Raw genomic sequence first — 70129 nt, 5'->3', positions numbered from 1 at the left:
TGATATTTCTGTAACGGGTCGACAGCCCCCTACCCACTACAATGATCCAGATGCTGAAAAATAAGACGTGTGGCATGCCATGGCATGGCATTATGATAGAGTATGGCAGCCTACCCACAGAACATTCATGAATGGAGAGAAGGGTTTTAAAGAGCCATTCATGCAAGCATTACAAAAACATCTTCACGTGTTAATTCATCAGGCTTGTTTCAGTGCTATGAGTATTCCTAAACGCTCATGTGAATTTCGTTACATGTCAGATGTTGTGACGGTCTCAGTGTAACGCCATAATAATATCTCAGTGGTAGTACTAACAAGATTTACAAACTGATTGTGAATATGTTACGGAGATTTAAGGCCTTTGTCTAAAATACTTAGACATAATACTGTATTGAATTCAATAAGCAACTCAGACTCACCTATTTATCTAAAAAGCTGCCCTTGCAATGCTAAAAAAAACATGACAAGCAGTTGAAAACCACAATAATGTGAGGAGAACATGAAGAACGCACAAAGAGAGCTGGAGTGAGACTGGAAGCAGCGCTCTTGGAAATGCGAGGCAAGGACTTCAGCACGGTACCACCCCCACAGTCTTCTAGGTTTGCTGAACTAGTCTAGCTACACCCACATATGCAATTAAAAAGAAATAAATAAAAAACAGACAGATACTGAAGTGTGCATTTTCACAACACATTAAAGATCTAAGATGTTCTTACACAAGCTAACACGACAGGAATGACAACTGACAACTTTCAAATTCTAACTTTGCAAACCTTTGGGTTTTTATTAACCCTAACATGTAGAGAAAAAGTAACTACCTCCTTTTCCATAAAACAATATAAAAATAACAGTCTTTAGCAGAAACTCAGCCAATACCAGAATTCAAGAGATCAACATCTTGACCAAACTGCACATAATTCATACATGTCTCAATATGAATACATATTTATGAATAAATCAGATGTGTGAGTGCTGCCCTACACACACTTTTTTTGTCCTCTCCAGAGGACTCAGCAAGTGTTCTAGTAATAGTTGTTTAGTAGCTGCCGTGACCACATACCATTTCAATAACCTCACCATAAAGTGAAATACAAAGACCAGATTTTGGATAAGAAAAAAACATAATGCTGAATACTTAAAACAAAAAAATTCCAAACCTGACGACTGACAAAAAAATGTCAAAAATATTTTTCAGGAAGAAACTCTGTTACAATCAAAAATTATCAATGTGCAATTGTGAAAATCAAAAGCATTCTTAAGGTTTTCTTTAACAAAAAAATAGATGCACAAGTAATTTGGAAAAATTCAACTTCTAGGATAATTAAGAAACAGACCAGAGAAATTCTAGGTTAAATAAAAAAGTATACCTGAATTTCTTGCTTCTCAAAAAGTCAAACATAATAAAGCCTATTTTATGCTGCAGAAATTTAATTCTAAGCCCATACAAAAATCCTTAATGTATATACACACACAATTCAAAAAATTCAAAGCAGAAAAAATTTGTTGCAAAATTTGTAATTTTCCAGATATCTTCCACTTCTTCTGAGGAAATAATCATGTAAAGATAAGAACATTCATAAAGCTGTGAAGACAGAGTCTTATGCATTCCATCTATTGTGAAATCCTCTAGAGAATCTGTTCAGTAGGTTCTCCCTCTGCCTCTGTTGCCTTGGAATCCCCAGCCTCTTCCACGGCCCCTGTGGAACCCGCCATGTTCTTCTGGAACCCGAGAAAGAGAGCTGAAGCTTAGAACTCACCCACACCACAAAGAATCCCATATACCAATCAAGAAAAGATCATTTACATTTATTCACTTGGTAGATGTTTTTCTCCAAAGTGACATACAAATCAGAATAAAAAGAAGTGAATTTCAGCAAGAGATGAAGAGATATAGAGTCAATTCGTTTAACAGTCCACTGTTATTGTCAGTATACATTACACAAATACCTGTATATAGAATTGATTTGGAATAAATGTCTTATTTACATTTACATTTATTCATTTAGCCAGACGCTTTTGTCCAAAGCGACAGACATCTCAGCAAAAGTACAACTTATACATACTATCTTGCTTCTTTAATTGAAAAATATAACATAATGTAGAGAAAGGTTATGGAGTGGACAGGAGGCCAGGAGAAGTGGATTCGAAAGAGACGTGTTTTACATGAATCATATTGCTAACTTAGTACTTGTCACCTTTTTTACGGTGGTAGAAAGGCTCGACTTTCTCTCGAATTTGCTTTTTTTTCCCCTTTTTCTTACCAAAGCGGAAGTTGCTGATGGTGGCACTATACTTTCCACTGGGGGGATTGTAGATCTGTTGTGCATCCCTTTTAGGCAGTGCAGAGCGTGTCTTCATTTCAGCTCCAGCCCCTATTTCCTCTCCAGACGGTCGCTTCTGACTAGAGTACCAATAAAAAAATAAATAAATAAATAAGAGAATCATGCAAATTCTGGTTAAGATATAGTTTCTTTAAGGTCATTATTTGGTCATGGTTAAGGTGATTATTTGATCCTGTCCTATACAATCCTGTGTTACACTGCAAAAAACAAGACATAAATGTATTTACAAAAAGTGTTGCTGTGTGCTTACTTCAATAAATTAGTGAGTACAGATACTTTTTTGTAGACGGACTTCGTGCCACACATATTGACCTACCCAGTGGCTTCAGTCTTTTGCACTGGTTTCCAGGAGAGACATATAGAACTCTTGTAAGAAGGTGGGTTGTGAAAGAGGTCCTGGCAAGGAAAATAAGCATAATTTAGTAATTTCTTGTCATCCCTTTAACAATACTTCTCCTCCACAGCATCCACACTGCTTTCAGATATTTTTTTCCCCAAGAAATTAGTTCCAAACTTGATACATCATTATTTTGTGACACTGTTAAATAACACCACTTTCATTGTATGTGAAAAAAATAACATGGATATTTCTGTAAAATATATTTCACTGATGAAGGTACTATTACATATTTATAAATTAAAGGTACACCTTTCAGAAAACAAGTATGGAATACACACTATGAAAATGAGAAGCAAACTATTAGAAAATAAAGCAGAGAGAGAAGTTAGACTAACAAAACTTCTATACCACAAGACCACATGGGTTTCATATCATTAAAACAAGACGGAACATATGAACATGCGAAACGGTGAGCGCAAAAAACTCACCTTAATCAAAACACTGATGTTGTTGGTAATCTTCAGAGCCACAACTTTTATTTTATTCTGGAAAAATATACAGAAAGCATGTTCACTAAAGTATGCTTCCATATGCTTCAGATGACAGGAATGTGAGCAACATTAATATAGAAATCTTTTTATATATCACCTCCTCTGTTTTTAATGCATCTCCAGTCTTGCCCTGCAAATCAGCCCGAAGCTGACGGATGTACACTTGCAATCCACGGGCAAAATACTGTAACCTGGCATGCCAAAAATAAGAAGACATTAAGAGATTGTGTCCTTTTTTCAGTCTTCTGACCAGTCTGGGTCTGACCAGTCTGCTTTTGTACTACTTTGTCAATCATTATTACCTTCTACAAATTTTGCAGAGATCTTTTTTTTTTTTTTTTCTTTCAAACTGCTGAAACTAAAACCCAAGAAACATCGAGTAAATGCTGAAGTTACCACTGGTGCAGATAAAAGAAGAAAACATTGCTAAGTTTTCTATAAAGTAAACAGTTACACATAATAAGTGAATAACTTAGGCCCAAGAGTGCATTACCAGTGCTTAGAAGCAATAGATCAATGTAATGCTTTCTGAGCTACCGTTAATAAAGGTAACTCATATCACGGCACTTGTTGCACTAAACTAGAATACTTCTTGAAAAACTCTGTAAATGTCAAAAAATTACATTCTTCTTCCATAGTTCAGCTCAGAGCTTCCTCAAGGGCTTAATCAAGTACAGAACTGAGGAAGAAAACTGAACCAAAAATCAAAAAAAAATCACAGGTTTCAATACAAGGATTAGAGCTAACTTCAAAACACACAAAGACTGACAGTCAAAGTTGGAATATACCTTATCTTGAAATCCTTCAACTGTTCTGTGTTGACTTTATGAATGAGGAAGTCTGGTTTTTTCTTCCCTAGTTGATGGAAACTGAACAGGAGACACTCAACACAGCTGAACTGCAGCTTTGGCTCCTTGTCAACTGCAACATTCCCATTATCTGCCCCCTCTGGTGGAACAGGCATGTACTCCTGTGCCAAAAATCAGAGGGGAAACAAAGACCAAACTCAGACTTTTCTGTTTATCGTTTACATTTACATTTATTCACTTAGCAGACGCTTTTCTCCAAAGCGACTTCCAATGAACTCTATGTAGTGTTATCAGCCCACACACCTTATTCACCGTGGTGACTTACACTGCTAGATACACTACTTACAATGGCTCACTCATCCATACATCAGTGAAACACACTCTCTCTGTGTCATTCACACACTATGGGGGAACCTGAACAGGATGTCTTTGGACCGTGGGAGAAAACCAGAGCACTCAGAGGAAACCCACACAGACACGGGGAGAACATGCAAACTCCACACATACTGAGCGGGAATCGAACCCACGTCCTCTCGCACCACCCAGGCGCTGAGAGACAACAGCGCTACTCCGTGCTGCCCCAAAACTGTCCATTTTCAATTACAGGCACAACCAAAGTTCAAACTAAACAAACTAATAAGCAGCTGAGAAGCTTCCATGTTTCTCAGTTCATTATCTTTTTTTTAATAGCAGAGCTGCAAAAGAAAATGTGAAAATTTCAGGGCTTGAGAAAATTTCTATCATCATAATCCATATAATGGATTTTAATTCAGGCATCTTACACACTGTAAATGGCCTCTTACCAAAAGCTTTCCAAACAAAATCATCAAGTTGGACTCCAATTTGTCATGATCGCCACAGAAGGGAGACATTTCAGCCAATAGCTTAAGGACCTGCAGTAAGCAAAATACCATTAATTACTTAAATCCTATAAAACCCATATAAATATTTGCAGCAGCATCACTTCTTTCCTCATTTAAGACATTGCACTGACCTCCAGCTGGATGTCCAGGTCTGCCACAGGGCTGGTCAGCATACTGAGACTGGGCAGGACATTACAACAGAAGTGTGTCACAAAGCGCGTGGAGTGAACATTTTTCTGTGGAAGGGAATTGCTGAAGTCAAGAAAACAGCCATCTTAATCTCTGGCTGACACCAGCAACCTGAAAACAGGGGTGACACAAAAAGGTCCTGATGAGGGAAAACACTCACAGAGAAGAGGGGCAGCACTTGGCGGGTGCACTGCAACAGCCGGTCCACACTGTCGGTGTCAGAGGGGTCCAGTGTCTGATCCAGGAAGGCCTGATCCGCCACCAGCTCCACCAGCTGCTGTCGGCCACTGACAGTCTTCAGGCTCTTCAGCCCAGAGAGGATCTGCATGAGCAGCACAAACTCCTCCCCTGTAACATCCTCCAATACCTGGAGCATGGGAAAGAAGCATTTGGATCACTTTCATCACCATCATTTTCTTCTGCCACCTGTTCCTGGTGAGGGATGCGGTTCTGCAGATCAGTAAAGCTTCTAATGATCACTGAAAAAAGTTATTCAGAGCTTCATGAAGACACGCACACACACACAGTTTGAAACCGCTTGTCCCGAGTGGGGTCGCGGGGAGCCGGAGCCTAACCCGGCAACACAGGGCGTAAGGCTGGAGGGGGAGGGGAGACACCCAGGATGGGATGCCAGTCCGTCATAAGGCACCCCAAGCACGACTCGAACCCCAGGCCCGCCAGAGAACAGGGCCCGGCCAAACCCGCTGCGCCACCACACCCACCCCAAGGAGATGCAAATCATATTCAGAACAGTGTCCCTGTACCTTGAATTAATGGATCTCATTTATTTATCTGATGCTTTTCTCCCAAGAGACTGTGAGCTTTATATTCTAAGGTACTTGGAATTATTTACCCACTGATACAGCAGGGTAATTTTTGCCAGGACAATTCAGCTTCATGAAGGCATGTCAGTAAAAGCAGTTATGAAAAATTATTTCCTTACAATGACATTGTGGTCTTCTTCTGGATATTACGCACAACAGCTAAATGTGACATTCATATTCCTCTACAAAACAGTATTTGCTGACCTTCTTGGACTCAGTGAAGATGTAGTCCTCCGCCTCTTTGGTTATGATATCCTCAGGCAAGGTCTTAAGCTTGGAAGACAAGAACTTGATGGCTCTCTCCCGTACAATGTCCTCACCTTGCAATATCTGTGTGAAAAGACCTCCCAGCGTTCCTGAAACAGCACAGAGGAGGCAAATAAAACCATTCTATCCTAAATCACCAAAATGTACAGAGCAAGGGAGGAGGAATTTCTTCCTGGAAAGGAAGAAAGCAAAGGAAATGCAGAAGAACCAAATATGAGACACCCACCCTTTGCATCAGTCTTGAAAATGGAGAGCAAGGCACCGTTCACTTGGTTAAATTCGGCAGCGTCATCTGGAGGAACCACATAGTACACAACAGCAGCATCCTCAATACCCAAATAAATCACTTACAGGGCACTATGTACTGTCAATTTCACGACAAATAAAAACAGACTAAAAGTTTAAAGGATAAGCAAAGTGATTGAGATTTACATCAATTAAGGTGAGGTACTACACACTATAGGACGATATTTTTACTAACTAACTATGTATTTAATCTATAAAGGGCTGCATTCTCTGAAGTTCTGACACGGAACTCTTCTGCCGGCATCTTCCAAAAGAAAACCCAAGTCATGACAAACAATTATCATTTCACAGTTTGAAGTATGAAAGAGATCATGGTGGAATGGATTTTTTCCCCCCTCTGCAGTTATTGAAATCCATATCATCCGTAAGAGACTGCAAGAACCTGTCTGCAGTAGCTGGGTCAGTATGTCAGCCACCCTGGGCAGATTCTCTCCTGCAGCAAACTGAGGCAACTCCTTGATGGCCTGTCGTCGGATCTGGAGTGAGGGACGGGAGAAAAAAACGGACAAGGAGAAATTCATCATCCACAGCATTTGAAAGAACTCAAACTATTATTACAATTATTATTAATGTTGCTTAACTGGTATTTTTCTCCAGTGGGACTTACAGTATTTGCCTATTTATACAGCTGGGTAGTTTAATGTTGCGATTCGGTTCACAGAACCTGCTCAGAGGTACTGCGGGTGAAACGGGAGCGGACCTCATCCCAGCAACCTTCAGGTTATGAGTCCACGCTATTAACCACTATGCCAGATAGCATTCTTACGTTAACAGTAGCTCAAGACATTATATCCAGGAGTAAAACCTGTACCGAGACATCTTCATCCTCACACAGGTCCAGCTGTGTGTTGAGGGCTGCGTCCGCCAGCTCTGGGAAACACCGGAAGAACTTGGGAATGAACTGAGCCGCCAAACACTTCTCCTTCGGACCCCCTTTCACTCCATTGAGGATCATCTGGTATGCATTCCGGTGCTGCAGAGCAGAGGGAAACATTTCCGACCGCAACTTCTAAAACCGCCTTTCTTTGTCTTCGAAGAGTGTGTGGAGGAGACAGCATGGAACCGCCAAAGACAAGCAGTGTGTTCCTTCACGTTAATAAGCAACTAATCAACATGAGTTTCGACTGCAAGAATGCTTATGCGCTTCTGCACTCCAAATCTGACACCCGTTTATGCGAAACTATCGGCAAATACCTTTAAAATGGACACACGACTACTTCAATGGTTCACAATACTTAAGAGAACACAGCAAAGCAGGACATGTGCAAAATCCAAATTTGGTCCTTATAAATGCCAAGGCCTCATATGTTGAAGGAGGTACAGTAAATGAAATTGTCATAACTCAAATGGGTATACCCTGGTACCCCGGGGCATAACCGTAGAACTAAAGTGGGAAGCAGAGGGAAGTGTAGCGGGGGGTGCAGTGGTGCAGTGGGGTTTGATCGGCTCCTGCTCTCCGGCGGGTCTGGGGTTCGAGTCTCGCTTGGGGTGCCTTGCAATGGACTGGCGTCCCATCCTGGGTGCGTCCCCTCCCCCTCCAGCCTTACGCCCTGTGTTGCCGAGTTAGGCTCCGGTTCGCCGCGACCCCGCATGGGACAAGCGGTTTCCGATGGTGTGTGTTGTGTCGTGTTTAGAGCTGTCACCTTGTAGCCTGAAGGTTCTGGGTTCACATCCCACCCCTGCCATAGTAAACTTGATCATTTTACCCAAAACTGGTACAGTACACATACCATGGTGCATAAATGGGTAAACAACTGTAATGCTGATTATATAACAGTCTAACTAAGTCACCTTGGACAAAGGCATTTGATAAATAAAGGTAAACTATTCTATTGACAATAAATTACTGGATGTAAACATGGCTCCACCATCATGGCATCTCCTACACAAATCAGTCTGATGAGAAAAATATCAATTTCAGTCCTAGAAACAACTAAAAATAATTCTTAAGAAGAAGTGTGAAATATAATCCACGCCCTAAATGTTCAGGTAACTTTTAAAAGAAAATTTCAGTCGTATATGTATTAAGTACTTAGTATGTTACATGAAAAACACTGTCTAGACTAGTCAGTGCTGTGTGTTTACTACTACTAGTACTAGTGTCCTCACAGTAACAGCCCATAAATTTACCACAGTTCAAGAGGAAAACGGGCTTCTACAGTTCCGTCCGGGTCCTGCTGGACACCTGAGCTTATCGATTACGCGGCTAGAAACGGAGGTCTCGTGTTCATAAAGTTATCAGCGAGCACGTGCACGCTCTCTGTCGGGCGCGCGCACAGCGGGGGGTCTAGTAGTAGCAGCACCTGCTCTAGATTCTTGTCTGTGGCTTCAGCCAGGACCCAGTAACAGCGGTACAGCTCCTCCACACTGACCGCCATGGCACCAACCAGCTCCAGTTTCCTCTCCCGACGGGGAAAAAAAAAAAAAAAAAAAAAAGCCTCTTTTTTTTTTATTTCTTTCCGTTCAGACAGAAAATAAAGGTGGGACAGCCCCGCAACGCGGTACCCCTGCTGGCGTAAGCTTTGACAACAAGCTCATCCAGGGCGGGAAGCGCGGTCTCAAAATATCGCATGTGCGCATGCTCGAGCGCAGCGCACACCAGGAAGTGGGGCGTCACGTGTGGCGTCTTACGTCACTTTTTATACGTTCACGTTTTCCACACTGTTCTGCTTGACGTCGCTTCGACGCGTAACGTCTGTGTGCTGGAAAGGGGTTAAAAATCGAGAGAAATAATAGCATTATGTAGCCTGCTGTTATTTGTAACTGGCATATACCCTAGCTAACATATCCGATGGTTTCAAGTCTTGCAAAAGTAGGTTAGTTCAAAACAGAACCAACAAATGAAGGAAGTATTATATAGCAAGTAAAGCTGTGGTTAAGGACATGAAGTCTGACCTACAAGTATGTGCGTGGCACTGCTCCTCAGACTCTAATCTATTCCTACTATCCACTACGATAGTGTAGAAAACTATTATACAGGTCCAATAAGACAACGTAAAAGCTCTTGACTCTCTTGGGCATCCGTTTAACCTCTTGATTACCTTTTAAGTAATACAGCATCAATAAATATAATTCACTCACATTGTGTACTAGTCAGGAGCTATATTTTTTTTTTAAAATACCTATATAACAATTCCTAGAGACGCCCTGAAGTAAGACTTAGATGCTGCTAAAATCCCCGTAGCTTCCTCTGGTTAAGCGGATCCCGCACCTTGCAGGACGAGCTTCTCCCCGTGTCGACGCAAGGGGGCGCTGCTGTATTGCCCATTTGGCCCCGTCGACGACGTTCAGTGGAGAGGAGCACAATGAATAAACGGTTCACGGCAACAAAGGGGCCCACGTGCGGGCTTTCGTAGCCCTCCCTTGTCCAAGCCTCGTAATTCGGAAGAAAGTCACTGCGTGGAAAAGCTGCAGAAACATACACCGCTGTGACGCCCGGCGGGCTGCACGCGCACATGTCCACGCCCAATACCCCCCCGTGCTCGCTCGCCATCCACTCTGCCTCAAGGGGGCGCCACGGAGCCCGGCAGCATTTCAAAGAAAACCTTCCGCGGACTTCGGAAGACTCTCGCACAAGGTGGGTAAGTGATGAACAAATAAATAAGTAAATACTTATGATAAACCTCCAACACCGGATTCAGTCGTTAGAAATAGTGACAAATGTGTTTAAGTTACTTGTGGAATGCGCACCTCAGCCACACATAGAATATATAATAATAAGCCCAGTCGTCCTGGACTTATTAGAAATGTAACTCCTCCGTTAGAGGCGCGTAAGATGCGCTTCTAGTGTAACTGCGATTGTGTTTGCGCTTCTCCTCCTCGCTGCCCGCTCTTGAGTCGGCAGTGAAAGCCGTCTGAGCCCATGACGGCTCGTGAAGCGACTCGTTCTTGTCCTGATCGTGGACTTCATTGCATCACATTACCTTTAATTAAAATAAATAAAGAAAAAAAAAATCAATCAATCAGTCCTCGCTGGATTTCAACTTGCTTTGGCAGAAAGACGTGACTTTAATTTGTGGGCTAAGTGCTTTTCGCTCGTTTTCAAGGTATCGCATCGGGGCTGGGTTTCAGTGGGAAGCCCTTGTGTCACAAGTTGTGAGTTACTGTAAAAAAGGGAGTTGGGGACATTTGCGCGAAGGGAACCGGTGAGATCGATCGATCGATCGGTACGAGCGCCGCCCAGCTGCAGCCCCACGTCGCGCCTTCATACGGACACAAGGTAACGGTTTCACCGCTTGCGCAGGGCTGAGGAAGGCTCTCGAAACTCTTTGTGGAAGCTCGTGCTGGCTGTATAAAATGTGGGGGTGTCCTGACACCAGCTCAGCATGCACACTGACAGAGTGAAAAATTACATTTCTGCACTCTGGTTGATGCTCAAGAGCTTCGCTGCTGGTTGCCGAGAGGACTGTTCGAAGCCCCCTTCTAAGAACTAAACAGCACTTGTCTGTTTCCTCACAGTCATTAATCACATGAGATTTCACAAACACGAAAAGGAAATAATGTCCTATACCACATTTATTCATTCATTTCGCTGACATTTCTTTCCAAAGCATGATGTGAGGTTTGTATATTTAAACTATTTATAAATAATAGAGGAAACTGGTGGTGTTCGTAGTTCGGGTTGTTGATCCAGATGTCCAGGTGTTCCCCGAGCTTGGCATTTAGATTGCAAACGTTTCATCACCAGTCGAGGTGACACCTTGACTGGTGATGAAACGTTTGCAATCTAAATGCCAAGCTCGGCGAATTGGTGATGTCATGATCATGCTGTCACTTTGAGACTGGGGATCAAACACAAATTGGTGATGAAACGTTTGCAATCTAAATGCCAAGCTCAGCAAACACCTGGACATAATCTACTTATCGTTTTACCTATTTATATAGCTGTATAATTTCTACTGTATTATTTCAGGGTAGGAACCTGATCAAGGCTCTTAAAGCAAGAGGTGGGATTTGAATTTGGACTTTTGAAGTGCTGCAGTTCCGAGCACCATTCTACCTGCCAATAGTTAATTATTGGTACGTACCTGAGGATGCGATCTTGTAAAAGACAAGCACTGCAGTCGAAGCAAGTACTGACTTCAGATGAAAATCGCTGGGAAAGGGTCTGTTCATGTGTGAATATGTCCGAAGTTAATGCCTTGTTTCAAGAAAATGCACGGCTTTTTTTTTTTTTTTTTTTTTTTTAAGCGTATGAAGTGGTTGCTGCTTCTAGAATGCACATCTGATCAACCATGGATCACCTTTGATGCCTTCTGAGGTGAGCGCGTATGTGTCTAATACTTGGTATTTGAAACGCGTTCAGAAATATAGAAACATTTCTTTCTTTGAACATTGCGTACTGTAGCCTCATACCTGATGACAATATCCCATAATGCACATTTACATTTATTCATTTAACAGACGCTTTTCTCCAAAGTGGCATACATCTCAGGGAAAAGTTAATTTACACTTTAGTTAATGTACAGTTTAGTTGATTCCTGACTGGCTACTGTAAATCACTCTAGCTGAGTGTTTCCACCGTTTCAGAAGCTGAAAATGAGCCTGTCCTACCAGGAGGTGGACAGCCTGGAGGGAGCCTCCTGTGTGTCCGAGCTGTCCAGTCGCACCTCTGGCCTGAGTTCCACTGGGAGCTCTGCAACCCTCCTGTCCTCCTTGAGCCTGCAAAAGAAGGTGGACCCTCAAGGATACGATGTAGAGTTCGATCCGCCGCTGGAACTCAAGTACAAGTGTCCCATGTGCATGCTGGGTCTCCGGGCAGCTGTGCAGACGCCCTGCGGACACCGCTTCTGTCGCGGCTGCATCGAGAAGTTTATCCGGTGAGAAGCTCTTGGGGTATTTTTCTGCTATGCTGACACTACCACTTAGTTCTGCCTGAGTGGCTTACAGCTTCACTCATTTCGAGATGTGTGTATCTCACCGGAACCATTTTCTCAAGGTTACGACAGTGGAGCCCCCTATTTGTTTCCCCTGACCCTTGACCAGTTTCACTTGGGATTAAGTTTATATATATTTAAGCATGTTTGTAATATGTTGTATACAATTTTTTGAGGACAAACTGAAAACATAAAGGCCAGCAGCTACATTTGATATATTTTAAGCACTATTCTAGCTGCTGTGCTTTCACATTGTTTTGACCTGTCCTTACCCCTCGACATGCCCACCTGTCTACATTCACAGTGATTCGGGTCCCCGATGCCCGGTGGACAACGAGGAGCTGCAGGAGGATCAGCTCTTCCCAGATAACTTTGCAAAGCGTGAGATTCTGTCCCTCACTGTGATCTGCCCCCACGAGGACTGCGACCAGAGGATGGAGCTCCGCAAGCTTGACGTAAACACTCGTGCAACTTCTGCTTGTGCTCCGTCGATGGAGAAAAGTGCCACTTCTGCATTTGGCACTAATGTCCTTTGACCTGCCCTGCGCAGGGTCACAGGGCGCTCTGCCAGTTTGCCCTGGTGCCGTGCCCAATGTGCCAGGACTCGGTGAGGAAGAACCAGCTGGAGGAACATGCTGCACAGCACTGCCTGCGCTGCCTAGTCTCCTGTCCCAACTGCGCACAGATGTTCATTTACACAGAGAGAAAGGTGTGACCCTTTGACCACTGTTACAAAGCATATATTAACATTTACATTTATTCATTTAAGTGATGCCTTTCTCCAAAGTGTCTTACACCATTAGGCTTGTATACTTAAGCACTTACATTCACATTTCTATTCATTCGTTCAGCAAATGCTTTTCTTCAAAGTGATGTACATCTTCGAGAAAACAGAAGTACATTTTGCCAACAGATGGAGAGATACACGTGAAGACACTCAAAGTACAGAGCAGTCAGTCAGTCCAATGCCGCATTTTTTTCCAGCATACATTACCCTAGTAGCTGTATATGGAATGGATCAGATGTTTACTTAATTTTAACAGATAATATAGTGGAAGTTTATGGATAGTAGATCAGAAGAGAAGTGGGTCCAAAAGAACTGTCTTTTGAGACCATTCTTGAATGTTGAGAGGGATTTGGCGGTTCTGAGTAGAAGCGTTTGCCCATTTATAAAGCTGGATAAATTTTACTGGAGCAATTCAGGGCAAGTATCTTGATCAAGGGTAATGCAGTGGGAGCAGGGATTTGAATTCAGATTATTCAACTGCAAGGTGACAGTTCTGACCACCACGCCACCTGTAGTCCCCCTATTTGCACAGTGTGAGTGGCTGTGATATTCAAGTCCTACATCTGAGGGCCATCACTAGGTTGTGTTGCTTACCTAGGTTCACGAGCAGCTGTGTCCTCTGGCCGGTGTGGTGTGCGAGTACTGTGGTGTGGAGCTTATTCGGGACCAGGTGAGGAGAAGCCAATTGCTGTCTGCTTGCGTCTCTCAAGTGTCCATCATTACTAGCTGGTGTTTTGTTTTGTTTTTGTTTTTGTTTTTTTCCTCTGGAGCCTTCCTGATGTTTTCAGAAATGTATAGCAGTTTAAGTATTAATTGAGAAGGGGAAAAATTGACATTTGTCTATTTGTTGTTTAGCTGGTGTCACACTACAACACCGATTGTCTTAAAGCTCCTGTCGCCTGTCCCTGCAGCAGCTTCGGATGTCAGGAAAAGGCAAGATAAACCTCTCCCACTAAGTGCCTGTCTCTCACACTCTGAACAGAGACATGTTGTCACTTTGCACTGTCCTGACTCGATGTGTCCCGCATTGCAGATGCAGCGCAGCGCCCTTGCACAGCACATGCAGGAGTTCACACAGATCCATATGCGGCACATGGCAGACTACCTGCGCAGCCAGAGCAACGGCAGCAGCGTGCCAGCACCTCGGGAGCCCACGGACGGCAGAGGGGTGGCGAGAGCTAGGGGTTCCTGTGAGTGCAGTCAGCAGTGGCAGGACCTGCGCAAAATTATGCTGGAGCTGGAGGCCAGGCTGGTGCTGCAGGACCACCAGGTGCGGGAGCTGAGCATCCGCAACACCACACAAGCCGCCCAGGTGGCAGATTTGCGCAGACGACTGCGCTGCCTGGACGAGACGGTGCGGGAGCTTGAGGCACAGCAGTGCCAGGGGGTCTTCCTGTGGCGGGTGGAGGGATTCTCCGCACTTCTGCGCAGCCAAGAGGCAGGCCAGCCGGTGGTCATCTATAGCCCTGCCTTCTACATGGGTCGTCCAGGGTACAAGCTGTGCCTGCGGCTGCACCTGCAGACACCCAGTGCCCCATGCTGGGCGAACTACATGTCCTTGTTTGTGCACACCATGCAGGGAGCGTTTGACAACCAATTGTACTGGCCACTGCGGGGCACCATCCGGCTAGCCATCCTAGACCAGGCAGAGGGCCACCACTACGAGAGAGTGATGGAAGCTAACCTGGACCTGCACGCTTTTCAGAGGCCCGTGCTCCCCTGCAACCCCAAGGGCTTCGGCTACGTGACTTTCCTCCACCTCCAGGTGCTGCAGGAGCACCAGTACGTGCAGGACGACACCTTGCTGGTGCGCTGCAAAGTTACTCCCTATTGTGCCCCCAGCCTGCAGCAGGACACCTTTCAGTCACGTGACGCCGAAGTGTCTCTATGATCTCCACACCAAGAAGAGGTGCAGTGCAGGAAACGAACAGCTCAGATTTAAAACAGTGCAAAAGCTTGATGTGCCACAAAAAAGTAAAATTTTATACCACAGTTAATGAGATTTGGACTCTTCAGGGTCTTAATAACAAAATTATTCCTTATCATTCCTGCTGTCACGTCTTAAAGAATATTCACCAGACAGAATTCTACTTTATGTATTTTAAGGTGTTGTTCTGTACCTTTCAAAGAAAATAAAAATATCAATAACACATTTACTGATTTAGCAGACACTTTTTTCCAAAGCATCTTCCAGTGAGCGCTATGCAGTATTTAACTGACACCAAGGTGACTTACAATGCTAGATACATCAGTCAGTCATCCGCAGCACTGCTTGAAAGTTCATGAACCCTATGGGAATGGTCGTTATTCTTGTATAAAATATTAACAAACTTCTTGAATGATTGACTTTTTGAATGAATAATTATGATTACATCAGATAGGAAAGACTCTTGTGGCAAAACTAAGACACAAGGGCTTCACATTTTCAAGCAGCATGGTATACACTAATGCAACACACACATTCTCTCTCTCACACACACACACAATGGGCAATTTAGTCACCAATTCACTTTAAACATGTCTTTGGACTGTGGGAGACAACCCACACAAACATAGGAAGCACGTGTCAACTCCAAACAGACTGAGCGAGGATCAATCCCATATCCTTTAACACTGTCCAGGTACTGTGAGACAAACGGCCCTATTCACTGTGTTACCATGCCATCAATAATAAATACATAGATAAATTCTAAAGTAATAATACGCAGAGAGACAAAAGATGCCTTAGCCTGTAATTTTTAAAAATTTTTTTTTTTTTGGTAATACATTTGAGTTGTGACTTCATCCTCCTAAGACCACGTTAGTAAATTTTTATACACAAGTTTTACAAAACAAGTTTATAGGAGCATTGGTAATGAGCAGGAGAAGAGAGAGCTGAATGGTATCTGAGCACGTAAGAAGATGGTAAGCACAATATGGGGATTACAGTTCGTCATTGTGAAAGCAGATAGAGGAGGCTGTCGTACATTCACGTTGACTTCCTGTCTTCGAGCCTCCTGTCTTACCAGAGAAACCTCACACCTATTTACCCTGTAAACTTGGCACTGATGGTAATTCTGACAACACAGCAATCCACTTGAGGGGGTTAGCTGACGGTACCACAAGGTGATAGTGCCAACACCACTGTGTGGCTTTTCACTGAGAAAATTTCCCACCCGTGACATACAAAGCTAGGAGACCTCATTTCCTTAGAGTATACCTCCCCCCCGTCTCCCAGGTCTCATGGTGACGTGAACAAGCGTGGTTGTGAAAATGAAGAGGAAACGTACTGATGTCAGAGACGTTTGTGTGCTCAAACACAAGCCCACATTCAGTCACAGCTGCATTCAGATAAACGTGAAATCGTCACCGCAGTTCACAACAAGATTAAGAATCCACACAGATCTGACTACCGGTTATGACAAATGTAGCTTAATCAATCTCAACAATCTCACCAGAGACAGAAATTACTGTTCTGTGAAACTGTCCTCTAACAGTGAGTGCTATTCTAAAAATTTTAAATGGTCTTATTAAGTCAAGAAAAAGAGCATTGGTTGTTTACAATAATGTTGTATTTGTTTCTATGTCCACTTAGTAATTGTGTCAGTAAATGACGGAAATAACACAAGTGGTTCAAAAAACATTTAAAACATTTTAAAATGTTTTTTAAAATTAAAAAAAAGAAAAAAAAAAAACACAAACCAAATAACAGAAGTGCTTTTAAAAATGTGTAACTTACTGTATGGACACCACCAACAGTGGTAAAGGCATTCAAAGTCGATACTTTGGGTTGGGAAGAGATGTCCAAAGTAGTAGTGTCAACAGTTAATGCTAAAAATATATACAGTATGCCTGAAGTGTTTTTGAAAATTTTCATTCCTACACATTTTTCATTTTAAACAAGAGACAGTTTACAGGAGCATCACAAATCACAAATGTATAGTGTCATAGTATATCAAAAACATTTTGCACTCCAGTCTTAGTAATAACTGACTTATCTGTGTTCTACAACAGAAAACATACAGAAATAAATTAATATAAAAATAGATCTTTAAGCATCCAGATATATGCATTCCACAAGTTGAACTTCAGGTAAACTGTGTAACTGCATTAACTTTTTTTAATAACACGAACCGTCATGAACACCCAGAAAGGCCATTATTAATTAAGTGCACCTTACACTTAAAATTCGCACAGCTGATTATTCTACACAATGCCCCAATACACATTAAAGGGATCTGAACGGAAGGTTGACGATTCATATGGTATTACTTACATTCATTATTCTGACCTCATCTAACTTACACTGAAACAGAACATACCTAGAATGAGCAGTGGAGAAGACCATACTCAGCCGTCTGTGCATTCAAGATCCCGGCAAGTCGGTGCCATGAATCTGTCACTTTCTGTCACACAATGTCTTTCTGATGGGTCTCAGAAGGCCGTTGGAACGAGATTCCTTGCATGTCCACCTCTACAGAGTGAACGCTGAAATCCCCCAAGCCCTGAAGAGCAGAAACATAGTGATGTCTCTCTGTTTGTGAACAGACTGCAAGAAGGTATGGGGGCCAAGCCCTATGTGACTAGTGCATCTCCCGATCCCCCGCACTGGGCACCTGTATTCTGCCTAGCACACTCTTCACAGTCTTCTCCTGCAGAGGCTCACGGGTCAGCATAAAGAGGAAGCCCCCGCCTCCTGCTCCTGCCAAGCTCTGGCCCAGGACCAGAGGCCGTAGAGCATCCATCATAGCGCGGACAGCTGCCGGCTCGCACCCCGGTGCCATCACCTTCTTCTGCTGCCAGTAATGGTCAAGGCAGAGTCCCAGCCTAGAGAGAGACCCTGCAGGGTGAAACGGGAAAATGGGGTAGAGGTAATCCACTATTCATGGAGAAAAGATCTAACAATCTGTTGTTTCTTTGCCGCCTTTCTCACCATCGATACACGCCCGGCCACATTCCTCCGCATTGCTCACCAGCTCATCAATGTTCTCCACAATGGAGGGCAGGCGTCCGTACCAACTCCGCACTACATCCTGCATAATGCATGTTCACACCATTTGTTATCATGCAACCAAAGGAATTACAGCACATCACAGAACCTCTCAGCAGAAAGACAGATGAAAATGCTTGGTTTGAAAACAGCGGAAGAGAGGCTAACGGTGGGAAGGACTCGCCTGAAGCAGGTTGCGAGCCAGGCGCGTCTTGCCTGTGTAGACTAGCAGGAGGTGCTGTTGCAAGGACTGCAGGAAGTCTTCGGGGAGATTCAGCTGCTCCACCTGCACCCTGAGGGGGAGGCAATTGCTCGATCGGGCAAATTTGACTCCTCCCACCAGGCCCCCAACCTGGTCCTGCCACCCCCCACCTGATACAGAAAGGAGGAGACAAAACAAGAGGGAAATGAAATTCAGCTAATTCTTTGGAATAAGTGTGGCGACTACATATATTTATTGGTTGGGTATAAAATTAAATTAAATTAAAATTAAATCTGGATGAAATTCAAGACTGGTTATGGCATACAAAAGCATAAATGGAACTGCTCCCAGATATCTACAACACCTTATCATCCGCTACACCACAACCAGGCCGCTACACTCTTCCACCTCTGTCCGCTTGGTGGTCCCACACACAAAGGGTCCAACAGCAAAATCACAAAGGCTTTCAGTTTTGGCTCCTATATGGTGGAACAACCTCCTCTTCTCATTGAAAACTGCTGAATTCCTGTCTACATTCAAAAAAGAGTCTTAAAACTCACCTCTTCTGCCTCACTTCTCCCATGATCTCTTAAGTTCTGTAACGTGTAAATGTTCATGCTCTATAACTTTAAGATCATAACTTGAATAACAGATAAACCTTCACACAGCTACTCCTCTAATGTAATGTTCATTTCATTTTTCAGAACCGCTTGTCCCATACGGGGTCACGGGGAACCGGAGCCAACCCGGTAACACAGGGCGGAAGGCTGGAGGGGGAGGGGACACACCCAGGACGGGACGCCAGTCCGTCGCAAGGCACCCCAAGCGGGACTCGAACCCCAGACCCACCGGAGAGCAGGACTGCGGTCCAACCCACTGCGCCACCGCACCCCCTCTAATGTAATGTATTTGTTTTAAAAAAAATTATTAGGAATGTGATTAGGAATTGTTGATATTCAGACAAACTTTTATGCAGCTACTCATGTGATGTATTTTGGTTCAAATGGTGGAAAATAACAGTATTTTAGAATCATGAATGTGCAAGTCTCTCTGCTAATGTAATGCACGCATATTTTATATGAGATGTACATCGCTTTGGAGAAAAGCATCTGCTAAATGAATAAACATTTACATTTACATTTATTCATTTAGCAGATGCTTTTCTCCAAAGCGATGTACATCTCAGAAAATACAATTTGTGCATTACATTAGTAGAAAGAGACATAGCTGCAGGTGTATGATTCTTAAGTGGTTTCCTTCCACTATATGCATAGATTTTCATCACAGGAGTAGCTGCATAAAACTCAATAGATGATTCCGATCAGCTTCCGACAATTTTTTTTTTGATATACATAAACATTTACATATAATACAGGAGTAGAAGCTGTGTAAAGGCTTATCTGGGCATGATCATAAAGTTACGGTGCATGAACATTTACACTTTACACGAGCTTAAGAGATCATGGGCGAAGTGAGTCTGGAAGTGGGTGGATTTTTATATCCTTTTTAAATGTGGAGAGTTTCAGCAGTTCTGAGTGAGAGGGGGAGGTCGGTCCATCACAACGGAGCCAGAACTGAGAAACTCCATGCTTTACCTTTCATAAACAAAAATGTAAATGCATAACAGCAGTATTTCTGGAATATCAATACAAATGGACATTAAGAGGAAATGCTGACAAGTACTGGCATTAGAACTAAGCATTAGCATTAGGGCACAACATGCTTCTGCCCTCAAGTATACAGCCCAAGATCCTACCAAAGAACAAAAGATGGGCATTTTAAAATGTAAAGCTTTTTCAAAATAACTTTTCACTTATTCCATTTTCTCCCCAACCAGAATGTTCTCCTGTTCCAGAATAACCTGCTTATTCCTTCTATATGAACACACAAAGTTAATGCTGCTGGGGCCATACCAGTTGAGCATCCCGACATCTCACCTGTGGTGAGCACTTGTTCCAGGTGCAGCACGGCATGAATCAGAGAATCTGTGTCGAATGTGCGTCCTGTACACCTGTAAACGGCAGCTAGTGCCACCCCGGCCAGGATACTACTGGTACCTGAAGGATGGGGGAAAAACAGTGCAGTGGCACTTAGGAGATTAAAGTTAAGTCAAACTAAGTCAGTAAAAATGACAACCATACTGAAAGTTTGCTTCTTACTGCCACAACTTTTACATTTATTTGATTTGCTGGTGCCTTTATCCAAACGGACTTTCAACATTCAACACATGCCCCGCCCCCCACTCTCCAAGAATTGTACTCGTCCAGAGTGAGAAAAAGGGCTGGCAAAATCATCCTAGACCCTTCGCACCCAGGCCACTTCCTCTTTGAACTTTTGCCGTCTGGCCGGCGCTACAGAGCACTAAGCACCAGGACAGTCTAGGCACAGGAAAAGTTTCTTTCCTCAGGCCATCTACCTCATGAACAGCTAAATGCCCCCTAGGGAGTAAACTGGTGCAATGAACAACACTATTTATACTTATATTTATTTTTCACATCATATTTCTTATTTACTTTCCCTTGCATTGTATATAACATACCTGTACAAACATATGTCTAGTGTCTATTTTGTATATTGTGTACTTTATACTCTCTATATTTTTTTTTACCTTTAATTAGCCCACTCTACTTTTATTATCTGTGTCTTGTCACTGTCATTCTGTCTGTGCTGTGGAAATTTCAGTCACCAAGACGAATTCCTTGTATGTGTAAACATACTTGGCAATAAAGCTCATTCATTCATTCATTCATTACAAAGCTGGACAGTTTCTACGGTATCAATGTATTTTTGCATCACACACACAGTCCAAAACCGCTTGTCCCAAGCAGGATCGCAGCGAGCCGAAGCCTAACCCGGCAATACAGGGCACAAGGCTGAAGGGAGAGGAGACACACCCAGGACGGGACGGCGCGCCAGTCTGGCGCAAGGCACCCCAAGCAGGACTATTTTGTATCAGTATATTTTTATCAATTCTCACAATTTATTTCATCACAGGTACTGTAGGAGTGGGGATTCAAACATAGGTCCTTTGCAAGGCAACAGTTCTAAGCACAACAGTATCTTCGGCCCAAAACTCCTTCAACATCTTTTCTTCCTGTCTCACGCATTTCTACCTCCTTCCACCAGTCAGTCTCTCTCTCTCTCTCTCTCTCTCTCACCCAGTCCGGAGCCATGGGGCAAGAGTGACCAACTGCGCAACTCCAATCCACCCCCCCAGCGCTGCAACATCTGTTCTTGCAGGGGTTGCTGGGAGTAGACTGTGACCAGGTCACTGCAGACACACACTGCCTTCAGTAGAGCACCTGCGGGAAAGACATAAAAACATGAGGATCACATGATCATCTGCCATGCCACACGCTCACAGACAGGAACATCACAGCCGACTGCGTATAGGAGCACCTCACCAGGTGCGTGGGGCTGACAGTGGTCCTCCAGGTCCTGCAATGTGTCACACACTGTCTCTGTGGTAACCTGACAGTCTGGGGCTCCACTCGTGCTGATCAGCAGCAGGCGAGGCTCTCTGATGCGACGTACTTTGGCTCCAATCGGACGCCGCCCATCAACCTTCACAGCCACGTTCACCACGGCACCCCCTCTTTCAAAAGCGATAGGAGGGGTGTCGCTCCAGCCACCTACACAAACAGAGACAATGAGCTCACAACGACACCAAGCCAAACTGAAGGTATAACAAGCAATTTTCTGCATTACTCATATGATACCAAATTCTGTCACAATTTGTTATATAAAATATACTTGCTTTAAAGTTTTGAAATTTTTAAGTTTAGAAACACTTTTAAGTAAAATTTTAAGAGTAGAGAAGTCCATATTCTCTGCTGAATCCATTGTACAAATTGTTATTAAAATGGACCACAAAGTAACGTTCAAGTCCTTGTGGCAAATTATAATATTTATAGACACTGAGTGCCAGTGCTACAACAGACTATATACAAATCACAAAACATGATCAAGCAATAATGACCTGAGAGGTCCAGTCTGGCAGGGCATTCAACCTCCTGCCACTCCCCAATGGGGGGCACGTTGCCCTGGCCAATGGCAACAAAGTGTTGTGCTGACATCACTGCCTGCCGCAGGAGTATCTGCCCCGCCCCTTCGTAATGTCTTGCAGCCCGAACCAGCAAGTCAGGCCTGACAACGGAAGCCAAGAACACGCTTCGGGTTTGTTCCAGTTCCAGGACTTAGATATTTCCTGTACACACTCTCTGTTTCTCACCTGCTCAGCCAGTTCTTTCGTTCAGCTGCCAGAGCTTTAACTCCCCTGGACAGGTCACCTCTCTCCAAAAGTGCAAAAGCAGGGGCCCAAGAAGGATTTGCTGCTGGCCCACTTCGTAGTCCCCCTTTACCTTCTCCTGCCATACAGCCGAGCACATCCGCCACGCATGCTAGGCAGCGTGCAGCTATCCCGAGGTCTTTAGTGCTCCCTGCAGCGACTGACAAAAAAAAGACAAACAGTAAAGCTGTTATAATCGGCACAGTTTGCACAGGAACGTACAACAATAAAGGAGCCCGTTTAAAGTAAGTCATCTAGCACCACAGTTTATGACATGATGAGTCAGCACCACTTGAGTATCCTCGTCTCACCCGAGTCCAATGTTTCCAAGAGCTCCTCCTGCCGACCCACCAGGACAGCTGCCCTGATGCTCGGCAGAAGGCTGCGATCCGTTCGGGCCTTCAGTGCGTCCACGGCTCTTCTCTGTGCTGCTTGTAGGAAGAGGTTGTCCCTCCAGCAGAGCTCCCCTTGCTGGTCCATGCACAACAGCACCTCTCTGAGAGAGAGCCTCCATGCTTCCCTCCACTGCTTCACACTACCTGTTCCACCCAACAGCCATTCTACCCCTTCCAACCCCACTGCCCCCTTGCTGGGTAGGTACACAGGGAAAAGGCGGGCATCCAGGAGACATCGGGGCCCTGCACTCTCGTCCACAGCTCCCCAAAGATCTGCTGGTCTGGGAAAGAGAGAGAGGAAAAATGGACACTTCCTAACCACTATCATTTATGCATGCACACAGTTCAGTGATAAAATTTTAATAATTTTAATTCCTTCTTTACACTGCTTAACTGCGCCCCTTCTCTAAACACAACTATTATGAGCCAATGGCAGTTCTAGGGGATATGTTAACATAATTGAGACCTACTGTATTCCTGTGCAGTGATAGAAATTGGTCCATTTCTGGTTCAGGAATGTGGTAGCAGTATGGTCACAGGAAACCTGTAGAGACAGGAGCACACAGGGACAGGAAGAGAATTCAGACAAATCATGGGTAACTGTCATGGGCCTGTAACCATAGGCTGAGGTGAATGATGGGAAGATGTCTTTCACATGAAAAAGAAGAAATACCAGACGTGTGATGCAAGGTGTTACAATCAATTCACAGCGCAGAAGCTGTAGGTAGCCGACAACACAGTGAAGGTGGGAGATGTAATGATGCCCATAAAATTTTACCTCCAGATCATCATGCCTCCCCAGCACAGTGAAAACTATTAGTTTCAGTTCTCCCAGTTGCACATGGTGTCTCTGGATGATGATGTCACTGGGCAGTGTCAGCCACAGGGGGCTGTTTGAAGTTGTGAGGTCCAGCCCTGATAGCAGACAACCCAATGGTACCACCATTGGACCCTGGAATTAAGGTGGGTAACACATTTTCAAAATATTTGTCATGGTGCCAGTGACTATTAACTTATACATTTTTTTAAAACATCTACACATATTAAAACAAAAAATCAGTGGGAAATACAGGGTTTATAGAGATTCATTTCAGAAATATGACTGTACTGTAGGTCTACACTTTGAGTGATACTCATCCCCATTTCCTTTCATTCGAACCTGCAGATGGCAGTGCTGGACAACTGCTCCCACAGAAACTTTGACGTCCCCCTCCAACATACTGTTTATCACTCTGCTGTACTCACTCACACATTGCAGGTTCTGTAGAAAATTAAATGTACAACAGGAATTGATATTTCAGCCTCTAGTAAGGGAGATTTTTATCTCAAAATGTCATCATATCATCACAGGATGACCCTGACCTGAATGTGAGAAAGAGTTTCTCTTTCTATCCCCTTCTCTGTAATGCGTTTAACGTGTTCATCCCCTGACATGGTCATGTAATCATACTGGCCATCTGGAACATAGACTGCAAACACGCATTTGATGTGGTAAATTGACATGAATGCCAAAAGCATCCGAGGTACGGGCGCATCATTGCTCTTAGTATAATGAGTGGTACCCATTGAGAGAGGCGTTCCACGGAGCATCTTCCACAGCAGTGCTCTAGCGCTCCTCACCATTGCCCCCTGCAGCCCAACAGCAGAAGCGCAGCCCTGCCTCTCCTCATCCACAAACTGGGCCTCAGTCACATCCAAACACAGACAGAGCAGAATGTCCAGAAACAGGGACAGCTAAAGAAAAGAAAAGGAAAAAAAAAAAAAAAAAAAAAAATCATACAATGCATCAGGAGGGTATAAGTGCAGCTTTACTCAATGAATGTTATCAGCTAACATGTTATCAGTCATTTGGGCAACCGGTCAGCCAAATAACTGCTCCATAAACTCCTTACACAATACCAACACTTTCCATATCTGTTACTGTGCCCAGAAGGAGCAGACAGCCAACTGGTCATGTACCTCCAGACCTTGTCTGCTATAACAACTTGACTTTTGTTTAATCTCTTCAGCCACTTTCTGCATTTTGCCACAATTATTGTGGATCTTTAAAATGACATGTTACATGATTCCTTATGCACAATGCCCCATTTCCTTTAAAGCTTAGAGGCATCTTGTTGTGTGCTACAGAAATGAAATGGAACAGAACTGAACCATTCAGTTTCAAAAAGACAGCCAGTCTATTCAAAACAGGTTTTATGGAGACTAAAAAATATGAAGAACAACATGGGACTCAGACAGACATGATGTGGGAAAGATGACCTGCAGGGAGGGAGCCCCAGAGTCCATGCCCATGTAGGTGCAGCCATCCAGTGGGGGGGTCACATGGGTCTGCAGCAGACGCTCAGAGGCCTGTCTGCAGAAGAACACCGGCCCTGAAACCTGTAGACATAACAGACCCCAGTGAGAGCTTTAATTTTAATATAGCATGAAGTGGAAAAAAACTAAAAAGTCAAAGCATTTCTTATTACTATTAGTTATTCAAAGTATTATAGGCTTATCTGAGACTTTTATAGATTCTTACTGGTAAATAAACTCAGGAAATGCCAATTATTAACTTTCTGATTGTGTAGGTAAGGAAAGGAAGGAAAGTTGAAAGCGGCCAGAAGCTGATGACAGTTGCACATGTTTATGAAAGGAATTGTTAGGATTAACTGAGGTTTTTCAGAAGTTTTGTATTAGTTTTAATGTTAACAAAGTTCAACAAAGTTAATTAAAAAGCTGAGTCTTACACAATATTTTTAATATATTAGACCTTTAAGGTTTTTACAGAACCTAATCAGCAAATAAACAGAGCAATGTCTGTATTATTATACTTCTTTCAGCTGTAACTTTGTGGTAAAATTGACTTGGGATTCACAAACAATTCGATTTACCAAGCAACTTCTAGTCCCAATTTTATTTATAAGTTCAGGAGCCAATGTATATTACATATTCTAAAAGGCAGAACATAGGTGAAAGGACACACCAGAGGGACTTTTCCATCCGGGCATTGGGCTTGTCGGATCCTATCCTCTGATCCCCTGTAGATGATGTCACGCACTCTGTCCTAAAAAGGAGAGACAGTGAAATGCAAAGATGTGACCCAATTCCTTAGTTAATATGATGTGTACACTATTTTTTGGTGTTACTACAGTGAGTCTGCATAAGATTTGTAAAATAGTTACATTCCATTAATCAAATGTAAGAAGATAACTGTGAGCTCATGGTTTTCACTGTGTACCTGTTCATCAGTGAGATAGACCCCGTGTCTGGTGGCATAGGAGACATCACTGGGAAGTGACACAACCCGAACGCCTGAAAAGCTGTCCCATGACATCACTGAAAGAAGAAGAAGAGACACACAGCTTGTATAGGAAATTACATCATGGATAAGTCAGCAGGGTGGTGTGAGATCTGGGCAGGGCTTCCCCATCATACCAGGGGCTGTGGGCAGGGTTAGGATCATGTCCGTGCTGCACACCCATACGCCTGCTGGAGACCCGGGGCAGATCTAAAGCAATACAAACAAGATAAGCATTATAACATTGGACCTTGGTTAGTGTGAGCATGCAAAGGAGGGTGCAGGAAGTCCTACACATAAATGCATATTTTCTGGTGTTTGTGAGAAAAGCTTGCACATGATCCCAGCACTGCGCATTCATTCCCCACCTGGTGTGTGAGGCAGTCCAGCAGCAGGTCCAGGCAGCAGATAGGTTGCTCCACCAGATCTTGAGGCCTGTGCACTGGCAGCCAGCAGAAAGCCCTACTGCAGCTGTCCCAGGGGAAGTCCCGCCCCTGAGGAGAGCAAGAGGAACTCATCCCAGACGGCAAACATTCTGAACCTTCCTGTCATCTCTTTCAGCCCCATGTGGTTCCCCTGTTCCCTCTTATTGCCTGTCCTCCATCTACTACTTCTCAATCCCATATCTCAGCAGTAATTCTCCCGGTTTGCCTTAAACACTCACCGTGTGGAGAATAAGGATGTGAGCATCATCCAGCACATCTGCAGTCACAACCTGAGAAAAGACCAGTTGGTCATACAGAAAAACACCCTCACGCACGCACAGAGCATGCCATTGCAACTTACAGTATGTCCAGCCCTGGCGCTGAGGTGCTCAGCAGCCACGAGCAACGCATTGAGAGTTGCACCGCCACTGCCCAGGCGCTCCTGGGGGTCTGAAACAGTGAGCAATAGTGCCTCCTGCGGAAGGTATCCACGTTGCTGTCGTAGTTTGAGCTCTTTGAGACAAGAACAAGACATCATTGAAAGGTAGGTGTTCAATTTAGGAACAGGAAGTAAGACCACTTCAAATGACACATCACAAAACACTCCTATGTAACCATGTCACTGAAGTCACATATACATTGCTTTATTTACCTTCACTTATTTTAGAAGATACTGCATACAATATTTCCTCACATTGTTGGGACTGGGATTATAGAGCTCCTATTTACTCTTTTACGCAATAAATCACAATATGAAAAAGCCATACAAAACTTTCTTTGAAGGACAGAATATGGCTTCTTAAAAGGATACATTCCTTCCTACCAACCTTCCTGGAACTAATATTAATACATTTGAGGTGGCAACAAGTAGGAAACAGGAAGACGTGGTCGTCACCCACAGATATTTCCAGTGCCATTTGAGAAGACCTATATCAATAACACTCAACAGCATTTGTACTGATAGACATGCTTGTTGCTCACCTTTCTGAAAGGCATACACGCTGTCCTTGTGTTGACATGTTAAGACGACCACGGTCCAGCTGACCGGCCCATGGTGAGACATGTTTTTGGCTAGAGGTTCATTAACATCTATAGTCTTTCGGAAAAATGGGGTTTGGAAAAAATATGTATAAAAAAAAAGTGGTGAAAAACTACGCAAAACATTAAGATACTTTGGACTGTACTACATTTTAGTTCCAAGATACGGCATTAAAAAAACACATGCATTAACATATTTAACCTATAACTACCCAAGTCATTGCAACAGAGAATCTGTGCCTTTTTAACTCTCAGCAATTTGACCGTTGCAAAAATAGTGCTGCTGAAATATTTTGTATTTTCAGCATGGATCTTGACAGTCTTAAAATGTAATATTTTCAAAACACACAGGGTGTCTCTTCTGCTCTTGTCACAGAACTTGTTTCGTACTGCCCCTATAATCCATTACATGATCCAAGACACTGGCCCTACCCTAGAGATATGGCTCCACACCTCATTGCTCATCTCTTCCTACTTTCTCCCACAAACCTCTGTTCTGCCTGTGGTGGCATGCTGCCGCAGAGTGTCTCCTCTTTCCAAACGCCCTAGAAAAGATCATTCATCCTCATACTCATTCTGTCATCTAAACTGTGGGATGGGCTCCCAGCCTCTCCACCTTCAGACACCTGCCAAAGACCAGCCTCTTCATAAGACACTCTGTAAACACTCAGTCTTGGCTTTCTCGCTAAGCAGGATTCATCGAGTACTGCATCTGTTTCTGCAAAGCAACTTACAGCGTTCGCTCTCAGTACTGGGCAACTTAAAATGTTTGGCTCATTTATACAGCTGTGTATGTTTTTTTAATGGCTCTAATTAGCAGTCTGATTTTGCAAAGTTTGCTCTTGCCACTTCACTTGATGAAGCATAACAGTCTGGCCTCATGTTAATTACAGTATCTAAGGTTGTCATGTGGCCACTATCCAAGGCCTGCACTCTCTTAAGCACTAATCATTGTACAGTCTCCATCATTACGCTGTAAGTAGGGCCATGGTGGTGCAGAGCCAGTCCCTGAAGCACAGGCTGTGAGGTCAAGTACACCCTGGGTGGGACACCAGTCTATCGCATGGCAAAAAAATTAATACTATTAATACAGAAGAAAATCGGAACAAATGAGTTTAAAAATTCAAAAAAACTTTAAGAATGCCGGAACTGTACACTTCTTCTGCTTTTATTGTACGGGGTAATAACAAAATAGATACGAGGAGGCCGACGACCAACGAGTATGGAAAAATTAGTTGAAACACATCGAATTCGCGCCTCGGATACGCGTATACGACGTACAATACGTGCTTACAACGTCATGGCGTCACTCCGCAATGATTGGTCGTTGCAAGTTGGGCGTTACCACCCAAAGTAAGTCATTTAAACATTCTGCCAAATGATGCTTTTGTTATAAGACAGCCTGAGAGCAATATTAAATTTATGAGTGGTATAGCATATGCAATAACTAAGTGATCGGAAAAGACAATACAGATACCCTTTGTTTTGCCACACCAAAAAATCACGTCAACTGTCACCGTCACTGTCACGAACCGACGACGCGGTCTTCGGCTACACGTTAAAAAAAGGTGCATTTAGCAAAGAGTGAATGCTTATTGTTCCAAAATCACAAACGTGACAAAGCACTAATGACTGCTCCTGTACGTCTGTTCTGGGTCTGATTTGTTTAAGCATAGGCGTTTAAAATACATTAACAAATATTTATTTTCGTGACTTTCCTTTATACCACGTACCTCGACTCAACACACTTCCGGGCTTAGCACGAACGCGCGCCTGGCGCTTGGATTCTTGGGAGTTGTAGTCAGTTAGGGTTATTTTTCACTCTTGTGAATTCTCTATTGCCGTTTCACGTACAGTATTTTAAAATCTGAAGCCTAATGTATTGTTTCCGTAGCCATTTAAAGCCAGATTTTGCGACATATTTATCTTCTTAGCTCATATCTTGAGTTATTCTTGTGATTATTGTGAATCGTTTTCAGATTTGCATAATGGGAAGACTTCTGGAAGAAATTTGTTTATATTTCTTAGTCATAAACCTTTAGATCCCATGCTTTGCGTACGCATGGTTACAGCCTGTGTACCTAATTCTACACTACTTATAGTATTATTTATTGTTATTAACCTTTGCTTAACTGGTGCATCTGACAAATGTATAATGATGATTTATAATGTTAGATAAACTTTCCAATGATTTACCCATTTATACATGAACAAGGGTGGGATATGACTTTGGGACAAACACACAATTGGTGCCTACGAATTTTTTCACATATACAAAAACTGTCTCATGTGTTTAACAAAAGTTTACAGCAAGTGACCAAAAATAAACCAGTTAAAAAATAGAAAAAGTGTAAAATGATAGGAGAGAATTTGCAAAAAAACTGATTTTGACTGTAAAAAAAGTGATTTTTATGATGTCGTGTCTCTAAACTCATGTGATTCAATGAGAAATTAAACATTAGTACACTGCAGCAGTGACTGCTCTAGTTTTACTTTCCAGTATTTTTAATAGTATACATTTGTTACATCTTTCCATCCAAACAAGCTTGCAAAGCATGCACTTTTACACAGCATTGTTAAAAGTGACAAAACGTCAAAAATAAATCAATAATTAAAAAAAAAAAAAAAAACATTATTGGTGGACTAGCAGAAAGACTGAATTTGCCAAACAAGTCTATGACTGAAAGTTTTAAATAGAAGCATGAAGGACCTTTGATGTAAAATGGCAAAAGTCATTCCTTGCCATTCTCTAAGTGAGCTGTAGTGGGTGACACTAACACTCCCTATCCTGCAGATACTCTGGATTCCTCATTGTGCATCGATGGCGTGAGGAGAAGTGCTGCGGAAACTGTCATTGAACTAAGTGTATTTCCTCCCTCCTGTCATCTTTGTTGCAACTGCATGTGAATTATAGCATCCTGTCCCATGTAAGGCATGGCTGCTTGTCGATGTTCGGAAGTGTCTTCTAGGCACTGTTTCCTGCATGGCCTTCCTTGTCTGCTTCCCCTGTCATCGTGTATTGTGGATCACTGCTGCCTCTTTGTTCTGAGCCTATATAACACAGTAACAGCATTATATTTCTTAGTCTGACAAACTGGAAGTGGTATGTATACACACTGGAAATATCTTCTACTACTGTCTATTATCTATGTATGTATACTGTTCTCAATAAAAATTTCTGTAAGACCAATAAAGCAATAAATCGTAAGTTTGCCAAATTTAGCTACATTAGAAGCATCTTCTAACAACAATTTGGAATTTTCTGTAAATAAATGGTACAATAGATAGAGGGAACATACCTGGAGCTCTTGGTGCCTCTATGTCACCCTTCAAGGTGCTCCGGGAAAAGCACTCCGCCATCCAGGACAGCACATCGCAGCAGTATTTCACCTGGATTCAAGCAGGTACATGGATGCCTTACAGTTGTTTTCAGCATTTCCAAGCATTCTGAAGAACACGATTCTTTGCACTGACTTCATTCTGCATCTTGTATGCTTAAGTAAACATGGAGACGTGAAATCTTTTTTTTTTTTTTTACATATTTTACCTGCACTTCCACAGAGGAGAGACGTTTTTCTTGTTCCTTGTATCCTCCAACAATCTTCAACAGGGTTTGCATTCTGTGTTTAAAATATTCATATTAAATGAACAAGTAATAATTGGTAGCATGCACGGAGAAATAATAGCAGTGGGATTTAAATGCTGTACTCACTTTGAAGATGTGTTCCTGAGTCTTTCTTCACTGCTTTCACGGTGGTGGTATTCCAGCTTGGCCAAGTAGTTCTCTTTCTGCACCGTCTCCCAGGTCATCAGCTTCTGGTCTAATCCAGGAGGCAGCTCCCGTTCTGACCACCCAAAGCCAGGCACAGTTCATTTTAAAGTGTTTCTATGTAAAGTTGTTTTAAATGTATGTGACATGCATTCATATCCTCATCTGTGTACACAGCATGAATGCAGTGAAGCTGGAGTGTACTAACCAAGGTGCTCCAGTTTGGATTCAGTCTTCTTGACCAGGCTTAGCAGCAGCTGGGAGCAATGACTGATGATGATGAAGGGCGGTGCCAAAGCTGGCCGGCTGTGGTACTCCACGATCAGATTGTACCGCTGGAATTTCCAGAAGATGTCTGTGTTTCCCTGTACTACCTGAAAGGTGTAACTACAACCAGAAGCCAGTGAGTCATAAGCAAGAAATATTTAAACCACCTTCTGGTCAGATGAAACATACTCTCTGTCTTACTTTTTAGGAAGCGATAAGATGTCATAAATCAAAATTGACATTTCCCCGAGACCCAATGCTGACCTGAACATGGCAATGAGCAAATTCAACAGCAACACATTGGTAACCAGCAGGAAAATAACCAGCAGCAGGATGACCAGCCAGTTGGCGTAGATATTAGGACAAGGAGGCAGTATCCCATGCATGATCTGCTCCGGGTCAGAACTGCAGTTGGCCTCAGTCATTCTTGCAGCTGATACAGTGCAAAGAAAAAGTACATTTTATTCCCTATCCCTCTCTGGAATATGATTAGGTGCAGCTAAATGTTTAACCCCAAACTCTCACCATCAATCTCCTCAAGAGGGATCTGGCCAAAGATGTGCAGGTAAGGGCGGTAGAGCACCCTGCGGAAGACCCAGTCCAGCCGTGGATCATTGGGGTGCAGCAGCGCCTGGGTAGCCACTCCGTAGGCTATCAGCCAGACGCTCAAGAAGAAAAGGAAGAAGAACACATCCTTCATCTTTGGGGAAGAGAACAAATAAGAGTGAGTCAGTACAAGACTGCATGTAAAGCATGTACACTGATTTTTGTGTACTGAAGCATATTTGTGTTTCTTATCACCATTCTCTCCACAATGATGATCTTGGGCCCCAGTTGCTTGTGGATGGCAAAGATGTGAATTAGCCGGAGGGTGAAGACCATGAAGTCCAAAGCAAGGACTGTGCGTCCAGCTTCGTACATGTGCTCAACCATCCTGCACACAGTAGCACAGAGAGCTTAGAGAAACGCACCATGCTTTGCAACACTGTCCCTGCTTGGAACCACAGATACAATATCCAAGTCTACGGGTTTGTAAAAGTACTTTGTAAAATGTACTTTTCTTGTTTGTAAACTTACTAAACTGATTTATTACAATAGAGTCCGACACTCTTTTTTGTTAAGAGGTGTACGTACTTACTATAGCAAACTGTGTGTGAATTGCAGAAAAGCAGTGAAATGCTGGATTATGTTACTGTGAAATGACATGACGGAGACACAGAAGAGGGTGAGGTTTACCTGCAGGACACACCCACCACAAAGAGCAAAATAGCCACCATATCACACTTGTTCCAATTGTCTTCTACATACAACTTGAACTTTTTCAGGATGTTCATGTCTTCATCACTGAAGAAGCTCTGACCCCAAACATAAAAAAAGTAATTCAGTGAATCTAAAACAATTGAATACGATGCTTTTTCCCTTGACGCAGTATTACCTGCCGCAGCTCCTCCAACACCAGGGTGAAGACCCAGAAGTAGAGCACAATCTCTGCAATGGATGGGCCCTTGGGGGGTGGAGGGTGAAAGTTGAGGAGGAGGACATAGGTGAAGAGAATGAGGAAGGCAAAGTACATGATAACATTGCCCAGGAAGACAGTGACAGGTGCGCTCCAGAAGCAGCGCCATCTTCGGAGGAGGAACTGCATCCAGATGGCACCAGTGCTCTGTGGCACTGAAGGGCCTTCTCTGGACTCTCTGGAACAGAAAGTGATGTCTTCAAAATGGGCTTTAGCTCAGAGCTATAACAAGGGTGGTGGACCATACAGGTAAAGAAGATGGACCTACATGTTATCGTCCTCTGTTAGAAGCAAGGCCTTCTCAGTATCCAGGCTGTCCAGTTCAGCAAACTGCTCTCCGCTCCGGGAGCTGTCCAGCTCCTCATCGCTGAAATGGATGCAAACAATCACAAAGAGCAACTGCCATTGTTTCCATGGCACTCTACCATCTCACCTCTGGGATTATGGCTCTAGCAGAAACATCATCTACCTGAATTTGATGAGGTTGGTCCAAATGAGAGGTGGGAAGAAGAAGGATAAGACCAGCTTGGAGATGGCTGTGTCGGTTGTCATGGCTCCCCACCAGATCTTTGTCAAGAGAGCCTGGACCACAAGAAAAGTATGAACACAATACGGGTATCATGGTCCTATGCAGTCTGGGGAAATTGATTTGTTCTGGTCATTTTAACTTATTTGCTTTTCATGTGCTGTAGAAAAACAGATCTAACCTGAACCCCATCATGAGCAAAGAAGCATTTGGCATCTGCCTCTGTGGCCAAGTTGAGAACAGTGGATTTGCTCCAGGAGCAAGTCTTCCTCACCAGCAGCGCGTACGCACGGTCCTCACTGTTGGCGTAGCACTCACTGAACAGATCTGCACAAAGCAAGGCAGCAGATTTCAGAGAAAGTTGCAAACAGCTCAAATGTATTGAAGAACACAGGGAAGTTTGTTGTTAAAATTATACAATGTTTTTAGTAATTATCAGTAAAACACTAAAAAACATTTGAAATATTCGAAACTTTTAGTGAGCATCACCGACCAGCTTGCCCATACGGTCCCAGTCAAAATTTTGAGTACACCTGGGCAATACTTGTATGAGACGAGCAAAACAGAACAGTCCACAAGCAACCCACAAGTGTCCTACATTTCTGGGAACTGCTGCAGAACAGCTGGGAAGACACGTTGCCTCATTTCCCGATCAAACTTGTTTAACAAATGTCTGGTGAACAAAAACTAGCTTCCAGCAAATGCGTCCATTCCTTTGACTGTCGCTGTATGTGATCTGTCCAGGTATTATCAGTCAACACATGTCCATGTATACCACCGTTGGAAGCTATGCCGCAATGTGCAGTTTCAAGGACAAGAGACCCAGAACATAATTTCTCTCACCTAGAGCAAACTGCTCATATTTGGCTTCCTTCATGCTGCGAGCAGTCTCTGCCTCTGACTCCAGGTGAGCCATCTCCTTCAAGATCTTGCAACCCGCCAGTGCTGCTGCTACTGCCTCGGGACCCTTGGAAAAACATGTGGCATGTGGCACATGACACGATGTGTCTGCACACACTAACATTTCTCTGTCTCTCCTAACCTTGTCCCCATTAGTTTCTCATTATCGGCATTATATGGTATAAGTGGACCACTATACTGAGATAGGATGGACATCAGGAGCAATTTACAAGCATGCAAACTCAATAGTGGTGAAGGTGAGTCATTTCTCCACGTCTCCAGCTCACCATTGCCCAAAAGTAGTTGGCCATCTGCTGTCGGTTTTGCAGCACAGCCCACAGGAAGAGGTCTCTCCATGGGTGTTCACAGTGCTCCTCTGGATCAGGAAGGTTTTTGGGTGTAGGACCAAGTCGGTTTTTGTTTCCCTTTTCCTGGAAAAATAATACACGCATATTGTTTATTTTTCTAGTTTTTTTTTTTTTTTTGTACCCTGACACTTGAATCTGGCATTTGTCAAGACTGTCAAAAAGCCAGTTCCCTAAGTACAACTATATTTATTTTGTATACAGTAGTACACTGGTAGAAGTATGTATAACAAAAATATTCAGAGTAAACTCATTTTACTTCAACAAAATTGTATTAATGAATTTGGATATTTTTCTAGGAGCTTTAGAAAGTTGTAAAATCCTCACCCCCAGCTGTAGTGGCATTTTAAAGAAGATCCTCTATAAAGCGCAGCACAACCCAGCATTTTAGCATGTACAGCTAGAGAGATAGATTTAAAACTGTGTGCTCTCGAGAGGACAAAAATTAATAGGTGGGTCTTAGGAGGCTAAGAGTAATCCAACTATACATGATACCAAGAGTTTAAAAACTTCTTTGTATCATTCGTCTGCACACACTACCCACCGTGGGTATCTTCTGATAGAAGCCCTTGCAGGAGTCATGGAGGAAGTCTTTTAGCACTTTGGAGACCTCATGCAGTGTGAACCGAGGCCGGCGCTCCCCCGGCTCACTGTGGATAATTCCGGGTGCGCGAGCCTTTGCCAGCAGGAGTTGCTTCTCCTTTTGCTTCTTGAGCAGGTCGTTGAGCAGGCACTTTTCAGGAATGGAGCAGTACAGCTCCTGGAGCCGACCATATGTGAGGAACTCCCCGAGGTTCACTCCATTGTCTACGAAAAGTTTCACAAAGTCTGGCTTGTCATTCACCAGAGCATCCATCATCACCTCTTCCAGGTCACAGGCCTATTAAAAATAGCCATAGGAAGTGTATTATTATTATTATTATTATTATTATTCCACAAGGAACATTAGAAATGTAAAGAAGACAGCTGTAAAAAAAGAATGAGAAGATGAGGAATTGTGGTCTCTGATCGTGACAGCAATATCTAACAGCAGTATTTTACCGTCCATTCCACATCTCCATTGAAGATTTCACTCTTTGCGATGTCCACCCTGTCCCAGGCGACTGCCAGCTTTAGTTCATCCAGGTAGTCCTGTGCCTCTTGACTCTGAGCCTTACAGGCTGGTAGGTGGGATGAAAAATTGTGAGTAAGACAGAAACAAACAGCCTTGTTGATGAGTCTGAAGTTCGTGACTAGTAGGCAGGGATATGGAAAGTTTACAAAATCCTTTAAAACATGTGGTCACAGACCTTTAACCAGGGCCCTGAGGATCACTGTGTCCAGCTCTGATGTCTCCTGTTCTGGATCATGCACTGTCAGCAAGTGTCCATTTTTCATAATCTTCAGAATCTGATGACAAAATTGGCATGACACAATGGCTATAGGGAATCAGCAGACTGCAGCCGTATTAAAACCTGTAGATTACAGTTATGGTTTTTCCAAATTTGTAAATGGAGAACAAAAATAATGGTCACCTTTGGTAAGCACATTTGACTTTTCCCTGGATTTTGATGAATAGATAGTGCTGAACTCCTAACCTGTCTGGTCCAGGTGGTCAGGTCTGTGCTATGGAACCCCGTGTGAAAGGTGTCCAGCAGTAGTTCCTGCACAGTCTCCGTGTCCCAAAACCCTTTGTTGATTAGTGTCACCAAAATGTCTGCCACACCTCCTGAGCCTGCCAGGATTAGCCAGGGTGTTGAGTTGACAATCCCCTTGTACATCCGCTGTAGGTGGGACAACACATAACCATTGCAATAGATGTTCAGAACGTGCTACTCTTGTCTATTTTAACTGTAAATGGTGACAGGGACCTGAAGGATCTTGGGCTCTCCGTGCACCAGTAAACATAGCACTGGGATCTCAAAGCTGCCAGTACCTAAAGAGGAGCACACAAATGTTCAGGATTCCATACGCTGATGATAAAAACAAAAGTCACTTAAGAAAAAGACCTCACACCCTCACCCCCATATCCAGTGCGCTGCTGGGAGATGTGCTGGAGCAGTTTGACCCCCATCTCGCAAGTGCTGCCTGGCTGTTGAGGATCCTCTTCCACCAGGACAAAATGTGAGTGGTGACAATCCAGAGAGTAGACAGTCCCATGTGGAAGGTCTTCTGATGGATATCTTGCTGGCTGGTCAGGCTACAAGAAGGCAAAGATGCCATAACACTAGGATGCTACACAACAGAAATAGTTTGACACATAAACACATCCCTAGATAAATCCCATATAAGCCCAAAACACATTGAAACAAAACCTTAAGCCTACCTTGGCAGAGATCAGCAATTCCTTGTTGTGGATCATATTCCAAGGGGTGATGCCAATAGCCACAACCTGGACCTTGGAGGATGTGCTTGCGAGGGCATGGTCCCGCACCGCTTGCCCTAGATGCTTAGTGATGCCAAACCTCAGCCCATTGGTGAGAATCCATGCACCTGAGTTGGGCAGACACTAAGGATGTCAAGACATGGCTGCTTGAAAGTTCAGATTGCACAGGAGAGGATCATACATAAGGTAAGTACAACAAAGATGAATGATTTTGTGTTGGCTTCTAGCAAAAGGAAAGGTGAGTGATTATGATTTGAGTTGTCAACCCCTGCAAACTTTTTTCTACAGTTTGAGATGTTCTTGAGATGTTTCATGCTAAATACCTCCCACTACGGTACGGTATATTATACTGTTGTGTAAAATTTGATTCGTGGTGACCACTTGCATGGTTGTCATGCTAAGGGAGGGTTGGAAGTGGTTCACCATTGTACCATTCACAAGGAGAACATGCAAAATCCACACAACCTGAGCTGGATTTCAAACTAAGCCTAAGCACATTGCCTACTTGAGTACAACTTCTAGGTCTTAAACCAGCAACCTTCAGATCACAAGACTTCATAGTGAATCAGTAAACCAAGTGTTTCCTTTGCTTGGCTGTGTGTGTGTTGAGTCTGTATGTGCCTTACCTGTGGTCTGGGTGGCCTTGACCAGCCCCTTCCTCACCGTGTCCCTCAGCCAGGGCTTCATCTGAGCCAGCTCATCTCCCCCCACCAGTGACACCACGAGGTGGGGTGGGGACAGGCCCCACTGCTCAGTCAACAGCTGGTAGATGAGGGTTGGGTCCATGGAGTAGCACACCCTCACAAACTGCCCCAGAAATCAGAGTCACTGTTGTACAATTAACAGTGTTCACAACAGTGTTCACATTTTTGATCATTACTGCAGGAAACACACTTCATTAAGTGACATGATGATCAGGCTATGCACATGTGGAAAGTCGCAGCTAATATCCGAGCAAACATTCTACCTCTTCAGTATTCAAAAGTCATCTTTGGGAGTAACAGTCTAAGATGTTTTTCCCATCTTTACAATATGAACATTTTTGTTTCATGTATAGCACTAGTCAAAAGTTTGAGCTCACTATGTAGAAACAATTGAGGCATCTGGTCAACAAATCTGGTCAGGAGATCATCCAACATGTCTTCCCAGCTCTTTTGGAGCAGTTCCCAGAGATGCAGGACACACATGTTTCCTTGCTTTCATTCTACTGTCCAGTTTGTCCCATACAGGTACTTCTTAGGTTGGCCAGGTGTACTCAAATTTTGACTGATACTCCATTGCGAGATTTCCAGGACTGACACCAGCCACATGTATGCACTTATACGTGTGTATTACAGTACCTTGCCACGTGTTTTACTGGCACCTATGAAGTCTATGTCTCCCAGGTGCCCCACAACATTGTCCCTGTTGTCCTGCAAGTCGTTGTTCCTCTCTCTGTGCGCCACTTTCTTCATCCCCTCATTGAGCAGGGAGAAACAGTGGCAGCATGGCATTCCACTGCAATGACATGCAGATGGAGAACATTACTCAACCACCCTGAGGTCTGAGGAAGACAGGTAAGGTGGAACACAACTGAATGGGTGGTAAATGATAGAAAGTGAAGGAAATCAGGTGGGAAATAGAAGAATGCATAATGAGCATTTATACATCATGGGATACTACAGGTCTAATAGGACATCTGCACCACCTTCGTCGATCAGGGAGCTTTTAGGTACTTCCTGCTAGACAAGCCTATGGTCCTACTTTGCTCTTACCTCTGTCTGTCGGTCACAATATTCCCGCATTTCTTGCAAATGTGCTGTAGCTGGAGCCCCAACTGTTGGCACAGCACAATCAAATTTACACATGCAAACGCCACCTGATTGCCAACACTATCATTATCATTTAAAATGTGCACTTTCTGACCATGACATTGCACAGCAAGTCCAATAAAGTGAGTCAATAAGTGAATCCTAAAGCTCTGTCATACTTTATGCAAAGTGGTTAAGAGCCAGTTGCCATGTTTAAGCAGACAACATGGTTTAAATCCTTTTTTCCATACATGCAAAAACAGTAGTTCCTCACAAGGGTTCCTTTCCAGGTGAGTCGGGGGTCTTTATTTGCATGCCTTTTTGCATGGGCAACATGAACACGGAGCAGAGACAAGACTGAATGGCAAGGACGACAAAAAACGAACAAACTGTAGTGTAAAGAGATTAGTAGTACCAATACAACTCTGAAGATAGATAAAACATAAAATAATTGTTTATATGGATTAGGGATTGTTATACCTAAAGGATCATAATGCAATCCAATATAACAAATATTGTCGACTTGCTATGGCCTGCCAAAAACATGTCTATCAATGTGACACAAACACACACACAATTTCTATGACTGTTTGTCCCGAGCAGGGTCATGGTGAACAGGAGCCTAACCCGGCAACACAGGGCTGGAGGGGACACACCCAGGACGGGACGCCAGCTCGCCACAAGGCACCCCAAACAGGACTTGAACCCCAGACCCACCACAGAGCAGGCCCCAGCCAAATCTGCTGCGCCACCATACCCACTCTCAACGTTGTACAGAAAATTTGATAAGCAATTAATAATTTAATAAAAACATTTAAAAAACTGAGTAAAGCCATTTGTTGACTTCAATACTTCCTTTGATTGTTCAGGCAAATTCATTTGCAATTTGTTATGCCAAAGTTTTAAGATATTATTACTGATTTTTGAATTAGCTATGCTAAAGCTTTAACAAATTTAACAAATTAAATTTCAAAGGTTTTTAATTCACCATGTCAAAAATTAATTCAAAAAGGAACAAGTCATAGAATGGATCTCTGGAATGGAGGAAAAACGCGAAGTGGCTTTATACTACAACCTACTCCCTAAATCACATGGGGTCACACGTCTCATTTCAGAGAAAACCTCTTCATTCAAACGTATTCAATACAAGCAGTTCATATGCATGTCTTCAGATCAGTCTCTCGACTCAACTGCATGAACTTTTATCTGTGAAAGCTGTTGAAAGGGGAATATATAAATAGAGAATCAACCACAGAAATTCTTTGTATCTTTATACATATATACATATATATAAGTATACTCTGTTCAACTCTATATAACTGTACCATATGAGCAAGACACTAATCAAAATTGAACGACATGCCACTTTGGAATTATTAAACTCCCACAATATTGCAGAGTCAAACATCTAAACAAACACAGAGCTCATATCACATTCCAAGTAAAATACTAGTTTAATTGCTAAATGTTCATTTTAAAGAGAGAACAAAAGTATATTTTTAAATATTTAGAAGTTAAACATAACCCAGTTACTACTATCTGCAGGTACATGACTGGTGTTATTCCAGTTTTATTAAATGTCCAGGAAAACATGATGGAAGATAAAATGAGATGAAAGACCACACCCTTGATGGGGGGTGAGTGGAGTACATGCCTACCGAAGATTTGTCCTCTAATTCTGTCATGTCTCTCTGTCTCGTTGCTCTCACCCGCTCTTCCTGGACTGCTCACCTGTCCACCTGGATGTCCGTTTCTTATGCGCCACCAGGAAATGCAGCGCAGGTGAGTTTTCCCAACCAGCCACTGCTGAGTCCTGGTGGCTGCGACGTCACTCTTAGGGCTGCACGGCAACCCGTGCAAACAACGCTCGTATGGACCAGGTGTGATCTCAGCGCATCCTCCCGTATCGATGTTACCGTCCTCTCAAGTGGACATATATGGAGGATGCTCCTTTGGAAGCGGTACGGTGGTCTGCAATGGAACAGAATTTCCTTTTTTTCTAAAAAAAAGAAGAAGCCAGTTTTCTGAGTTTATACATATAATGAATTGATAAAAGCAAAAGAGCATATGAAAAAAATTAAATTCAAGAATGGCTGAACACGTGTTTTGTGAGACTATGCACAGAATAGCAAATAGGTGTCAGCTTTCCCTTTTTATTGCCCTCTCCGAGAAATGCCTGGTTCACTGACTGTGAGAACCATTGTGTGTGTTGCACGCTTTAACACACTAAGCCGGGCGTGTGCCCACTTCACCGGAGAGAGAGGAGCAGTAGAATGGACGAGCGACCTGGCATGACAGTACTGCTGTTGGCACAAAGGGGATGTGTCCCATTGTGGGCATGTTTGCCTGGGCTTCTATAGTGGAGGCAAAGAAACAATCGTATTGTCTGTATGTGTGTGTTGAGGTTGGGGGATGGGCTGCGATGAGGATCTTTTTGTGTGTGCACCATGTGCATGGTTTCAGCTGCTCTCCCCAGTGTGGTGCTGCCGTACTCTGAGAAGAATGGGGAGACCAGCCAGTTTCGAATGAGACCAGGTGCTCTGCCTTTGGTGATGGGTCCTCAGTGAGCTCAGAGCTTCAGAAGCCATATTATTTGCCTACATTTTCTTTTATTATTTTAAGTGAGTGTGGTGCAACAGTGGATAGAGCTGGTGCTTCACCGCTCCTGGGCTCTGGGTTCTGTCCTGGCTTCCTATCCTGCTCAGTCTGTGTTGACTTTGAATGGTCTCCCCACGTTCTTGTGGGTTTCCTCCCACAGTCCAAAGATATGTTTCTGGTGGACTGCAAACTCTAACTTGCCATTAAGTGTGTAAATGTATGTGTGAAAGAATGAATGGGTGTGATTGCCCAGTGGTAAACTGATGTCCTAACCAAGGTGTGCCCTGCCCTGATTGTAGTGCAAAAGCCCCTCTTTTGAAACACTGTCCTCTCAGTTGAAGTGTAAAGTAGGAAAAAACCTTTTTAATTACATTAAAAAATATAAAATGACAAATGCCCAACAATCCTCTCTGGTGAAGTGTAAAGCAGGAAAAAACCTTCTTCATTACATTAAAAAATAACAGAAGCTCCTGTTTTTTTCTGAAGGGAAAATCAGGTGTATATATAAGGGTGCTAGATAGAGGCATCAGTTCTACTACTACTTCAGCCACCATGGAGATCACCTCCAAGAAAACGAGTCAAACGTGCCATAAAGGATCATCAACAGCGACTGAAGAACTTATGTCTGGACTATGTCGACGAGAGGAAGACCTTGGAGGAATTTCAGTGGCGGAGGACACAGCATCAGATTCTAGTAAATTAAATTTAACCTTAACACTCGATGTTCTTAATATTGCTTTTTCATTTTTTAAAGATACAATATGATATTATTTTAATTATGCTATTTTATGATTGTACAAATTTTATGTTGTAAAACACTGTGTTGTAAATTTATAACACAATACAATGCTTCTAATACCTAATGCTATCTCATTATGTCATACATTTTTTATTTAATACCTTCCTTATTGCTGTCTCATAATATAACAAATTTGGTATTTTACAATTCATAGAAGTGTTCATAAACTACAAATCATGAGAAGAATAAAAATTTTGTTACTTACTTGTCCTAAGGGGGCTTTGTCCTAGGGGGGTTTGCCTGGACCCTGCCCTGCCTTACACCCAATGTTTCCAGGATAGGTTCTGGATAACTGTGACCCAGTAGTGGACAAGTAGTTATTGACATTGGATGGATGGATGGATGGATGGATGGATGGATGGATGGATGGATGGATGGATGGATGGATGGTTATTCCACTAGCACACTTAGTCATAGGAGACTACAGGTAACCGCTATGTGTCCAGGTCCAGCAGCCCATTGAGAGAGACAAAGACAACCTGGAGCACAGGCAGTTCCAGGTACAAATGACAACCCGCATCGCTCCTGGGATTGGATTTGCAACATGCTGTAAAATCTATGGATGCAAAAGGGTTCTGTTGTTCTAGTCCTTTCCCCTCCTTAGTAAACATACAGTTTCTTTGAAAGCTATGGGTAGGTGGGGATTCAAACAATGACTCACTGACTCAAATAACAATAAAATAAAGTGTCCCAAATGGGGTCCAGGATAGTGGGGGATGGGCTCGGCTGCACACATCAAGGAGGGGAACACTTAGTCCAACACAGGCTAAGAGGCTGTGAAGACAACGGGGCGGCAAGTGAGATCGAGAGCCGAGAACTTCAGTCAACATTCGTGTGGCTTCTTTGCTATTAATCACGTATTTATTCTGGGCAGAACGTTGAAGGCAGCCAAAAAACTCCAAAACTGGTTTGTCTGGTGCCGGGCTACTGGTGATGCAACCAAAGAAAACATTTTATACTGTGGTTTTTCTTGTTTGGCTTTTCGAGATGGTGGAGATATGAGGTGTGACAGATACGACTCATGACGAGAGCAGAATGAAGAGTTCAGCTGCACTGTGTTTATTTCTTATTTGCATGAATTTCATATTGTTGTCCTTGGGGGGGCCTGTCTAAATAGAGCTGAAGATTAATAAATTGTTGATGAAGCAAAGCTTTATTGCCCATTTTTATCTGAGCATTTTTCTTTCTAGCTTTGACCTATGAGAGAGTTTTATCTAAGCCCTACGTTCATGGGAACTGTTTATGTATTCTCGTTCAATTATGATTTTTATACACGGTAAACTGTTGTACTGCGGATTACTTTTACAATGAGGCATATTCCTGGGTGGCATGTTAGACATTAAAAAACTGTTTAATCTTAAATCTATGTCATCAGATGAAATGTACACCTTTTGCAGGCATTGCATTTATTTATACTGATTTGCTTGTTATGAAAAATGAGTGAGCAAGTGAGTGAATGAAAAAAAAACTAAAAAGGCACAAAGAATAAAAGTAAATGTTTGAGTTTATTGGTCAGCTGTACCAAATAAAACCACCAGCAGATGGTGGCGTTTTACTGGAAAACTGAATAATGGGACTCAAATACTGTATAATTATCACAGTAAACATCTTTTCAGAGGCGGCTCAATCACTATGACTATAGCCAGTTTAGACAATCAAAATTGATAATAATTTTAAACATGATATAATTAATAAATGTTTTTATTTAGCTGAAAAATGTTTACAAATAAACTGTAACATAGGAACATACAATAAATTAACAAATGAATTCTAATCTTTGCTGGGCACAGGTAATATTCATTACATTGACAGTGTTGTGGGATTTACTTGAATCTGTATGTCATTACTAAATTAAAGTTGCATGTCATGGATCTGTTAAATATGTTGTGACAATTCTGTTTTTAGTGATATTTTCTTGACTGCATCTCAGTTGCAGAGAAGTCTACTCACAGACCATACAGTATCCCTCAAGGAAATATTTAAAATCCATTTAAAATGGACAGTCTCCTTTATATTAATTTTTCATAATAAGTCTCAAAATACATATTTTACACGTTTTATAGATTTTCCATGGGTTGTTTCCAACCGGGGGGTGCGGCATTGCAGCGGGTTTGGCCAACGCCTACTCTCTGATGGGTCTGGGGTTCGAGTCCCGCTTGGGTCGCCTTGTGACGAACTGGCGTCCCGTCCTGGGTGTGTCCCCTCCCCCTCCAGCCTTGCGCCCTGTGTTGCCGGGTTAGGCTCCGGTTCGCCACGACCCCTCTTGGGACGAGCGGTTTCGGACAGTGCGTGTGTTGTGTCCAACCACCAACAATATGTTGAAACGATTGTGTTGCAGAAGTGCTACAAGCATGTTAAAATACAAACAGTGAACATTTCTCTTTAAATGTGGAAATGCTGTGTATCTTGAGGAATAGTCATCAGTTACATTTTAGACTACAGTACATGGGCTTATTGTGATGTGGTTACATATCAAAAACATAATTGCATTCTTAGACTGTAAAATTTGGAACAGTCAAGTATCATTTGACAGTACAAAATAATTCTTTAAATTGCCTTCCAAAAGTCACGTGTAACATTCCACTGATCCAGTGTGTGCTGAACTGACTAAGTTAGTAGAACTATTGTTAACCTGGTCCAGTCTTTGTCAGCCACCTATGTGATTGATTTTGGAACCATTGTTAATCTGGGCCAGTCTTAACCTAACCCGGTATGTCCTGGTTGAGGAAGGATTGTTAACCAGAGCAAACCGACACCACGGTAACCTTCACGGATCTGATTCTCAGATGACCATAAGAAACACCAGCAGGGCTGTTCAGACCGGCACAGGACCATTCCACCCTTGTAAACCTACTCATCTACAGGTTGTGTTACATGACTCGGCCAGCAGTGTCACACCATGTCACATTGATTCGTTTATACAATGCAACTCAGGAAATATTTACACATTTGACTATTCTCCAGACACAGCAGTGCCTGAATGTTAATGGAGAAAATTTCAAACACTTTGCCGAATCCTACACTCACAAAGCCTCCTCTTTGTACACTAGATACCTACCTCTAGGACGTTATGCAAGAAGCACTATTTTTGCACATCGCAGTGTGTGTGTTCACTTTTGAGACACACTGTATTTACAGTAAGTATGAACAACATTTAACAGGATGTAATGAAATGATCACAGGGCTTTGCTGAAGTAATGAAGGAATTTGCAGGACTGGGATTTACTCGTCACTATCTTACGAAAAATGCAATACCACTGCAAAGAAACTGATGTACCTATCAATTATAAATCAGCACATTCCAGCAGCTTCCTCGCTTCCTTCCGCGAGGAGTGTGTGCACTGTGTAGAGTGCGTGCGTGGAGCGCATGAAACGTCACGGCTGTATTATTGCCGCCTCCCCTCCCCCACTTTCTCCGGGGGGGGGGTCGGGGGCGTGGCCTGTCTGCGAGGGCGGAACACGGGTGAGCCAATGGGGTGGCCCGCCCATGTGGCGATTCACACACGGACACACGCACGCGCCTCTCGGGGGCTTTAAATGCGGACTTCGACGCGGATCTACGCCGTGGGTTTAAATGTCCAAAGCGAAGCGGGACGTTGTGAGGAACCGCATTTCAGAGGACACTGACTGTTTCACTATAACAGTAACCGGCGTATATAAATTATTATAAAGCTGCTCAAGTGCCTTTGGCTTTTGGAAGCAGAGAGCGAGCTCCAGTGCAGGCCGGGTCATTCTCGTCTTGGCCACACGCTGAGAAGCCACCATGTCCACTGTCCAGCAGCTGTCCCGCAGCGCTTCGGAGAGGCCGTTCGCGCGGAGCAGCGCGCCCGGCGTCCGCGGCCGGAGCGGCGCGTGCCGGGCCCTCTTCGAACCCATGGACCACGAGGAGCTGGAGCGCGAGATGGAGAGCAAGCTGCTCGAGATGTGCGAGCGCGACCGGCGTCGATGGAACTTCGACTTCGAGACGGACACACCTTTGCGCGGAGAATACGAGTGGGAGGCGGTCGGCGTGGGCGAAACGCCCGTGTTCTACCGGGGGTCCGCGGTGCGGGGGGGGGGCGCGGCATAATCACAATGTCATCGCGGCAACGGACCGGCGGGAACCCCGCGAGACGCCGCCGGTGACGCATCAGGAGCGCACCGTCCTCCACGGGGGGTCTGCGGGATGTCCGGCAATGGAGCGCCTGTCCATCCCTGAAGATCGTGTCCAGCCAAAGGCGGGCGCCGGCGTGACCCAGAAAAACTGTTCGGGTAAAACGAACTCGGCGGGGGGAGTGGGCTGCGACCCATCTCCACGGCGCCGTGGATCTAAAAGAAGTCGCGCGAGCGCAGCGTCAGGTTCCACGTCCAGCAGCACACGCATGACAGGTAACAGCTCCGCTGACCGTGAACGTCAGTTCCAGTTGAGGCTTTTGACGAGTAATAATACTTGTGATACTGTGGTAGCTACTGGCTGTCGTGTCGAGCTCACCCGCGCGCCCCTCCATCATCCCCAACAGATTATTACGCGAAAAAGCGGAGAAGTTCGGAGGTGAAGCCCGGCGGTGATCGCGCCTCGCAGCCGGTTGCCTTGGAAAGGACCCAGCGCAGAAGGATCCGTTAAATCTGTATGTGTGCAAGCAACTATTTCAGTTTGTGTGATTTATTTCCTCATTTGACTGAAGGAGGAGTGTGGTCCAGCGCTGCAGATAGACTAGTCTAGTGATCTCTCGTTTGTCGGTGGGAATAGGTTCCACCAAAGGGGCAAATGGTCATAAAATGAACAGTGTGCTCATACTATGGTGAACTTCTACCACGACTGACTTTAACCTAGAAGAACATCCCAGTAGACCTTCGCAGTGGTGGGAAATTTCCAGATCCACACCTAGTGTTGTTTCACTCCTTAAAGCCTTACAATTTTTTTGTTGGTTCATGTTTAGAGCAAGCTTAGCAACACATCTGAGAAACATTTTGATTGGAGAAGAGGAATGTGATATGAATTAAAAATTAACTTCTTTGTTTCTACTTTTCTAGGCATTTGCACTGCACTGTGTGGTTTGGAAGGAGGAGGAGGAGGAGGAGGAGGAGGATGGACATGGATGCGCCTTCACCATTCGTCCTGCACTTCTGCTGGCTTTGCCCGAATCTGCCGAGCACCTTCCAGGTGTCGATCCAATGCTGCAGCTGGGAAAAGACACCAAAGAACTTGAAGTCTGAGATCAACATCGCTTTTTGAGCCCTGCGTCGGTCGACAGTGTTAAACTGTGCAATCGCATCTTCGTTTCAATGAATGTCTACACTGGGCAAAGTGTGCTTATTTAACGTAAAAGCCATGTAAGTAGAACGTGGGGCCTCTGTGTTCAGGTCTCAAGTGTAAATGTATATAGGCTGTTTAAAGTAATTTCTAATTTATACTATTTATGTTTCATCATATTTGCAGATGCATTTTATAGCCAAAGTACATTTTAAGTAAAATTTATAAGATGATATTTTGTACTCTGTAACAGTAGCTGTCCGTTGGATCAATTTTGCCTCTGAGCCGTTTTGTTTGTCACTGTCCTTTTGTGCCACAAATAAGTAAAAGTTATTTTGTTTAACACTGCTACGCTGTCTTTGTTTTCTCACGAGAGTTTCCTTTTTGCCGGGTACACAGGAAAAATGTGTTTCGAAGTAGATTCCTTCCCTCAAGTATTTTACGGATTCCTTAAGACAAAGGATCTGGGAAACAAAGGCTTCATGGCTCAGCGTTTCTGTGAGCTTTAATGTTTGTGTTCTGAGTTACCCTGGCTGTGGTCATCGTGGTATTTCAGATTTTCCTTGTACAGATCTCCATCCACTTATTTATGTATAAATTGCATGAGAGTGACAATTTTATCCAAAAAAGGCACAAAGAGAAATTTTCTCCTCTATAGTGAGCCATAGAATCATAATTACACACTATATTGATCTTAAATATTTAAAAAATTGCTATGTACCATCAAATTTTAAGGACAAGATTTATCCAGATATTATCTGCATTTTCTTTACATACACTTTGCTCCAAAATTGTTGACTTTTGGTATAAATTCCATAATATATTGCATAATATATTCACAAGTGAAAATGTGAAAATTCAGGTATAGATTGTGATCTTTATAAGAGCAGCAGCCTGAATATTGAATACTAAGCAGGGCAGCCTGAACATTTCAAAGTTAGTTTTACTGTCAAATAAAGATTGCAGTAAAGAGCAAAGTGAGGTCGTTTTTCACATTAAACTGACATTGGGTGTATTCAGATCTGCCCAATCAGTAGTCTGCAATAAAACAGTGAAATGCCTCAGAAACTGAGCGTGTAAAAACATTTCTTTAGTACATTTCTATTAAGTATGCATAAGTTTCACCTAATTTTTTTTTTTTTTTTTACTGATGAACCTCAACATTTCTGTGATTATTTCAAAATACACCCTTTGTCTGAGAACTATAGTATTTCACAAACTACACAGACCACAAATCGTGACATTTTAGGAAAAGATGCTGCACTGGAAAGCAATGGAAGTGTGGTATATTCTAGTTTGTGTAAATATTGCTTTATTTAATTTATTGAAAGCCTTGTAAACAAATTTCATTTTAAATAAACATCATTTATTACTTTCACATTGCCTGATTGGCAAACTTGACCCTATGCAGATGCAAAAAATAAGAAATTCATGATTTTTTTGTTATTTATGTTGCCAAAAAATCCATATGTTTAGTTTAATATATAATATTTAGAATTAATTAACAGTACCAAAGCAAAGGCTGCAATCCGCAAAAGAGATTTAAATACAAAATTGAGCATTTAGTCTGGGGGTCGTCAAAGCAGTTTATTTTTAGACACAGGATCGTGTCTGAATGTAGTTTTATTTTTGCAGATCAAATGTATTTACTTCACCGAAAACACTGTGGAACCCAACCAAAAAAGACTATCCCTCCTCTTGTGGCTGGTAAATTTCTACATTATTTATGAAGAGTGAAAGGAAGATCTAACCGAGGCACACATTCAAACCCTTGACCCATCTGGAGACCACAGATACCCCCTGCACCTTGTTTCCAAAGGCAAGCAGTAAATGGGAAGAATCGAAGAAAACGTCATCAGAGAGGAAAAGGACAATGAGCATTTTCTGGGACCATCTGGTGCGGGAGTCAGCAGCAGGAAAGCGAGTACCGAGGGTACCGGTCAATGGACGGGGTGAATGGATGAATGAATCAATCGGTTGCGGAGTTACGTAACCGGCTTCACTACAGCCGCGCGCGGTAAAAGCTGTAGTGTTAGTCAGTGCAGCCCCCTTATCTCATGCAAATACATTTAAACACCTAAATCGCTCTTCCCTGCGGCTTTATTGTGTTTGATGAAATCACTTTTATTGGTTTGATGTTGTTAATTCTGATCCTGTCATTTGTTTTGATTTGATCATCTCTAATAGGCTTACCTTATGTTTACTGCTGTACTTCACCTTAGATTGTTATCATGGGATTACTACTCTAATACTGGCAAAAGCAATAATGTGTAACAATGTAATAATAACCCTGGCAATGAAAGTACGTTTATCATCATGTGTATTATAATAATAATGGCTTAATGATACACATTTTTGTTACAGTTATAGGCAAAAGTGTTGTTCGAAATACAATACTATTATGCAGAACTGTAAAGATTTATTTTTAGTGTAATGTTGTTATTATTCACTGTGAAAAGTTTCCATGGATTTCTTAAGAGCAATCCCTCGTTAATAATAACGAGAAGCACGTATCATTACAACGAATGTTCAGACACTTCCAGAAGTCATGCCGAAGGGGAAAAAAAAAAAAAAAAGAGCGGCCTTAAAAATTGCGCAGTTGAGTGCAGCAGCACGCGCCAAAACCCCGCTCATTCCCGCCAGAAATGACGTGGCGCGAGTTTCTTTGAGAGCCGCTGAAGACACTTAAATGCAAATGAGCTCCCCCGCCCCCACTTGCGTTTCTATAGAACGAAGCCCGCGAACTGGTCATTCTTGTGTCTCTTGGTTTGTGGCCACAGTCGTGGACATTTGCTGTGGTCAAAGACTCTCGTCACTGGTCGAGGACCCGTTTTGTAGATGCGTCACTGATCAGTGTCGACCAAGTTTACTTGTTTTCACGAGTAACACACATCACGCAACACAAAGGAGTGAGGCAGACGCTTGAAACATTATTTTTGAAAGGAGTGCTCATGGTAAATGAATAAAAAAAAAAAAAAAATTCAAAAAACTTATCAGGTTTGTGTGCCAAGGTACCTACTACGATTCATGCATTTATATCAATGTGTTTTTTACCGTATCCGAAGTACCTCGCTGGAGGACCTGCCGCCGGAGTGGGATTCAAACCTGTCTTTCACTTGAAAGGCAAAATCTCTAAGCACTGCCCCACCTGCTGCCCAATTTTGTCTGTGCATACTTAAAATATTATTTCAAGATAATATTTGTCTAGTGGGGTGCGGTGGCGCAGGGGGTTGAACCACAGTCCTGCTCTCCGGTAGGTCTGGGGTTCGAGTCCTGCTTGGGTCGCCTTGCGACAGACTGGTGTCCCGTCCTGGGTGTGTCCTCTCCCCTTACGCCCTGTGTTACCGGGTTGGCTCCGTGACCCCGTATGGGACAAGCGGTTCTGAAAATGTGTGTGTGTGTATTTGTCTAATTTAATTGAAGAAAGCAAAGGCCAACAGGTGCTTCAAACCAATCCACTTATTAACCCTAAAGCCCATCTTGAGCATAGAATTTAAGCCTTAGCAACAATTTTTCGAACTTGACCAGTAATGAAAGCTATACAAGAAAGCACGCTGTCCTTACAGCTGCATCTGGCTTCGCTTCACTGAAACTCTCGTTTGTCCGTTGTTCCCCCCTGCGCCTGCAGCCAGCGCAGTACCCTCTGTCCAAAATGTTGTTTATAATGTTCAGCCAGAAACACGCAGAGGTCTCCCTGCCCCCTGGCTGCCCCAACGCTAAAAATAATAACTCATTTCTTCCAGTCCTACTACAGCTGTGTCTCAGGTGGCGTACCTCCAGCGTGGGTATTTCGGTGTGTCCCAGCTGAACCTGTGTGAGATTGCGTGTATATTCCTCCAGGTGCGGTTCCTTAGCCGGCCCTTTGAATCGACCATATTTATAGAACGTTTTCATAAAAGCCTGTGATACTCTTCTTATGCCCTACAAGACAGTCAAGAGATTGTGCTCCATTCCCTGCAAAATCTGATAGGTCCCTCAACCCCATGTAGACTGTTGCACTCCTCCACCTCTGGCTGCGTTGTGGTCTCACTTATAAAGGGGTCTAAAATCAAAAACCATCTAGCTCTTAGCTTTGGTTCTAATGCGGTGGAATGGAGTCCTTGTTTCCCTCAGAACTGCTGAATCCCTTCCTGCATCCAAGAAGGGTCTCAAAACACATATCTATCAGACCCGTTTTCTTCCTCAACTGCTGACCGTGTCATAAGTTAGTCCTTCACCATCTGTTACTTTAATCTACATATTTTGCTATGCACTTAGGTAGCTACAGGAGTACGGGAAAACTGCAGTATCAGACAAGTTGCGCTTTAATAATCGTAAGTTTGCATCTTAGCCCTCGGTCCATTGTTCGATACAGTTTTGTTTACTTGGAGATACATCTCACTTTGGAGGAAAACATCTAATAAGACACAAGACAGGGTACTCCACACTGCGGGCAATTCAGATAGAAACGCATGTCTTTGAACTGTTGGAGAAAACCGGAGCGCCCGGAGGAAACCCACGCAAACACACATAAACCTGCAAACTCCACAATGAACCCGTTTCGAAACCACATCCAAATGTACAACATGGGAGCTGTGATATTACCAGTACTACCCACTGCACCGCCATGCCATCCTTTATAGGCGCATGTTAAAGCTAACCATGATTACAAAAATATCATATGGCATAATCTGAAATTTACCCTCTTTCAGTGAACGGCACTGAACGTTTAGTTTGTCACCAAGGGGGCTAAACTATAGGTGGGTTTACTTCTGGATCAAGCCAGCAGTGATTTCCTTGCTGAAATAGATTTTCAAGCAGATTTGACTATAACGGTCTCTGTAATAATGAATCGAAACCCCCTCACTCGACTGCTAGAACTTTTCCCTTAGAGTTGGCACCAGAAGTGCATTACATTTATTACTTAGCTGATGCTTTTCTCCAAAGCAACTTAGAATGTTAAGTTGCTTACAATTATTTACGTTTGTAAAAAGTTGAGTTTTTTATTAGGAGTAATTCAGGGCAAGTAGAATGCATGGCGTACTACAACGGGAGACTGGACCGAACGAAGGTTTGCTGAGTGGAAGGTGGCCTCTCTAAGCACTCACCCATCTACTGCCCTTGTGGCATTGTGGGGACAGCCTGGTGCTGTGTGACTTGCTCATCTGACTGGACGCTCTAAAGGAATGAGGAGGAATAAGGAGTAACATCATCTGCCCCATTTCCATACCCACACACACACACACACACACACATTTTCAGAACCGCTCGTCCCTTACGGGGTCACGGGGAACCGGAGCCTACCCGGCAACACAGGGCGTAAGGCCGGAGGGGGAAGGGGACACACCCAGGACGGGACGCCAGTCCATCACAAGGCACCCCAAGCGGGACTCGAACCCCAGACCCACCGGAGAGTAGGACTGCGGTCCAACCCACTGCGCCACCGCACCCCCTGCTCATTTCCATACCCTTCCCAGTTTATCCAGTGTATCAGAATTTAGTGAAGGGTGTGGAAGAGGTTCATTCAGTTCTGCAAGCTGCCCAGTTGCAAGGGGGGGGCACTCGCACCATGCTGCGTTATACAGGAGTTCAAACAAGCCGCAAAGAGGGAGAATGGTGTGTGTGTGTGTGTGTGTGTGTGTGTCTTGTTTGAATAAATGTTTTTTCTTCACATTAAGAGCACTTCTGCTAGGTAATTTCTTTTAACTTTTATCACTTAAAATATCCCGTAGCAATAAATGTATCCCAATATTTTGGTGGAAAAACAAGAAATCACTTCAGAAAACACAAATTTTATTGCTGCAATCAATTTATTATAAGTAAAAATGTACTTCATTATATTAAAAAAAGCAAAATAATCACAGAACCAGCTGACAGTAGACAACCTATATTTCAAATGTGAAAATCCTCTTAATAATTGAAGATGCACCCTGAGAAATACCAAATTAAATATTTTATTGCTGTTTTAATCAACTAATACAAAGTAACACAACTTCATTATACAAACTTATGTTGTATTTTTCAGTCCACTAAAATCTATGCTGCACTGTGTTTCTTATTTCAAGAAAAAATCATATAAATAACATGAACAGAACAATAGTATGTACAGAAATACACATGTATTTGTGCTCCTTGCATATAAAATGAATATTATAAATAAACAAAAGTTGTATAACTAGTGACTGGGAAGGAGCAGGAATGAAACACTCCGTGGCTGTACAGAACACCAGAAAAAAAAAAAAAAAACACAAACCAAGACAGAATGAGAAAATGAAGAGATACCATATATACTGCTATGTGATTTTTGGCATTTCTATGGCTGGAGTTGCCATCACTGAGTCATTGTTGACTTGGACAGTCATCCTTGAGTCAGACCTCTTCTACCAACATGTACTGAGCTGAAGAGTGTGGAAACGGGTTCCACTGAACTAGGCACCAGTAATGGAGCAGATTGTTCTCTCTGTGTGTGTGTGTGTGTGTGTGTGTGTGTGTGTGTGTGTGTACACATGCTTGTAAAACAGTCTATGTCCTCTGAGGGGGTCAGAGGAGGCTGGAGAGGTGGGGTCAAAGTTGTAAGTTACTTTCTTATTTCTCCAGAGGTCCTGATAATGCCAAGACAAGCATTTCCAGAAATCTGAGCGATGTAACTGCACAGCTTACACTCAGTAAGTGTGTGTACGTGTACTGTTGCTATAGCTCAATATCATCATCAGTATTCTACACTTAACTATACAGTCTCTTGTTATGCTACACTGTATAATGTTAGTACAGTGCTCAAGTAAAGGTTATCACCTCAAGCTTTGACATCAACAAATAATAATGAAAACAAACAAACTAATATAAAAATCAATTCAAACAACTCATTCATTTAGAATAATACCTCTTACATGTCCTGAGTGGTTAAAGGATCTGAGTTTAATGATGGCTCATTTACCTTGGACTGATTTCTGTATGTGTGTATGGGAAAGAGTCAGAGAGTCAGCAATTATTATTTCTTATTATTGCAACTCTACACAAATGCAAATGTTCAGATATCTTACAAAATATATTTCATCCCATTTAAAAAACCGCACATTTTACTCTAAAATTTGGGTAAATCATCAAGCAGGAATGCTACATGAAGCTTTTCCAGCACATTTCTATTTTTTCTTAGCCACCACTGTACCTGATTCCACTGCAGACAGGGTCTGTGGCCAGTAGGACACCCTGGGGGTATCTCCAGGGCGCTCGCATCAGGGGCAATATCTTGTGTGGGGGGTATTTTTCTTCAGGAGCTGTCGTCCAGGGATATACTGGAGGCCGGAGTGGAAAGCCTATCAAAGCGAGACAGGCGACGCCTGGGGAGTTCTGCTGGAGGCTGAGTCATGCCCTGCTCTCCCAGTCGGACCCTCTGCAACATGTCGGGTTGCCCCGGCACCGTGCCGGCAAGCAGGTTGCCCAAGGCCTCAGCAATGCAGTCCAGGGTCTGATCCATGCGAGTGATCTGTGGCGAAGGCAGCATATTAAGCACAACGTTAAGCAGAGGTGGTAATGAAGTGGTTACTGCTGTTGCCTTTAGACCCAAAGGTCACAGGTTTGAATCACACCTCCAGCTGTTGTACCCTTGAGCATTATGCTTACTCTAGATTGCTCCAGTAAAATTCCCCAGCTGTATAAATGGGTAAATTGTTGTAAGTAGCTTAACATTGTAAGTTGCTTTGGAGAAAAGCATCCGCTGAATGAATCTAACTGTAGGTTTAGGGAGACTTCACATCTGCTTTATTTCACTCACAACATTTTGGGGTTGAGCCAGAATTAAGCCAATCTCACATCTGACACCAGTGACCTAAGCAGTTTCAAAAGCTGGCAGTAAAAAGGATGGGATGGAGACAAAATAATTCACAGAAATTACTTTGGCTCTGAAAAACAGGCAAAGGCCTGATTCACACTCATTAGCAGAAGAAAAAAAAAAAAAAGAATTGTGAAAAACTACTCTTCTATTAAATTTTTAAGCAGCCCTCTTTCCAGCACCATAAAACTACCATTCTGGCATGACTCTGCAGTTAGTGAAAAAATCTAAATGAAGTGTGTTATGCTCCATGATCTTCAAAGTCTTCAATGTATGGCTTCAGGCGAACAAGAAATAGAGCCAAAAGATGTTGAATCTGAACTTGCACACTTAGAGAGAAGCAAAAGAAGAAAACCCGAGGAAGTACTGGACGTTTTCAGGCACGATTATCTTTATTACACAGTCCATGAGGTGAAGATTTCAGCAAAATTCCATCATCAGCACAACTTTTGATCCCATATTTGTTACTTGTATGCAAGATCTTTTTCAGCTAGTCAGTATGGATTAAACGAATGAAGGTAAAGAACAGTAGTTTTAGAAAAGAATGATTTAGAATGGCTTTTGCATTTTTACCCACTTTGTTTGCTGTAGAAATTAACTCATTAACTTGATGCTGAACACATTTTTAGGTATGGAACAGCACCTTGAACAGGGTTACATAAATTCAGATGTATGTAGCCCAAGGAAGGTGGTGAAGGCACACTGAGAGATTGCACACTCTGGCCAAAAACTGAATTTAAAAAAAATGTTCATGTGACTAAAAAAAGAAAAAATTGCTTGCATATTTTTGAAGTCCATGGACAGCAGCACAGTTCCACAAAACAAGATACATACAAACACAACACCTAGAACATAATATATCTGGAACCCAATGAACAGATAACTGCATGTATGCTTTCAAATGCAGGTTACCATTTTAGACGAGCTATAAAAACCACGTTTAACATCTGTTTGCACTGAGCTACAGGACTTGGATAATAGTCATAAAACGACAGACAACTGTAGTAAAAGTCTTTAAAAGGATCTTATCATGTCAATGACACAAACACATAATGCAATCTACAGGGAGTCATTAAGAACCCGCAACTTGTCAGAGCCAACTGTTAACGGTTACACCCATCACAAGGTAGGACATAAGATCAATAAAAAAATCATCAATTAGGCAAAAACCTCCAAAGAGAGGGAGCCCTAAGCTCCATAAATGTGTAAGTACTGAACAAAAATTGTGTTAACAAGAGCCACGTTCCACAGCTCAGTCCATTCATTCTCCTTTTTAAGCATTCCTTAATTCTTATAATATTTTTATAAGAATTCATGGCTTTGATCCAGCACTTGGCCACCTGTAGCTCTGAGACCTGCAAGCCTTTCATCCGCTGCATTGTTATAAGTACGCACGAGTGTGGCCGGAAATGAAACAAACGCAAATAACAGGGAATCGCACTAATTTCTCGAGTCAACCCCACCACTGATAAACTAACCTTTCCCAGACGTAGACTGCCACGTAATCTCCTCTCCCCTCAGTGAAATTACACCAGAAATCCAGGCCCAGAGGTGCTTCATTAAGTCAATTAGTGAAGCTGAGAATCTCAGCAGCTGACTAAGCACCCCCAGAACACCAAATCCCTCTTCTTGTTATATAATGCCAAGAACCCACACCCATGCCCCCAACTCAACTGCCACTGAATAAACTATTGTTATGGCTATAAACTGCTGACTGCTGAAATAGCTGCTATTAGTGCTACTGCTGCTGGTATTGCCTCTGCTGCACTGGCCCCCTCATTGGCATTATGTTCTGCCCAAACTAGGAAACTAATGAAAGGCTTGCAGTCACAACCTCAAATGAACCACAACTTTAACTATCAATTAAAAAAATCTGGAGGCCAATTTCTAAGCCTTGTATTGTTCCAGTGAATACGTTGCCTGTTTATCCGAAGGCGTGGGAGTAATCAGATGAACAACTGGGCTCAATATCTAGTGAAGTAGGCATGTAGTGTGCTGGAAGGTTGTTAGTAGGGGACTGCAGACCACCTACGGTTGGGGTGCGCTCCAACATGGCACTTCAGGCGTGGGTAAACTTTGCCTCCAATAAAGCACGTTAAGAAAATAATCATTGAGCTTAGTCTTCCAACTTTTCACCTCAGAGAAAGTGAGATTAAACCCAGGCATGCAAAGCCTTGCACATCATTCAGAGCCTCAAGCCATTACTCAGCCAAGCCTCGGCCAACCGCAACAAGCTCCATGTTTTCATTTTCTTTTTTGTTCTGAAGACAGTTTGCTACCAATGTGTCCCTGTGTTGGCTAAACAAAACCTCACGCAAATCATAAATACTAAATCAGCCAATCCAGAATGTCCAACACTGTATTTAGAGATTACGCATAATTTTAGTTCATGGCTTATCAGGTTTATGATCGTATTTTTCTTTTGCTGTGGAACTGAACAGTTTTTATTTGCTTCTCTCAAAACTTTCTTTCAAATTACTCAAACTGTCTGCTTGCTTGTAAGCTTGTTTCTTGCTACTATCTCATTCATTTCTTCTTTTACTATTTTTGCAGTCACTTTCAAGAAACGTTTGTTAACCTTTTTGAACGTTGTTAATGGAAGGCGCACGGGCCACATCATCCTTCTCCAGTGTGGGTTCACCTTGCACTGCACATTCTGGTCGTCTCACACCAGACCAACTGTTCTTCGACCGAAGCAAAAGAAGAAATTGCTGGAAACGTGTCCGGGTCCTAAAATACTTGAAAACAGGGTTTTGACTGGAACAGCAGGTTATGTAGTAAAGGACACAGCCTTGCAATGTAAAGGTTACTGGCTCCAGACAAAGAGTTTATGAATGGCTTGGATAAAGGCAAAACGAAACAATGATTACTACAGACATATTTCTAACTCTTCCAACCGGTTCGTCTCCACAGAGCTTTAGGCTGTCTTCTGTACCAGTGCAAAAACCATACAAACATCCCAAAATATGTAGCTATTTACCATGTGACAGGCTACCATAAATATGCTAATTTAACTAGACCACAAACATATGCACAAATAGATGTTTTGAGCAGACCACCCAAGGAGGACCAACCCCACAGAATGAATGAGAACTCCTCCCTTCCTGTCCATCTAATGTCTGGCCAAGGCACTGACTCCTGCATTATTGGAGCTGTCGGAGCTGAAGGTATTTTGGTGTGATGTTGCAGTATGGAGAGGGTTGGAAGGGTGCTACATTACCACTTATTTATTAAATTTTCATGTTCACCAGGAGTTCACAGAACTGTAGAAAAAAGAAGACAGCTCTGCATAAAAATGACAACGGAAAACAAGTCAGCTGTAAGGCAAAATTAATTCATTACATTCACATTTATTCACTTAGCACAAGCTCTTTTCTCCAGCGACGTACAGCTCAGAGTAAACAAAAAGGCATTTCACAAACAGATGGAGAAATGTAAATACAGACATGCGGTTCTCAAAGTGCAGTTAATTACCGAAATTACTCCAATACCACCATTTTTTGCGAGCATGCAGTACACAAATAGCAGCGCACAGAACTAAGAGGCATTCCATTTTTTTAAAAAATGTATTTCAACGGATAATGCATCGAAAGTTTATGGAGCAGACAGGCGATCAGGAGACAAGTGTGTCCGAAGGAGAGCTCTAACCACTACAATATACCTGCTGAATATGGTTCTATGCCACATCACTCATATGCTTACCTCACATCTAAGTCAGCCACCACTAAGCCCATCGTGGAACCACCAAGACCAGTGCAGATATACTACTAGTAAAGTATGGAAAGAAACATGTTCTTTTAATTCAGAGGGCAAAAGTTTCCATTTGTCTTCGCTGAAGCCCAAATATATGATGGAAATACAAGGTCAGTGAAAAAAGGAACAGGAAAATATAATCAGTCTGAGCACAAGACGACAGGCGGTCCCATCCCCCTCACCTCACATCTGCGTTTTCCTTGCTCGATAATCATCACGTGACCAACTAAAAGAAAAGCATGAGTCCAAGGAATGCTGAGTCAGCAGTGATTCACAGTCATTTCTGATGTGTTCAATGCGCACTGGACTGGTGGGCTCAGCATTACTCACTAAACACTGCTGATGTGCATAGTTGTACACACTAGTACATGGGACACTCTTCTCCTCAGCTTTTCGGCACGGTCCTCATCACCCCCTCCTTCTTAAAACTCAGTGAGGACAATTTGCTAGCACCAGCTAAAGGTCTTGAAAAGATCACTTCATCTCCATGTTTTCCTCTACCTTGGATGTCCAGCCCACCCTTCCTTCCCCGTGGGTGCCGGCTCAGGGTCCCTCCGCTGTTATCCACATTATGCGGTTCGTTACCGCTCGTTTCCGGACCCACTGTGTTATTTGCCATTTATTAAAGAAAGGAACTTCTACACAGGTAGAAGAATCAATCCTCTCTCTCTGTAATACACACGCACACAAACACGTGCAGATACGGAAACATAAAACCTTAGAAACACAGAACAATCCCAAATTAAAAAAAAAAAAGGGGGGGCCACAGACTACTACAAAGATAAACACTGAGATACACACTTGCGCATACACAAACAAAGAAACGCACTGACGCACATACAGAGTGTTCTTTCATACCAGAAACATCTACTACAAGCTGCAGGCTATGTGTAAATTTAGCATTGGTACGTAGTGGCTTCTCTCTATTAAAAGCATGCTTAGGCCAGCAGTAAGGGCAGGCTGCACTTTCAATGGCAATCCCTGTTACCCTTGCCCCCACACCCATATTCACTTCAGCCCCCCTGGGTACATAGTGCCCCGCAGATGGCGAACTATACTATAAATATCCATACAGGAGGGCTGGGAGAACTACGCACAACATCGGAGGTTTGAGAAAAGAAACGGCTCTTATTCCCTCGCTGGTTTCCCTGCACTTCACATAAATACGCACATGTTCACACTGCTATTTCAGTCAGTGCTCCTCTGTTAGACTGCTTTTCTCCACAGGCAGAAATAAATTGCACATTATAAACACTGCTGTATGCGTACAGTGCCTGCTGTGGCGCCCATACGAAATGCCGATGTTTCGGAGGGCCTGGAACACCTGGGCTGGAGAGGAGCGCTCGGCTGAAAGCGGACCGGGAGACCGAGCCCACGGTTATCCGCACCCACTGGCACAGGACCGTGAAAAGAAATGAAAAACACTGAACAGTTAAAAGTTTTCTTGGACCTTCTGAATTTCCCGTTGATGAACCGGTGGCAGATTAAAACTATAGGACTGCAGGCAAGTGGCCCGTACGAGAATGATCACTAACAGACCCTCTCTGGTCTAGGATACGCACTATGCCTTGGAGGACAAGGGATGGTGGACAAATGTTATTTTTAGCAATGAAGCATTTCTTGTGATTTTCTAGCAGTAATTAAGTGCCACTCTGTCTCAAGACCCCATATGCTGCAGGGTAAGATGAAACTCCCCTTTGATCGCTGAGTCTACGTTTCGTCTGGACATTTCTTTGTTTGACTTAGTGTGGTAATGGTGCGGCAGGACAATGCCGTTTCAATGCACACTATCGCCTCTCTCCCTCGTTCCTGCGCTCTCTAGTCCAAATAGATAAGTCTCTTTGTGCTCCTGTTGCGCCAAACGCTTTGACCCCCTGGGCAGAGTCCAAACGTCAGCGCAAACAGAGCGTAGCGGGCTCTCCCAATCACTACACCTCACCCCACCTCAGCCCACGTGTCCCTGCAAGGGAGGGCTTTCTGGATGGTGGTGGTGGGTGGGGGTCGTTGGCTCACTTCCCATCTGCGGAGAGGGGGGTGGGGGAAAGACAGAGACAAACAGACAGTGACATAACCCAGTATCCTCAGCACACTGAGATAATGGTGTCTGTGAAATCACAGCTAAAAATATACACCGACCTTGGAGAGATTTTTTTTTTTCTTTTAACGAAACCACGTCTCCCTTTTCTATGTGATTACAGGCACTACTGACTTAGAGCATGAGTACGAATAATGAATGGCTGAGCTTCATGTGATCAGGCTACAGCAGTCCTCAATGATAAAGATCAGCATTTAAGTAAAAAAAAACAGAGCGTGAAATTAAATAAAACATTACAAAGATAAACAACACTAATGAGCGGTGAAACTTATTTTCTTAAGGCTGCGCGCTCCCTAATGATTGTTCTGAAATTCTTAATGCTTTGTATTTTCTGAAGTTACTGATTTCTTGTAGCGAAGTCTTACCGTGAGGCTCAGCTACATGAGAACTGATGGAAATGAATTCTTTGTTTAATGATGGTACTGTACAGAGCGGTGAAATGATGGTAATTAACCTCAGCAAGTCACTGCAGGGGAGGTGTGAGTCAACGCAGCACTGCACCCTCTCTGCCTGCAGGGGCATCTTCTCTGTTAGCGACTCGGTGCAGACAGGACAGTAATAGCTGGGTAATTTATGGGAAAGCATTCCAGGCTATTCCCTGGAATACTGCAGTCCATTCTATATTAATTCTGCAAAATGACTCCCAAGGCAATTGTATATAAGCAGTTTATTCATACGGTTGCCATGATTCTGTGAGAGATATAGCATGCCAGTTTATTGCCCCGCCCCACGCCCCCTGCTTCCGACCCAAGACTCCAACCCGCCCGAGATGCCCTGCCAATGAAGGGACTTTGTTTCGTTTTTGCTATTGGAGAGTACATAATTATTTAATGGGAGAGGTCAGCTCCTCTGTGCCAACATTTGTTTTGAATAAGCCTCTTGTTAACATAGTGGCCCCAAAATGCAACAGAGCCCTGACTCTCATACTGCTCTCATTAAAATAATTAGCAATTTTTGGGCTGTAAAACCGAATTGCTGTAATTGTTGGAATGAAGGAGTGTTATTATTTTGGGGCAATGTCGGGGGGCTTTGCCCCTGCCTTTTCGGCTTTGGAATGCGAGGGGAGATTATATTCTCCCAGTCCTTGGCCCAGCACATATTCGGCTCTTAGATAAGGTCTGATAAACAGTACACTGTATAATAAACGCACACCTCCACTTCAGCGGCAGAGCAGAAAGCAGAAACCCGGAACGGCTTGGGAGGCTCGCTGGCGCTGGGGGCCCCACCCCTGTGTGTCACATAGCCTCCGGCCACTCCGGGCTTGTGGAGAAGTAGGAGGGAGCCCACAGAAAGGAAGCCCATAATCATGGCCTGCTGTGGACAGCATCCAAGCCTGAATGGATGAAGTTATCTCTATGTGTCTCTGCGCTTATCTATGAGCTTCCTGGGGACAGAGACCTTAAAAACATTAGGTAAATTAGTTCCAATACTTTCTGCAGCGAAACACATTAACTTCACCTACTTTGGAACCACATCTCGATGCACCCGCTTGTTCTAGACTCTAGGTTGTTCATCACGTAAGCCTCGTCTAGTGCGAAGCCATCGGTTTGAGAAAAAGGAGTATAAAATATTGTCCTCAATAACATTTATTCCACCATGAGCATTTTGTGACGCTGTAGTTCTTTTGTTGAGGCATCAGTCAGAAGTGAATGCAAAAATTTTTTGAGCACTAATAAAATAGCGCCAACACAGTTACGCTACTTAAGAAGTCCTTTATCTTTGTGTAAACCAGCAACCTCTGCAGTTTTCAACCACTTTAAAAAAAGTATGCTTATTCCGATGACTGAACTACGAACAGCGTGCCTGAGAAAGTATTATCTTTTTTCCCAAGTAAAACAAACTTTGGGGTGAGGTGTCAAGCTTAGATAGGCCCAGCCATGGAAAATGGCTGCCAGAAACACATTCTGTATTATGCTTGGATTGCTTGAACAGCAACATGTTTGTTATGGATCCGAACCTACTCTCATCTCAGAATCCCCCTCCCCCCAGAAGAGACAGGACACAACGGTCTCAGTTTCACCTAAAAAGCATCAAAGGGAAGTTTTGTGAAGCATGAAGATCGTGCGCTTCAAAATAAACGGCTAGCTACAAGGAATGCAGCGAGCGCTGACGTAGTTTTATGAGCCTTCCTTGGGACAGTTTGCTGTGAAGGTTGCTGTTCGTGTCAATTGAGATTAGCAGCATAGTTACTGCGCACACTGAACGCCGCCCCAGAACAGAGACAATCGACACGACAAACAGTCTGGTTGGTGATTGACGGCCTCCTCCTGTGAGAGGTGGAGCGCTGTAGAGATAGCGGAGCTGGAATAGCCAAGTATGGCAGCAATGACACGTAGCAAAGGAGCCCATATCCTCGCTGCACAACCTACCGCAAGTGCTAGCTTGGTTTTTTTCTGTTCAAAAATCATTCTATGTATGGATTACAACTGCAGCTGTAGTAATAATAATCTGCATTTTGGAGTAATAATGTTCAGTATTTCATACACTGTCTTTAAAAGCTTCTCAAAGCTCTTTAAATTGAAAAGATATACTGTGTATGTATAATGTACAAGTATAGATATATATTATATAGGATTTTGGAATAAATACAACCATATGTAAAAAATGCCAATGAAGGAACAACTGAACAAAACAATAAAATATTAAGTTAGATGGGGGAGATGGAAATAGGATAGAGAAAAGAAGTTTTATGTGATCCTGAAGTTGAACATCAGGGTGTTTAGCCTTGATTCCAAGGTGTCCAGATTAGGAGTATCCCTGATATTCTTTGAGAGGGAATTCCACGATTCAGAGGCATAGCAGGAGAAAGCCTAATTGCGCACAGAGTATACAAGTGTAAGGGTTTTTGAAGTTAACCTGTTCTTCTAACACACTCTACACAGCTTCTGGTCCAGGCTACGGTAATATTCTACCTGAACTACTGCCGCTTTCTCTTGTATGGTGTTCTGGCCTTCCCCATCAAGCCACTCCAGCTTATTTAGAATGCCACTACACAAGTTATGTTTGACCTGCCAAAGGGTTCCATTATATCTCCCATCCTGGTCTTTCTCTGTTGGCTTCCTGCAGTTGCCTGTATCAAGTTGAAGACTTTGGTTACAGCCTACAAGTACATCAACAAAACTGCTGCCTGATACCTGTAGGACCCGATCACTTGTTATTCCTTAACCAGACTGCTGTGATTCTCTAAATCAGGGTGTTTGGGGGTCCCCTGCGCAAGAGGTCCAAAATCAAAGGCATGAAGGTTCTCGATTCTGGTTCACATAAAGACGAGATTCATAACCACACATAATTCAAACCCCCTCCTTGAAAGTGACTCACTCAGCACTGGAGAGAAAAGCACCACAGAAAGATTTCTCAACACAAACCGAACAACTACCTAATGGAAAATCACGTACTACCCGAGAAAGAAAATGCAGGTCCTTTGTTATTTAGTCCTGACCTGGTCCATACAAAATCCCCAGAATTCTATTAAATTAACTCTGTTAGAGATCAGAAGAAAAAAAAAAAACACAAAATGAAGATCTTCAAAAAAAAAAACTGAACCACACACTGGCTAGTAGGTAGTGGAAAACATACTAGTCAACACCCCTGTGAATTTCTTACCCCACAAAGTTATAGCTCCAGATGCCAATTAAATTGTTTTTATTGAAGGGAAAGCAAACAAATGTAAATGCACAATGATGAACATCTTTTTTCTCAACTTGGGATCTGCACAACACACTTTCTCAACTGTGTCCTCAACTACTACAGCATAAGGTGAAGCACTCAGCAATGACCCAAATTTTCATACTGCATTTGTCTGGTTTAGATGGGATGTACGCAAAAAATGGGCCCTTTCCGCTGAAGCCTGACAGTATTTCAGCAACTGCTACGTAAGCTGACGTTTCATAATGTGTTCTGCACACAGTTGCAATCTGGTCAAACATCTGTCTGATAGTTGCTAGTTCCTCCCTCTGGTCAACCAGTCTTCATGACTGATGTCCTTAAAATCAAAGGTAAAAAACCAAAGAAACTCCTTGAATTTCTCTTTACTCATCATAGCTCGTGCCACTAGCCTACCTCATTCATTGCTCCACAAGTAATCCAGTTATTCATTTCAGCATTTTGTAATTTCTGTTATAATCAGGAGCCAAATAAAGGCTTTCAGTTTTGATAATGTAAATTGAAACTGTTCATCTGATTTTCCCTTACCTGTGAAAACCAGTGTTGCTTGTTTTTCAGCACATTGTAATGTGACAATAAGTATTAAGTCATCGAGAAATTAACTGGAAGGTATTAATTTTGGAAGGATTACCTACTCTGGAAGACATTGACATTGAGTTAGTTTTTCTGGTCCTCCTCAAGCAACATGGCCAGCAGGTTTACACTGTGCGCAATTAATTTCAGTAATCTTTCTTTTGTGTCCGTGGTCCCATGGTTCTCCATTAGTTTTACCATCTTTTGACAAAATAAAAGCACTATTTTGTTCATCTTGGTCCAAGACAAAACCTTACCATCTTTGTTCTTTGCCTAACCCGGCAACACAGGGCGTAAGGCCGGAGGGGGAGGGGACACACCCAGGACGGAATGCTAGTCCGTCGCAAGGCACCCCAAGTGGGACTTGAAACCCAGACCTACCAGAGAGCAGGACCCGGTCAAACCCACTGCACCACCACACCCCTTTCAAATGCAATAAATGTCTTCCAAAAACATGAAAATGTACCGTTGAGCCATTGCTTACTCAACGACCAACCATGTAAAGACATTTTCCCCCAGAAAATGCTAAAAAAATCAAATGAGAAATAAAAGTCTCAGCCTTCACCTCCTTTAAGGTATTAAACTCACAAGGCATAAAACAGGGACTAATCAACCAAAAGAGATCTTGGAAAACAAAAACGAAAACCTGAGACACTTGATTCATTATCCATAATGTTAGGTAAACAGTTACAGCATTCCACAAGCTGCAATGACCAAAGCTGCCAAATTTTAAATGTTTGAAAAATAGTCTCAGCTTCTGGCAGTTAAAAGCACCCACAATTCCCTGGGGTCCCTAAAACACTGCATCTGCATGTTTTGAGGTATGACAGAGCAGCAGGTTCGAGAACAGCCTGTAAGGCCGGCATGTCTCAAAGTAAATGCCGAAACAAAGCAGTGTGAGGGTACAGACAAGACCAACTGCTACTAAAAGCTACCTCCCTGATGACTTGAATCACAGACTAATGACTCTTATCTCTACTAGTAGAGACAAATTCCACAACAAGAACCAGCAACATATCTGGAAATGATAAACCAGGAGCTTGCTCACTTCCATGAGGAACATAACCTTCACAAGCAAAAGGTCTTGAAAAAGGACATTTACACAGTGGGATATTTATAGCTCATTTATTTCAGTAAAATATCATTTATATTTGCTCTGACTTGGGGAGTGGAGGTCGGTTAACATAACATTATAGCTATCAATCATCCACCCAGCATACCCCTCTAGCCAAAGCTGCTACCCTCTCTCTGACAGAAGCACGCAGCCACCAGTCGGCTCAAACAGAAACTCACTATGGCTCAGTGGTTGCGCACCTGAAGTCTGGCACTCACCTTGTCCTCCATCCTGTTGAGCCTGGAGCCAATGGTGTTCATCCCTTTGTTTTTAGACTTCTCTGCAACAGGAGGAAACAGTGGTTCGAATAAACTGAGAAGCTAGAGTTTTTATCCATAGATCATAGCAATACTCTGAACTTCTTCTGAAAATCCAAAGCTCTCCTTACAAAATTAAAAGTCCACCCTAACTCTGTGGCTTGCATAAGGAAAATATATACTTTATTTTGTAAAAAAATCATTTGTTTCCTAAAACTTAATGTACTTATGAATGCTTATATTCAGCCAGAGATTGGAGAATCATGGTAGTAGCACAGCCCGGCGGAAAGAGCGAGAAGCAGGGAGCAAGACAGAAAAATAAGGTAAAAGAACATAATACAAAAGTCTCATGTCAAAGACCACATCCTGACCAGCAACCTCAAGCTTTGACAGTTGGGAAGAAAAACTCGAAAGGGGCTTTGATGTCTTTGCGGGAATGTCTACTACATTGCCAAGTACATCACTCCACGGGAAATGGATTTAGGGTGATTTTTGGACGAGCTAAAAACGCTCCAAAATGCTGGCAGGGGATATCTGAGAGCCGGGTTCATCAGCAGGGCAGCCGAGGGGGCGTGTGTAAGGGAGAGTAGGAATTGGTGGAGGAAGGAGAAACGTGTGGTTAAGAGAGAGAACATGAAAGGACATTAAGAGCAGGAGTGCAAGCTGCAACAACACCAGCTTCTGCCAATCTCTCCTTATGCACCTGTGTCAAACCAAGGCAATAAGAAGAGACTAGGCAGTGAAGTATTCTGGCAGGTATGCAAAACTCCAGTCTTCAACCATATCTGAGATTTTTGCAAGTTTTGCAAGATCTTATTTTTTAGCTGCAACCATTCATACCTGAAACGCCGAGAAAAAGAACCTGTGATCTAAATGGTCACTTCAACAAAGGCAAAAAAGATAGAGAGGGTAGACAGATACCTCACTGATTCCAGAACAAAACTGCACAGTTTAAGAATTTCTGAAAATGAACAAAATTCACCATATTCCAGGCTGTCAAAATCCACCAGGTTCACAGAACTCAAATTTGTCTAACTGTTTTATGAGTCTACCTGAAGTGCCCTGGAACAAGCTCAGCTTCCCCAAGGACTGGTCTAGCCTGTAAAAGTAAATACACACAGAGGTTACCAACTGCCATGTAACGAAGCTGAATGACTCTTTTGTCTATTAATCCTGGTTTCTCACTGAGGAGGTCTAAGTCTCCTACTGGCCTCCTCGCCCTCAAACTCAGCAAGCCCCTAATATAAAGACGGAAGGTCACAGCTCTGGGAGCTCACCTCCTCTGCAGCTCTTTGATGCGCACCATCAGGTTGAGGTGACCCTGCGAGTACTGCTCAATCACATCTCGCACATCGTAAGGCTTCCGTGCTTGCTGCAAAACATGGTGCGTGAGCACAAATCACTAGCGTGCTTGACCTCCACTACGATGGGGACTGGGAGAACATTCAGTTTAAATAATTACGGAACAATCACTGCGGCAAACAAGAATTTTAATGTGTACTGTTATTTTTTTTAGAATGATGAGCACATCTCACCAAAAGGGGAATGAGAATAGTGGTTTAGGATTGTTCACTGACACTACTAAGAAAACACACGGTACGCTCTTCCTCCGTGTTTGCTTTTAAACAATGCAACAGGGCAGCCTGTGTTTAACTTTATTTAACATAGCCATAAAACATGTCTGAAAAGTGTGAGGTTGCATGTTTGCTGCAGAGCCTACGCATCACTTTGTCTAGATAGGCGTGTGACACACTCGGAAACTCACACCGGTGTGCTGTAAAAACAGCCTTTGTGAGGCAAAGGTCAACATGACAGTGGCGTCAGCGTTACAAAGCAGCTCTTGCTCAGCCTCGCTGCTGTGCGCTTAGTCTTTCACAGCTCTGTGAGATGTCAATGAGCATGAGGAAACATGGACGGTGTATAGTTAACAGTCTGGATCTAGTGCTGATAGTCTTCGATTACACACTCCTTCCTGAGTGACAGCTACTTGCATATTCACACCATCCATGCAGTCAGACAAACAAGGTCTCCTTTCCTGTCCTTGTGAATAGCCAGCGCTGGGTTTGGGGATGGGACTGAAGGGGTTTGCTTACCTGAAACCTCTTCTTAGCCAAGAAATACCTAATTTTCTGGATTACTTGAATCGCTGTCCTGTGGGAGTCCCTCATCCTGTGCAGTTGTAAGTAAAACAGAGATACATGAGACAGTCAGAAAGATGTAAAGCACTCTGGGAAGGCTTATCATTCAAAAACAACTTCACATAAGATTTATAGTCCTCAGTATATTCAGTAATTTAGAAAACCCTTTTCTCCAAAGAAGATTGCAGGGTTAAACTACTTACAATGATTTACCTATTCATAAAGTTTTGTCATTTTAACGACTGAGAGTATGTGCCTTGGTCAAGGATACTGCAGTAGGACGTGGGATTCAAACCTGCAACATCCGAGTCCAAAAGAGACAGTGTTATCCACTATCTCACATGGTGCCCAGAACATGCCACTTTTCCTGTGAATAACTGCAGCGTTTTAAAAAGACAGCAGTAAAAGAAAAAAAATGGGATCCCCAATAAATGTGAATGGTGCTATTAACACTGCGCCAGCCCAACAGCTATATGTACAACTGTCCTGAAAGGTCTCAAGGGTTTACAGGAAGCCTCAAAAAGAAAGAAACCACTGTGGTATGGTATTTAACTACCTGAAGACGGTCGAATTTACGTGCATGTAGCAGTTCACCGTTGTCTACCATCTCTTTGTAATTCATACTACTCAGCTGGCAGGTCCCCTTATGATAGACCAGCATAGACTTTGCTATCCTCAGAAATCCGTGTTTGCATATGGGTGGGCGAAGGAAGATAGGGGAGGTGGTTGGTGAGACTCACAGAGCTGCAATTGTTGTGAGTGTATATGTTTGCACAGGTGAGGGTGAGTGTGAAAAAGTACCCGCCAGTCCCTCCATCCCTGGAGGCAGTACTGAAAGCCCAGATCTCAG

The 70129-nt window shown here is 43.2% G+C and overlaps 5 protein-coding genes across 17 annotated transcripts in view; 1 reads left to right on the top strand and 4 right to left on the bottom strand.

Moving 5' to 3' along the window:
• Positions 1–1388: 1388 nt before the first annotated feature.
• Positions 1389–9952, bottom strand: LOC108934701 (apoptosis inhibitor 5-like). 2 transcript variants are annotated; one of them, XM_029256457.1, is made up of 14 exons: positions 9703–9952; positions 7303–7464; positions 6874–6967; positions 6412–6477; positions 6123–6274; positions 5255–5461; positions 5037–5141; positions 4846–4935; positions 4022–4203; positions 3331–3424; positions 3171–3227; positions 2659–2738; positions 2262–2401; positions 1389–1719 (listed from the first exon to the last, which is right to left on the bottom strand). In XM_029256457.1, the coding sequence occupies exons 1-14, from the start codon at positions 9946–9948 to the stop codon at positions 1640–1642; spliced, it is 1755 nt and encodes a 584-aa protein (XP_029112290.1). In that variant the 5' UTR covers positions 9949–9952; the 3' UTR covers positions 1389–1639. The 2 variants fall into 2 exon arrangements, with proteins under 2 accessions (XP_029112290.1, XP_018608265.2); XM_018752749.2 differs by lacking the exon at positions 9703–9952 and adding an exon at positions 8795–9079 and having other exon boundaries at positions 1390–1719.
• Positions 9953–10002: 50 nt separating this feature from the next.
• LOC108934700 (TNF receptor-associated factor 6-like) lies at positions 10003–15299 on the top strand. Of its 6 annotated transcripts, none has more exons than XM_018752745.1 (10): positions 10009–10072; positions 10538–10710; positions 11404–11510; positions 11682–11751; positions 12021–12310; positions 12672–12822; positions 12918–13076; positions 13753–13824; positions 14010–14087; positions 14188–15299. In XM_018752745.1, exons 4-10 carry the CDS (start codon positions 11740–11742, stop codon positions 15043–15045), a joined length of 1620 nt encoding a protein of 539 aa, XP_018608261.1. In that variant the 5' UTR covers positions 10009–10072; positions 10538–10710; positions 11404–11510; positions 11682–11739; the 3' UTR covers positions 15046–15299. The 6 variants fall into 6 exon arrangements, with proteins under 6 accessions (XP_018608263.1, XP_018608261.1, XP_018608264.1 ...); XM_018752744.1 differs by having other exon boundaries at positions 10031–10068; XM_018752748.1 differs by having other exon boundaries at positions 10013–10710; positions 12048–12310.
• Positions 15300–16838: 1539 nt separating this feature from the next.
• fcsk (fucose kinase) lies at positions 16839–29510 on the bottom strand. Of its 6 annotated transcripts, none has more exons than XM_018752715.2 (25): positions 29485–29505; positions 28184–28296; positions 27695–27809; positions 27075–27226; positions 26953–27003; positions 26657–26782; positions 26426–26498; positions 26229–26326; positions 25974–26054; positions 25268–25387; positions 24571–24742; positions 24371–24477; positions 24168–24269; positions 23787–23960; positions 23479–23552; positions 22925–23289; positions 22557–22773; positions 22305–22471; positions 21730–21957; positions 21484–21627; positions 20263–20382; positions 18308–18495; positions 18067–18166; positions 17750–17973; positions 16839–17638 (listed from the first exon to the last, which is right to left on the bottom strand). In XM_018752715.2, exons 2-25 carry the CDS (start codon positions 28214–28216, stop codon positions 17543–17545), a joined length of 3327 nt encoding a protein of 1108 aa, XP_018608231.2. In that variant the 5' UTR covers positions 28217–28296; positions 29485–29505; the 3' UTR covers positions 16839–17542. The 6 variants fall into 6 exon arrangements, with proteins under 6 accessions (XP_018608231.2, XP_018608233.2, XP_018608234.2 ...); XM_018752717.2 differs by having other exon boundaries at positions 28241–28296; positions 29485–29500; XM_018752718.2 differs by lacking the exon at positions 28184–28296 and having other exon boundaries at positions 29485–29510.
• A 1187-nt stretch (positions 29511–30697) lies between these two features.
• On the bottom strand, positions 30698–40962 carry trpm5 (transient receptor potential cation channel, subfamily M, member 5). The gene is made up of 26 exons (XM_018752722.1): positions 40908–40962; positions 39214–39275; positions 38800–38956; positions 38086–38266; positions 37400–37566; positions 37096–37273; positions 36945–37009; positions 36672–36857; positions 36384–36483; positions 36136–36254; positions 35639–35974; positions 35017–35160; positions 34673–34796; positions 34011–34156; positions 33773–33885; positions 33572–33670; positions 33223–33481; positions 33024–33142; positions 32589–32721; positions 32313–32487; positions 32052–32220; positions 31729–31907; positions 31464–31596; positions 31299–31371; positions 31051–31141; positions 30698–30802 (listed from the first exon to the last, which is right to left on the bottom strand). The coding sequence occupies exons 1-26, from the start codon at positions 40932–40934 to the stop codon at positions 30717–30719; spliced, it is 3621 nt and encodes a 1206-aa protein (XP_018608238.1). The 5' UTR covers positions 40935–40962; the 3' UTR covers positions 30698–30716.
• Positions 40963–53891: 12929 nt separating this feature from the next.
• LOC108934709 (potassium voltage-gated channel subfamily KQT member 1-like) overlaps positions 53892–70129 on the bottom strand; it is a 52680-nt gene continuing 36442 nt past the window's right edge. Inside the window, exons 13-18 of one of the 2 annotated variants that reach the window (XR_001966148.2) lie at positions 69235–69310; positions 68419–68513; positions 68194–68240; positions 67103–67164; positions 55024–55341; positions 53892–54072 (exon numbers count right to left, since the gene is read on the bottom strand). Coding sequence is in view for 1 of the 2 variants with exons in the window: in XM_018752762.2 (XP_018608278.2) it covers positions 55126–55341; positions 67103–67164; positions 68194–68240; positions 68419–68513; positions 69235–69310 (496 nt within the window). In the remaining variant the exon portion in view is untranslated. Of the gene's footprint in view, positions 54073–54826; positions 55342–67102; positions 67165–68193; positions 68241–68418; positions 68514–69234; positions 69311–70129 lie in introns of those variants that run through there. The other variant, XM_018752762.2, reaches the window with a different exon arrangement.

Source organism: Scleropages formosus, chromosome 11, assembly GCF_900964775.1.
Source record: "Scleropages formosus chromosome 11, fSclFor1.1, whole genome shotgun sequence".
NCBI lineage: Eukaryota > Metazoa > Chordata > Actinopteri > Osteoglossiformes > Osteoglossidae > Scleropages > Scleropages formosus.
This window is presented reverse-complemented; position numbering and strand designations above follow the sequence as displayed.

Excerpts from the sequence above, each read along its gene's own strand:
- fcsk (XM_018752715.2), bottom strand. The coding sequence starts at position 28,216 with ATGAGCAATGAGGTGTGGAGCCATATCTCTAGG. Across the intron at positions 24,478-24,570 it reads TGGAACGCCTCTCTCAATGG|TCTATGTTCCAGATGGCCAG; the intron begins GTACCACTCATT and ends GCGTGTTTGCAG. Across the intron at positions 21,958-22,304 it reads TGCCAGACTGGACCTCTCAG|GTGGCTGGAGCGACACCCCT; the intron begins GTCATTATTGCT and ends CTGTTTGTGTAG.
- LOC108934700 (XM_018752747.1), top strand. Across the intron at positions 12,311-12,671 it reads TGCATCGAGAAGTTTATCCG|TGATTCGGGTCCCCGATGCC; the intron begins GTGAGAAGCTCT and ends CTACATTCACAG. Across the intron at positions 13,077-13,752 it reads TCATTTACACAGAGAGAAAG|GTTCACGAGCAGCTGTGTCC; the intron begins GTGTGACCCTTT and ends TTGCTTACCTAG.
- LOC108934701 (XM_029256457.1), bottom strand. The coding sequence starts at position 9,948 with ATGTGCGCGTGCAGCCCGCCGGGCGTCACAGCGGTGTATGTTTCTGCA. Across the intron at positions 5,462-6,122 it reads TCTTCACTGAGTCCAAGAAG|GTATTGGAGGATGTTACAGG; the intron begins GTCAGCAAATAC and ends CCCATGCTCCAG. Across the intron at positions 2,739-3,170 it reads ACATCAGTGTTTTGATTAAG|GACCTCTTTCACAACCCACC; the intron begins GTGAGTTTTTTG and ends TTTCCTTGCCAG.
- trpm5 (XM_018752722.1), bottom strand. The coding sequence starts at position 40,934 with ATGACAGAATTAGAGGACAAATCTTCG. Across the intron at positions 33,143-33,222 it reads TGTTGGAGGAGCTGCGGCAG|AGCTTCTTCAGTGATGAAGA; the intron begins GTAATACTGCGT and ends GTTTGGGGTCAG. Across the intron at positions 31,372-31,463 it reads CTCAGGAACACATCTTCAAA|AATGCAAACCCTGTTGAAGA; the intron begins GTGAGTACAGCA and ends TTTTAAACACAG.